Here is a 72,089-nt window from a genome sequence, read left to right as displayed (position 1 = left end):
GCCAATCCCGAACTAGTTCGGCTTTATTAGCGTATCGTAGAGTGCCGATCCCGAACAAGTTCGGCTTTTAAAAAAAAAAAAAAAAAAAAAAATTGAATTTTTTTTTTTTTTTTTTGGACCCCATCAAATCTGGTGAACATGATTTCAATCGCGATTTTGCATGTTCCACCCCCATACAACCCCATCTAACATACAGGGCAGCCATTTTTGTTTACATTACATGTAAAACATAATGGCGATTATCTCAAGAATGCCTGAACGGATTTCCAATCGGATATTTTTGTGTGAAAGCTGTGAACAAACTGCACAAATCCACTCCAATGCAATCCAGGATTGCATTGGATTTTTTAGAGCTCATTCTTCTCTGTTTTTTTCCCATGCATGAGGTGTGCAAGGTTTAATCATGGCTAAGTTGACGAAAATAAGGCTTCTAAAATGCTTGGTAGCCAATAGCTAACTTCAAGCTAACTTCATCCTCTTCCTGTACATGCACAAAGGAAAGTGTTCAGGCAAGTAGGGCTTGGGCTTGGGCTCCAGGGCTTGGGCATGCATTACCAGCATATCTCTATTATTCTCTGGTCACTGGGCGCCCTCTAGTGGTGATAGGCTGGCACTCAATGAGTTAAACAGTTATGGTTGACAGCTGTTACTGCAGGGATTGCAATAATGAAGGTATTGCAACTTTTTCACTTTGGGCGCAGAACAACATTTCCATTTATTGCACTGCACTCACACTGACCACACACACACACACACACACACACACACACACACACACACACACACACACACACACACACACACACACACACACACACACACACACACACATCTTTGTTATTGTCACCCCAAAACCCTCACCTTATCCTCTTATAGAGCCCATGGTCAATTACACCCAAAGAGATTCACTACAATACAGTAATTTCAGACATGCAGGATATATTCATCTTCATGATCATCATCTTCAATGTCCAACCTAATAGTGTTGACACAGTCTCCACCATAGCATAGAGTGAAAGGCAGGTTATTTGAGCAGCTGCACCGTCCCTTACAACCTGCTTTGCTGACACATTTGATGAGCTCAAGTACTGCCTTTGGAGCAGGGAGAGCAAGAAACCTGACTGGAATATACCCTCCACTCTCTGGATTCTATCTATTTTCTTCGATTGGTGGAAACACAGGGCAATTTGTCAGGTATGATTTATCCTGCATTGTGACAAAGTTGGCACGGAGGTAATGTAGTAGCAGTGCAGCACAAGTTGGAGGTAGCATCTCGCCCTCCAAGTTCTTTGACAGAAATAGTTCCCATCTGAGTAATCCCAGGGTTGTTGGACCTTTTGAACTGTAAACATAGCATGCAAAATGTTCCGACTGCAATGTTGATGGAAGCTCACCATTTATAAGCTCAGGAGGAATGGCCAATGACCTTGCCAAGGTCCTTGAAGCAGTTAATGGCTTGGTCATCATCATCATCAAGTAGGCATTGACCCATGTCTTTTTGGTGATTCCAACAAATGTTCTTCCCCAGTCAGCACCAGAAAAACTATGTACGCAAAGGAACCTTTGCATGTTACATTTGTACATGCAACTCGAATATAGGTCTATCAATGTCCTTTTTTTGTACCGGAGGCAAGGACTTGATAAGGAATCTGGGTATCAGCCTCTTCATGTGTTTGCACTTCCTCAAAATCATGTCCCTTGATGAAGGTAGCATATTATGATGCCTACTTTGTCATACCTGACAAATTGCCCGGAAGCTTTCATCAATTGAAAAAAAAAAATGATGGAATTCGGAGAGTGGAGGGTATGTTCCAGTCAGGTTTCTTGCCCTCCCTGCTCCAAAGGCAGTACTTGAGCTCATCAAATGTGCCTGCAAAGCAGGTTACAAGGGACGGTGCAGCTGCTCAAACAATAACCTGCCTTGCACTCCTCCCTGCAAATGCTATAGTGGAAACTGTCAACACTATTAGGGAGGAGGACATGACAGTAGTGAATTTCTTTGGGTACAATTGACCGTGAGCTCTTTAAGAGGATAGGGTGCAGGTTTTGGGGTGACGATAACAAAGAGGTGTGTGTGTGTGTGTGTGTGTGTGTGTGTGTGTGTGTGTGTGTGTGTGTGTGTGTGTGGTTGTGTTGTGTTGTGTTGTCAGGGTGAGTGCAGTGCAATAAATGGACATGTTAGTCTGCACGCCCAAAGTGAGAAGTTGCAATACCTTAATTCTTGCAATCCCTGCAGTAACACCTGTGAACCTGTCTGTCTAATACAAACATGATATAAATAATACTGAGTATACTAATAAAAACAGTAGTTTCAAATGTAAAAAAAACTTCCCCATCAAGATTCGGCAGGCCCCCTGTAGTAACTCTGAGGACCCCCTAGGGGTCCCGGACCCCCTGTGGAAGACCCCAGGGTATTTGCTACTACTCATTTTTGCTTTCAGAGCCCAGTTACAACAACTTTAATGCTTCAGTTATGATCTAATTTAACATTGCTCTGGAGCAGGAGCAAAGCGATTACTGAGATAGGCTCAGGGGTCTGTTTGGGGGGTCCCAGGTGAGGAAAGTCCCCAACCAAAAGTCAGAAAGGTTATTCTGGCTGCTTTAAAAGTGTAATAAATGAACTCAGGATGTTTTAAAACCTACAAAACAACTCTAATATTATGAAAATCGGACATTAACTGGCTGGTGTACTGTTCAGAGGCAGCCATCTTGAAAACATGGCAGCCATTTTGATTTTTCAGTGTCTAACGTGTTTTATCATAGGAACAACCCCTAAGGAGTACTTGTGAAAAGTTTTAGGTTTCTTTCCACTTGTGAAGTATTTTAGTGCAAAAATGCATTTATCTGCCCCGCTAAGTAGCGAAATTGTATTTTTAATATTTGCTACAGACGAGTCACAGTGTGGACACCGTGGTGAACATGAGGGATTGACACAGAGCTTCTGTGGACAATTTGGAGATAAGTAAGAAGTTTTGTGGTGAATATGGCTAACAGAACGGCAACTTTTGGAATTTGGATGGCTCAGATGGATGCTACTGTACATGCTCACAACGCCTCGCAAACGTGAGGCGTTGTGAGCATGTACCGGTATATCTGCTATTTACACAATGGAACAGATGGAGTCAAATTAATGTAATGCCAAATCCTCAGAGTGTGTGTGTGTGTGTGTGGGGGGGGGGGGGGGGTCCCCCAGTTGAAACATGGTTGTTTGGGGGGACGCGGGCTGAAAAGGTTGAGAACCACTGACACAGCGGAGAGGAAACTGTGAATGTGTAGATGTGAGAGTGGAAGAAAAGAAAAGAAAAGACCCCACACCTCACCACAACACATCAAACAACAGTAGCATCATGCACGCACACGCAGGAACAACACTGACATCACGCTCTGGCTTCACTGTGATGTCACACTAACATAATCACTTTTATGCCCATACAGGGAGTTCCCTGATGTCATCAATATTAAGCCCATATCTAACAGGACTTCATATGGGAATGCCCATATATGGAGGCCACCTCGGACACATACCACACTAACAGAATCCATATATGGCCAAGACGGCCCATATGTGGCTGTGTGGCTGGTTCTACAGACAGGGATCTCCATGTATGGGCATAAAGGGGTATGATGTCAGATGTCATAGACATCATAGGGCTTTCATGTAACCATGTTTGGGCTCTCACAGCATATTCCATATACATTATGGATCTCCAACTATGGGTACCAGGGGTCTCCATATATGGGTAACTGGTCCGATATACATCACTGGCCAGATGGCCAAGAATTAGTGTGACCTCGGCCTTCAGGGCGAGGTCGCATGTTGCCCTGAGGCGTCTTACTAGTTGTTATTGTTTGTAATGTTAGTTGAAATATGAGCATATAAGGTTATATTCTGGTACATATCTGACTAGTTATGATATTTATCTGGCCTCGATGTGTTGGTTGAAATCAGGTGATATTCTGGTCCAGATCTGATTGTCATGGTTTGACTTGATCTGGCCCCAATCAAGACGTCACTGATTGGTCCATGGGTCCTGACCATGCTTGCTGGGCAGCGTCAGACTAATGGGATGTCGCTCTATGGAACATCGGTATAACGCTACACACACACGCACGCACGCACACGCGTGCGCGCGCACACACACACACACACACACACACACACACACACACACACACACACACACACACAGGAGCAGTTACGGGTTCAGTGCCTTGCTCATGGACACTTTGACACAACCAGGAGGCCGGGGATCAAACCAGGGACTTTGACGTCCGCTTGCGTGCATGCACGCATGCATGCACGCACACACAACCTGTGTATAGAGTTGTGTTAGTTATGAGGAGGCTGACCCATAACCAGGGGCATACGGTAGTTCAGCCGATTTAAAACGAATCCAATACGGAACTAAAACGTCCTATGTTTGGCCGCAAGTTGCGCTGTTTTCCCCCCGCGAGGTACCAAAAAGAATTTGTCTACATTGGACACCATTCGTTTTCCCCTTTGATTTTCTAACCATAATAAACGTTGTCATAAATACTTTATGGTTCCTGTCGCTAGTGAAAAACTCCCTTTCAATCACCATGATAATCACATTCTCCCATGTATCCCTGCGGTTCCACGTGACCGTTGGCAGCCAATAGCATTCCTTATGATTCCTGGGGTACCTTTCAAACAATGATGGCGACACCCATTCAAGGGACAAAAAAACGTCATTTTCGCAGCATAGAAAGCAATGGCTTTGCTTGGTCCATATTCTTTTTACAGTCTATGCCCATAACCCTACATTCATGACATGAACAGAAATGATTACAATAAAATTGTTGCTTTCATTCTATACACTCTCAAGAGCTAAAGATCTATAAGGGTCCCTTTACCAACTCTTACATCATTTAGCTGGGGACCACCTGGAACCCCCTCAAGGACCACTGGTTGAGAAATGGTTGAGTGAGTTAGTAGTATAGCAACATGTTAAATACAGGCCTTTTTACTTGTGACAGAGTTCACCAAGTTAAAAATCAGAGCACCAGCACCCGCCACAGAATACAACAAATGCACCCACCCCTCTCTCTCTCTCTCTCTCTCTTTCTCTCTCTTTCTCTCTCTCTCTCTCTCTCTCTCTCTCTCTCTCTCCCTCCCTCCCTCCCTCTCCCTCTCCAGTGACAGTGAGGAAACAGCATAGAGTGGGAGGAGGAGTCACTGTTGTCGGCCAAAACAATTCCTATCAACCACATGACTTCTTTTCATCAATGATGTAAAGCACTCTGTGACTCACCTCACCGCTAATCACCAGTTAAGAGTGGGGTGGCTCAGAGTAGATGACAGAGTACAGCAACTGGCAATGGGCCTGGTGTACAAGATACACTACACCACTATGATACCCAAGTACCTTTACCTGTCAAAATACTTTATAAACGTTACTTGTTCTTCTGCTATACCACCAAAATGTGGAAAGCCTTACCGAAGGCCATAAAGGAGTGTGGATCACTAGCATCCTTTAAAATTGCCCTGAAAAACCACTTACAGGCAGCAGCCGTTCGCAACTGGCAAAAAAACAAACCTAGTCCAGCCCTACCCTCCCCTGCCCCTTCTTTGTATATATGTTCTGTTTGTTTAGACTTACTGTTTTCTTTTTTTTTTGTTCTTCCATTTTATTTTATTTACATATCTACTGCATAGCACTGTGTTCTATTCGTCTGTCATTCAGTGTTATATGAGATACTTTAATGGTTTCCTGTGGAAATAAGCTTAGTCTTTTCATGGATCTCCTTTTAGTAGACCTTGTACAGGTGAACTGTACCTTCATGAAACTGTACCTTTTCCTATGCAAACTTCTAATAAAGTCTTCAATCCATTAATATAGCCACGCTATAAAAATAAATAAATAAACTGAAGCAAACATGCACCAAGCCTATATAATCACTGTATAACCCCCACTTAATTTTATTACTGCAAACTGATAAATACATGATTATGATATTCAATAAGATAAATACAAAAAAATACAAAATACAATAATGCATACATCATAATAAACAAATTGTGCCTTCATAACCTGAGACAATGGCAGAAAATTAACCTCAAAGCCATGACATCACCTGCCATCACCTTAATTATGGCTTAACTTTTACTCAGTGGTAGAAAAACAATCACGTCACTTTACTGCAGCATCAATCAATAGGCCTACTGCAATGTAGCCTACTGTTACAAGTAGAAGTCTTGTATTCAAAATGCACTTGAGTAAAATAACAAAAGTATTGGTACCAAAATAATCAAATGTATTGTTTTGGTATGAAAGCCAGCATTCTTAATACTGTATCATACAAACGGTTCAAACCGCGTGTATTAGAGCTCTTCACGGGGGCCCCGACCCCGAAATTACCCGAGGACCCGAGAGACCCGTACCGGGTTCGGTCAGTGTTTTCACTCGGAGCCGGGTCGGAGTGGCCGCATTTTCCTCGGAACACCTCGGAACACGTTGCTGTAAATCATGTATTACCCAAGAGGACCCGAGAGGACCCGTACTGTGTGTGACTGACATGTGTACTTTCTGCTTTTTTATGCAAACTGTAAAGAAATCAATCAATGTGTGTGTGTGCACTGGCGTGCGCTGCTGCGCTCTGATCAGGTTAAGGAACAAACTGGAGTTCTGTTTAACGTGTGCGCTGTGCTGTGTTTAGGCTGACCTAGGATCTGGTCCGTTATTAGCCGCAAGCCAGCGTCATGAAGAATGGCTGCGTAACTGTGAGGTCATAATGCTGGTCTAGGATCAGATTTACAGCGGGGAAAAAAAGAGCTTGGTGCGTGCGTAATGCATGCGTGATGCATAGCTACTCCTGCTGCCAGGCTGATGAGAAGACACCCGCTTACAAGTTAAACCATGACAAACAAACCTAAAATGACTTACCTCTGTAGATAGAAAATAGCCTAAAAGTATTCCTTTATCTGGACCCGGGCCTTTTGTTTCGATTTTAATATTTCGCAAGACATCGTGGGATCGGCATTAAATGAGTTAATATTATAAATTAGATTCCTTGGCAGCCTTCTTCTGCCTGTCAATCAGTTAACAGTGCACACCGCACGGCTGCAGTGAGTGAGGGATCTCGTTACATAAAAGGGGTTTTTAATAATGAGTAAATCGTCTGGTCTCTCGGAAATAAAAGGATTTTGGGACAACATGTCACAGGTTATGGTCTGTAAAAAAAGAAAGAAAGTCGGAACGGGGCGGAATCGGACGAGACCATTACGGGGCCACTCGGGTTTGGTTTTTGGTTTCGATTTCGGTTTATTTTTTTGGACCTGTGAAGAGCTTTTCATGTCTCAATAAGTTTGCATTATACTTCGACGTACGACAGTATCGCACTTCAAACATCGCCGATCTGCAAGCACAGTTGTGGGCTTGTAAATTGCCCATGCAGCGATACCGTCGTTCGTCGAAGCATAACTCAGTATAGACATAACAGGCATAGAAGGAGGAAGGGAAGCAGCAGTCAGTGCAGTACGTTCTATGTCTATATCTATGCTCTCATTGCTCGTTGCACTACCAGGCAGTGCACGCAGAAGCTCCATAGACTTGCATTGAAGAGTGAACTGCACATGTGTGAAATTTAACACTGTGGGTTAATGGGGCTCTGTGTGCTTGATTTCTGCGCCCACAGCATTACATTTAGACAGCGTTGAGTGTTTTTTATCTTTTATCTATCTTATTTAATGGAAGCTATAAATTTCAGTCACTAGTCATTAACTAGTTTCCTTGTTGGTTTGATCATTTTAAATATACATAGAAGGCCATGTTTATTCAAGGAAGATATGGGTTTGGGAAAGGGGGTGTGGTGCGCTTACGCCTTCTATTGACGAGCCACGGCTGTCTTTAATTTTGTTTTGATATACACTATCTTTGTCATACAGCTCATGAAAGCCAAACCAAAACCCAGCGCAATAACAAAATTGCCAACAACATTAAAAACAAAAACACCAATAACAAAAAAAAAACCCACAAAAACATTGTAAAATCTATCAGGGTCTTTATAAGAACAATACCTTACTACAACAAAAACACCAACAACAGAACCAACAACAACGACAACACCAATAACACCAAAACCAACACCAGCAACAGCACCACCAACAACACATGACACCACAAAACCCAAAATAGATCTCTCTGTATGAATAGGATTGAATGGTAAAACACCAAGAACAAAAACAACAACACCAACACCGACAGCAGCAACCACACCACCACTAACAACACTGCATACACCAACAAAAACAACGTAACTTACATGACCACCGGGAAAATTATCATTAAGAAAAGCAAGCCCTTCAAGAACACCAACATCAACAAAACCGACAGCAACACCAATAACAACACCATGAACATCCAAAAACACAACATGATTTATACCACCAATTAAACCCCATTTCTTAAGAATAAAGTTCATAGGGGGAAACAATATGAAGAAAGTACCAACTATAATAACACACACAACAACAGCATCATGAAGAACACCAGTGATGTTTCTGGAAGATGAAATCTCTCCACATGTAGAATCACTTGAATGATCTCCTGGTTTCATTAGGTGACTTCCAATTGATTCACAGCTGGAATAATATTTTAATTAGTTCATGTGCATTTGATGATATTTATGTTGATGTTTGGACTTGGCTCTTCTGTAAATGATACTTACTCTGTGTGTTGTTGACAAGTTGTAAATGTACCATCAGAATATGTATCAGCAGTACAGTCAGTGCACACAGTATCTGTAGATGATGTGCCTATAATATAATAAAACAGAGTCACAAAACACAAAATACAAGGAAAAACGCAACACGGGTCACATTGGAAAACAAGAAAGTGCTGATCAAATAGAATCCATTTTCTGATACTGCGTTGCCTATTTCTCGCCTCAATTCTTGAGAGCAATGTTTAATTGTAAATTAAGCTGTATGTTTGTTTACATGGCTGGCATGTTGGATATAGGCACTAAATCCACACATTGCAGCCTGAATGCAGCAGGTGTTCTGAGACTTTGATTAGGCTCCGTTATAGAGCGGAGCGGTCATTATTTACCTATAATTCACCGCTGATTTAATACGTCATAAATCATATAGTATCCCTATTCTTTGCATGTAATAAATAGGCCAACATCTGAAATTCTTTACCTTTTCTTTATTTATATTTTTTATTCAAAATCCTGAAATCCATTTTTGAGGATCGGCAGAAAGGACTTCCTGTGCCATCATAATACATCACGGTGGCCTATTAAATCCTATCCTCATTTAAATGTGAAACCAATAGAAGCAGACTAACCTCTTAGAAAGATATATTGACCAGGCTTACAGTTGGTGTGTTTCTGTGCTTGAATGCATCCATCCTTTGTTGATGATACACAGTAGAATCCCTCTAGTGGTTCAAATACTTAAAGAAACAAACAAATAAATCTAAGAAATTAGCTCACAACATGGCACACACGTTGTGTTGTGCTCTTGTAGACCTGCTATTTCACTAGTTTGGGTCCTTGGCAAACGTCTATTCTCTCTTTTCTCTCTCGACTTGAAACGTTTGGGAACCGGTGTCGGGGGCAGATGGGCTCGCCTGCCTTATTTTCTCGCCTCCAGCTCTGCACATCCGGTGGTTGCAACTGACGGTACACAATATGATGTTGTGATTGGCTTTTCCTCTTCAAACCTTTATTGAACAAGGAAACTAACATCCCCAAAAGTAACTTTTAATAAATAACAGTACTGCATTAATTCTTATTGCCTTTAATAATAAATAACAGCATTGCATTCATTCTTATTGCCGAAAATTCCAAGTAACTTTTAAGAATAAATAACAGTACTGCATTAATTCTTATTGGCTTTAATAATAAATAACAGTATTGCATTAATTCTTATTGCCGAAAATTCCTCTTCAATATTCAACACTGGAAAATAACATTACAAAAAAAAAGAAAATGTTTATTAATAATGAAAAATAACGTAATAATAAATATTAGCGGCGATACCCCTCGCCGGTGACGGTCAGCGGCTCCGTGGTCAGCGGCAGGGGTCTCGCCGCTGACTACCGGGGTGTCTCTCACCGCTGATATTTATTATTAAAAGAAACTATTTACTATATTATTAATATAGAAACTATTTACTATATTATTATTATTACTATATTAAAATATACTATTTACTATATTATTAATGTAGTAAATAGTTTCTTTTAATAATAAATATTCTTATAGAAACGTGTTATTTTCCTGTGTTCAATAAGAATTAATAATCCATGTAGCTGTAGTATTCTAATAACGACTGCGCACCGCCGCACCGGTGGTTGTGTTGGGTGGCGAAAACAGCCGATCTACAAGCCCACAAAGCGTTGCGCTTGCTATGCGTTGTGAGCTTGTAGGTCTGCTGTTTTCAGCCATATTTGTGACGTCAGTCGCAAGCGCCGGAAGCGAGCACAAAAGGCAGAGCGAGTGGATCTTTAACCCACACCGCTGCGCAACGCCATGTCTCACAAAAATGATACTAATTTACTTCATTACTTCTGCTTTGGTAGCAAAGAAAACAAACATCATAGCCTCCTAGGTAGGGATGGGTACCTTTCACCTTTGAATCTATACGATACTCGATGCCTGGGAATCAATAGGATACCTTTTTTGATACTGTTTGATTTATTTCATTTTTCATTATTATTATCATTGTTTACCTTTTTCTATAGGCTATTTTACACACCACAATAGGTTATTAAGGCCGTCTATGACTGGTTCAGCCATTTTCATGTCAAGTAGTGGTCTTACTGTAGTTGATGTGACAACTATTACTGTTACTATGGCTGCTATTGTGTGGCAGGCCTGCTGAGCAGGAGGTGGGGGGTAGTGTGGGGCCAAAACTGGCTCAATAGTGCAGTCCTCCCACTCAGGACAAGGTGGTACTGCAGCTGAAAATGCTCTGAAAGCAGGCGGAAATGACAGGGGCTCTGTATTCAGGAGTGGTAATTTATCCTCAAACCTTTTGAAAAAGTTTTTGGGACACAAACAATATCATATAAATTATGCATGGTGTCGAACCTTTAAAACGTTTGTTTCAACTGATCAATTACTTTTTCCGGACGGTCGGGAGTCGGGACTACAGACAAATGTATCCATGCATCCCGCGACTACCATTCTTGTTTTTGATATGATAGGCTTTCACTTCAACGTGGAAAGAGTGGAAAGTCCCTGCTGCAGCCTTAGAACTGCAGCTTGCAGCGAGTGGAGACTGGAGAGGGGGAGAGGTGATAAGACCACACCATGTCACAGGCAGAGAGTATACCATAGACCGTAAATAATATTGACAGTGGGAACCGTCATGTGACCCACTGGTTTCTATCAGAGCGAAAATGACGTTTTTTTTCTTTCTCCCCTCATAATTATGAGTGTCCGCCATCACGTGACTGTTGGCAGCCAATAGCATTATTGGGTACCATTGAAACAATGGTACCCAATAATGCTATTGGCTGCCAACAGTCACTTACAACCGCAGGGATACTTGGGTAAATGTCTTGAGCCTGCCGAAAATAAAGCACACCAAGAAGAATCATCACAAGCAAGCCCCTCCTACAGCATACCCTGCTATAACATCAATTATACAATAAATGGGAGCATATTTTCACAAAACACATATCATGGTGATTCTAGCGACAGGAACCATAAAGTATTAATGAAAATGTTTATTTATTAAGGTTATTAAGGTAAGAAAATCAAATGTAAAAGTTTGGGGGAAATGAATGGAACCCTGTGGAGAACAGGTTGCTTTTGGTACCAGAACAGCACAACTAGTGGCCAATCATAGGAACTTTTAGTACCGTGTTTGCTTCATTTTAAATCCGGACAACTGGCTATTTTCAGTTATCAGATATTTAACGAGTGTACTAAAGCAGTCATTAAACCTTCAGTAGCCAAACTGTTACAGATGTGACTGGCCACAGGTGCGTTCAAGAGTATCGAAACGAGGTATAGTTTTTACGTGAAACAATACTCGATAGTACCGATGCCTCATCGATGATGTCAGTACTATGCCATCATAGTGCCAGCAGTGACACGATATATACAGTGAAGCCATTGTTGTGATATTTGGGGTGAGATTTTTAGTCTTCTGTTTTTGAATCAAAATGGATAAATGTAAATATGTAAAAACAAAATTAACAACAATAAAACATAAAAAAAAAGTAAATAGAATCTCACCAAGATCACTGAACTCCTTCCTTGTCTTCTCTCTCTCCTTCAGTTGAACTGTGAGCCTGTTCAGTAACAGGGTCAGTATCTGTTTCTGTGAGCCTGTACAAGATCACCACAAAAGCTGATTCAACTTTCATCAAGTTGCATCTATCCAACTAGATCTCAAGCTCAATTTACCCTGTGGCCACTGGAGGCAGAGTCTGGCTGAGGCTGGGCCGCAGCCTCAGTGCACATGCATGCGTGTGCAGCAAACAAATGAGTGCATGTGCACTAATTTGTTTTATTATTATACTGTAGTTTCATACCAGTCTAACACTATACTAGTCTTTTTTTATTTTTTAACACAAAATAAGATGAACAAGGACCCTGGTGTAAACAAGTTGTGTATAACTTTCCCTTCTTTGGTAGTAAATTTGTAGGGAACATGTACTGTTAACTGTACTGTACTGTTTTCTGTACAAAACTACTAATAAAACTCTCAATCAATCAACAAATAAATAAACAAACACAAAATAAGATGAACAAGGACCCTGGTGTAAACAAGTTGTGTGCAAAACTACTAATACAACTCTCAATCAATCAATCAATCGATCAAAAAATAAATAAAACTCAAAATAAGATCATCTCCCTGGTATTTGGCATACTCCTCAGCATGTCTAGGCTTAGTTGTGTAATGACGTTTCAAATTGTATTCCTTGTTCAATGCAACTTTCTCTGTGCAAATAAGACATGTCGGGGTGCCCCTGTGCTCAAGAAAGAAATATTGCATCTCCCACCTTCACCATCTCCCGTGATTGGTAGATTTGTCAGCTCCGCACACAACAATGTAAAATTGCCATTGATATAAAACTCGCGGGCGCCGCACTAACATTACACTCTCATCATATTAAGGTGGGGGCCACAAAATATCGTGTCGCGGGCCGCAAATGGCCTGCGGGCCGACAAAAATATCGTCTCGCGGGCCGCAAATGGCCTGCGAGCCAAACCGATGCATGGACACACTCTAGATATAATTTTGCCTATAGTTTGATTCATTGCTGGCCTGCCTGGAGATCTTCAGGTAGAATATGGGCATGCAAACCAACATTCACCCAAAAGCCAATTTTTATGTAATTAAATAACATTAGCACCATTACGTCAGTACTATGATCAGCAGTGACACTACTGTATATAGACCTACTGTGATGTCATGAGCCGTGACTTTCATTATTGTGATGTACAGTACATATTTGATGTGAGAGTTTTAGTCATCTGTTGTTGAATCACTCTGGATACATTAACAATTTAAAACAAAGAAAAAACTATGTAAAATAGAAGAAAAAAATCTCACCAAGATCATTGAACTCCTTCCTTTGCTCTAGTTCACTCTCTCTCTCCTTCAGTTGAACTGTGAATGAATGGAGATTTTATTTCTGTGTCCAGACAGTTTCTTGAACCATCCCAGATGGGATTTTCAGACACAACAATGAAATAAAAAACATAAGCATTCCAATGTAAACTCACAATACAACTTGAGTAAAACACATTCATATAGAATCTATATGAATGTATGCTAAAAAAAATTAAAGTCTATTTATAAGCCACTCTATTCCTCCTATCCCATACTTTATGAAGATAATCTGAAAATGTAAAAATAGTTTATAAAAATACATTCTATCAGATTTAGATCAGGGATGTGAACTTTTTTTTAAATAATATTTCCCCAAGATATTGATACAAAAGAACAAAAATAAAATACAATAAATATTTAATTCATTCATTGTGGTGAATATCTGGCAACAGACTTCTTTCTTTTGGATTTCATAGACTTAGAGGATAGGAGTTCTATGTGGGGTTAATCAATTTCCCAGCACCCATAGTCTACACGCATGTGCGCGCGCGCGCGCACACACACACACACACACACACACACACACACACACACACACACACACACACACACACACACACACACACACACACACACACACAGATCAAAGTTAGGCACCTATGGTCCACACCCCTATCTGGTGTGCATATCGCAATATTTTCTTTTGCATATTAATGTACTATATAGTATATAACATTTACTTACAGCAACCTGCGGCTATTAACGCAACAAAGCACACCCCAAGCACTATGATCCCGATGCTGAAGCTGCCTCTTCCAGAACCAGACACTAAAAAAGAGACAAAATACAATGGAAAGACTCAAAGGAATTAAAGGTTGTGTTTCTTAGTTTGTTTATTATCATCCTTTTCCTTTTTCATTCAATCCTCTGTCTAACATGTAATCATACTGTACAGTATATGTGTTGCACGACAAATCCCAATTCATCAAAGTTTGTTAATTCAAAATGATGTTAAAACTGTTGATGAATGTCGACTCATTCATTATGAATGCATTAGCAGAATATGAGAAAAAGCAGAATAAAGAGCAGCATAGTAAGCCTAATGAAAATATATTTACATTACTTCAGAATGATGCCTTTATAATATATGATGTGTTCCTGTGTTAACAGATTATACATATCTGACTTGAAGGAAGAGATAGAGAACAAGAATAGGTGATGCTTCATTGGAGCGCCAGATGTTCCTGAACTGTAAATAGGCTGTCCTCGCCTCTTCCTGCTTTATCTGTATCTGTGGGTCCCTGCTTGTCAAACGCCACGTAGGCAAAGGACATGTTGAGCATGTTGTCTTCCAGTATGATTTGTTCAACACTGGTTGCCTTGATTCTCAAATCCTACTTGTGAGAAAGTAATCTCTGGTAATATCTTGCATCTGATGGTGGCAATGTGACAGTAGTGCCAAGTCATCTAGGTTCAGTATTGTCCATTAAGACCAGCAGCTCTCAAAGTATGGATCGCCACCCAAAGTAGGGTCGCGGGAAGGTGCCATTGGGGCTGCGAATTGGCGACCGCCAAGAAACGATTTAAAAAAAAAAGAAAGAAAAAAGAAGTGAGGTTGTGGTGACCAACGTCATACACACACATCTCTTCCCCCAACACCGAACGAAAACAAGAAGCAATTAGCTATTAATTCCCTTGCAGGTGTGGCAGGACGGGCGTGTGTTCCCACGGCCCCTCCTCCACCTATCAGTGAACTAACCTGTACCAGTATTAAAGCGGTGCATTTCCGGCCCGCGTTAGCTGTCTGTCTCTCCGTCTGCTGTGGGTGCCACGCCACGCTGGCCTCTGTGTTTGAATTAAAGTTTGGCTTTCCGAACCGGGCTGACCCGTTGGGTTACAGCCCATGTTCACTCTGCTTCAGCGCAGGTATGTCTCTCCGTCTTGTTGTTCAAGAGATCTCCTGCACTGCTATGTTTTGGACTTGAACTTGACCTTCTATTGTTTTCCTTTATAGCTACGGCTACAAACGCTCTTGTTGAGCTTCCTGCACTAGTGTGTGAGGATAACTCACCACGCACACTAGGTAAGTTGGTAATCCTCCCTCTCCGCAGCATTGTTTATTCCGGTGTCTTCACCGAGTGTAAACGTGGGCTTAATTTGTATTTCAGTTTCCTCCTACCTGGTCTCCGCCGCGGTGAGCATTATAACCGGCGCCGTGCGCTCGGCGCTCAACAACGTGGTAGGTTTATTCAATGTCTCTCTCTGCTCTTGTCTCAGTGTTCATGTTAATTATAAATACTAGTAGTAACACGGCCGCTTGTCCCTCCAGGGCCAGCGACACAGTCTGCTGTTTTGTCCGGGTGTTTCACCCTCCTGATACAGTGCCCATTCTGAAGTGCCACACACAACTCACGTCTCCCACCCACTGTCGGTGTGGACGGCACTCTCCTCTCGCTCTCGGCCGTTGCGTGCATCTAGCCTACTAGGGCTGCAACCGGCTGTTGCCCAATGGTCTGTTTATTGTTTTATATTTGCTTCAGCTTACAATTGTTTGGCGTCACTGGGCACCTATAGCCTGCCCTTTTGTCCAGTGCCCATCACCCTGACTACTGCAAATAATAACGGTTTTACTACATTATATTGATGTACTTGGTTTAGCTTATAGTACTCCAACAGGTTAAATACTGAGAGTTCTCTGTTGGGATGTGGTGGCGGCCACCTAGGGTATGGTAACCCCCCTTTTTTGTATTTTGGTTTTGCTTTATTCATTTGTTATTTACTTATTTTGAGTGTTTTGAGTTTGCTGTGTCTTAAGTTGGGGACCATTATCCTGGGTTGATTGGCCAGCCCAACTCTCCTTCCCTCCTAGTGTTGGCCTGTCTGTATATCTATATCTCTAATCTATTTGTGCTCAATGTGATGATTGACTTTTAAACCAGCGAATGCATTCCTTATTATTGTTGCTATGATGATGATTTTGATAACACTAGACTAATTAAATAAAGCTTTTGTACTTGTTTAAACCACGTTTCTGCCCTACTTTATACAATGTGAACGAACCTGGCAGGGAGTAACTATATTGTACATGGTGTAGTCGAATTAGATACTTCCATAATTAACTATTTCCTGGGGCGTAATCCCCCAGGTGGCGTTGTCTGGCGGCTAGTAGATACCACCCTGTTACACTTGCATGCTAATATGTAGGAGCATCAATGTAAGAAATACCCGTTCCATTTAACGGCTACAGAGATACTGTGATCTGCATGATTTTTGGACATCATCTGTAACAGGGCCAGAACCCCCCCCCCCCCCCCCCCCCGCCCGCCTGCACCCCCCCCCCCCCGTGTGTGTGTGTGTGTGGGTTTGTGTGTGATTGTGCTAATGGCCTGAACAACAGCACCCCTCCCTTAACATGTGTGGTCACAAAAGGTACTGTAGGCTAAATAGATATAGATACACCATAAAAATGCAAATATACAGCATACGATTTGTGAAAGTGACAAACGGGCTTCACAGTTATGTCAGGTGTGTTCATATGCTGATGGTGATGCGATTTCAGATCAATTGCTCCAGCCACGAGGAGAAACGCTGTTTCATACAGACAGACAGACACTCACTCACTCACTCACTCAGACAGACATTCGCAAAATTATAGTATAGATATGAGATACTTAAATGGTTTCCTGTGGAAATAAGCTTAGTCTTTTCTAGGATCTCCTTTTAGTAGACTGTACCAGTGAAATGTACCGTCATGAAACTGTACCTTTTCCTATTATATGCAAACTTCTAATAAAGTCTTCAATCAATCAATCAATCAATCAATCAATCAATCAATCAATCAAACTATCCTATAGTAGAGTAGTTTAGTTTTCAACACCATGCAGTCAGCTGGAGCTGTGGCTGGAGTTGTCATTTCGGCTGGCATTTCGCCTACCCTGACCCTCATTTCTGGGTACGGCCCTGACACCCAGTTGAAATATGATTTTGAGTTTATCAAATAATCATATTTGAACTGGGGACCCTCCAGAATTGTAGGAGTTGAGGTATTTTAGTTTGACTCTGTTTAAGTTAAATATTGTGAAAATAGCCCATCTACAAGCTCAGCTATTTTCTAAGCATACCTTTTCTGTGAGGCTCCTGGTAGCTTTGTGTTGTATGCAGACTATGGACTGGATCCTAAAGCTTAGTGTTGTATGCAAACTATGGACTGACCATATATTGAGTGGAGGGAACAAGAGGAGTTGTTAGCAGTCCTTTTGTTATTCATGCTATTTCAATGTCTGACTCCTATGCATGCATTTACGAAAGAAATGACTGGGAAGTGTCTCATTTTTATTCGGACAAGTGACTTTTGTGCCCAGACAAGTGAATGGGAAATGTACTTGGATACCGCAAAAACCTGTGAAAAAACAGGAAAAAAATCGATGTTGTCCCATGCCAGCTTGCAATGAGGCTGCCATGTTGGGATATGGTATAAATGAAAAAAAAGCTATGAAGCCATAACTGCATTAAGTGTACAACAGCGCCATCTTGTGTCTGTAGCAATAATGCATCTTACGGTAGCTCAGTGTGGAACATTGATTGATAGCTGCATGTCATCTCAGAGACTGCCCAGGCTTGGTGAATTTGCTCTGGAGGAATACTCTGGGGATGCATAGGCCCTCTTTCTTGTTGACGGTTTCTCTGAGGACATAGTCATTGACCACACAGCCGAAGCCTGCCGCCTCAAACAACTCAGCCAGGAGCTCTTTAGAGAAGAAGTAGGACCTGGTACCGTCCTGTCGGACGTAGAAGTTGTTGCCCAGCTTGCTGACAGCTTTAAAGCGAAGCATGGCTTGATCATTAAGGCCATAGTCTCTGAACAGGACAACACCTCCTGGCTTCAATACCTTGCAGATGTTCTCCAGAGCCTGCGTCATCTTGTCAGGGTGGATGGCTGACAACACAAAGATAAGTGTAACCATGTCCACGCTGCCCTCTGGCACATTGTCCCTCAAATCGTTGTGGGTCAGGTCACACTGGAAGGCACAACACCGCTCAGGGCTGTACAATGGATTCTTCTTGACAAAGTCCACAGCTCGTGGTGAGAAGTCACAGGCGTAAACAAATACATTGAGATCCTCTCCCAGGAGGGGGAAGATACAGTTTCCCACCCCACAGCCTGCTTCCAGCAACACCAGCCGCTGGGACTCAAGCTGTTGGCAGGCCTTGAGCTCTTCAAACTCCCTGGTGGTCCAGTGTCTGTCCTTGAAGAAATGCGTATCGTTTCTCTTGTAGAACAAATCCCAGTTTCTCTGCGTATCTTTCTCCAGCTTCAGCTGTTTGAACTCACACACCAGACTTCTGTCAGTTGTTGAGGGTTTCTCAGACTCTTCTTTGGTCAAAGTTATATTTATGATGATGCCAGTTCTGTTTCTTTCCACCGGGGGCACCGAGGGGTGGATCTGTGGAACGTACACTTCTTCAGGAGCTGCGACGCGTGAGTCCAGTCTTCCATTCATAATGCTGTATCTGAGATCTCTGTCTCTGAGTGTCTGTGTGCCCTTCATGCCCATATGTGGAGAGCTCTGCATGTCATCGATATGACGTCATAGTACTGACGTCGATAGGGAACCACCAATCTGACTGATGTGATTCAACATGACATCACCACAGAGCCAGGAAAGAAAGCTTCAGCCTTATCATATCCCAGAGACTAAGAGAGGCTGACCATCAGGGAGAAGATTTTTGAATGTAAAAGACTGGAACATCAACTTAATGTTCGTTTAGTTTATTTACTTCATTCATAATATTATGATCATGAATAATGTACCGGCTCGTTGCTTTATTGTGATCATGAATAATGTACGGGCTCATTGTTGCTTAATAAGTAGAAGCTGTGTGCATCGTAGAGTGTTAGAGATGCATCCTCGAATACGGAACTCCTTCCAGGTGTCCCCTCATAGACAGATGACCGGTAGGGCTTCCATGAACGTGTTTGACAGAAACATGAAGAGGAAACAGAAGGAATGGGCTTCATGTCAGCAGGACAGCCACAAATACGACTATCTGAGAGATGAGGTCGGCAGTCGCGTGGCAGACAGAGTGCACGACATAGCGAGGACGTTTCCTTGGGCGCTGGAGGTCGGATGTGGGAAAAGCCACGTCGCCGAGCATCTGGGCAAGGGTGTCGTGGAGCGTCTCTTCCTAACGGACGTGTCAGAAAGCGCGTTGAAACGGAGGCGGCCGTGTGAGATCCCCGTCGTCCAGTGCGTTGCGGCTGACGAGGAGCTCCCCCTACCCTTCAGGGACAACACGTTTGACCTGGCGGTGAGCAGCTTGAGCCTGCACTGGACCAACGACCTGCCGGGAGCTCTGAGGCAGATCCATCGGGTGCTGAAGCCCGACGGCGTGTTCGTCGGGGCGATGGCAGGAGGGGACACGCTGCACGAGCTGCGCTGCTCCCTGCAGCTGGCCGAGACGGAGCGCGAGGGGGGCTTCTCCCCTCGCGTGTCCCCCTACGCCGCCGCCGCCGACCTGGGCGCTCTGCTGGGCCGGGCCGGCTTCAACGTGCTCACTGTGGATGTGGATGACGTTGTGGTCCACTATCCCGGAATGGTTGAGGTCATGACGGACCTGCAGGGGATGGGGGAGAGCAACTGCGCTTGGAACCGCCGCCCCATGCTGCACCGAGACACGATCCTGGCCGCCGCCGCAGTTTACCGAGAGCTTTACGGAAACGAGGACGGCTCTGTGCCCGCTACGTTTGAGATCCTCCACATGATTGGCTGGAAGCCTCATGAGTCACAGGCCAAACCGGCGAGGAGAGGGTCAGCGACGGTGTCGTTTGCTGATCTGTCTAAAGTCAGTCATCACCAACAACACAAACACAGATCCAATATGAGCTCGCGAAACTGCCCTGAAAGTCATGTGATCGTGGAGCGCTCGATAAATTAGACAGAATGCGGAGGCTAAGGCGGAGCTAGGCTCACAGCATGTTCGTTTCAATTGAACGCGCCAGTCGGCGTTACAGAGGATGTGAATTCCAGCGCTCCTGCTCTTATGGGGGACTTTAGTCGCTTTTAAGCAGCCCCTCCTTTTTTATCATTTATTTGTGAAATCGAGCGCTCCTGCTCTTGTGGGGGACTCTAGTTGCTTTTAAGCAGCCCCTCCTTTTTTATCATTTATTGGCTAGTTGTGGGCAGAAGAGACAATACACGGTTGACAATGTGGTCTCAATCTTTGGTCTCAATGCGGAAGTCTCGGCGGAATGCGTCTTAATGTAAGGCTATCAATACAGCGATAGTGTAGGCCTATATGTTTTTGGTCATGTTCATTAATAAAGGTAGTATACTTTACATAAGCAGTTTTGTAAAAAGCACTCAAATGTAAAAGTATCAATACTGCAATGTAGAAATACTCTGTTCCAAGTAAAATTCCGGAATTCAAAATGTAACCTGTTAATCACTCTAATAATTACACAATATATGGTAAAATGGTAAATGGTAAATGGTGCATTTATATAGCGCTTTTATCCAAAGCGCTTTACAGAGATTGTGCATTACATTCACCCATTCACGCACACATTCATACACCGGTGGCGGAGGAAACCATGCAAGGCACCAACCAGCTCACCGGGAGCAATGTGGGGTTCAGAGTCTTGCCCAAGGACCCTTCGACATTAAAGGGCCAGTTCACCTCTGGGACAACCAGATCTTATTTTATTGTTGTTTGGGACACGATCAACACAATCCTGAGTTATTTTTTTGTTCAATCTGTGTTTTGAGATATTTTAGTATTTAAAAATGAACGATGATGCATTTTGCATCATATGACTCATCATGTTGCATCATATGATGCAAAATGCATCATCGTTCATTCTGAAATACTAAAATATCTCAAAACACAGATCGAACACAAAAAATAACTCAGGATTGTGTTGATCGTGTCCCAAACAACAATAAAATAAGATCTGGTTGTCCCAGGGGTGAACTGGCCCTTTAACTCAGGGGGAGCCCGGATTCGAACTGGGAACCCTTCCGGGAACCCTTCGTGCTCTAATAACGGTTTCTCTACCCCTGAGCTATGCCGCCCCACATATGGTATAGGCTACATGGGGCTAGAGTGGATTAATGCATGTTTTATATAATTGTAACTAATATGCCTAAGTAAAGTTTTCTAATAATCGTCATAATAATAAAATAATAACAATAATAGGCCTATCTGGATTCAACACAGATCAATTGACAATATGTAAATTCTAGTTTTCATATGAAATACTAGCTCTGACGCTCTGACAGGCGGGTGACTCAATGACCAGACCGGGATTTCTCAACTTGGGTCAAAATAAACAAATTTACTTCGCTACTCACCAAACCAAAGGTAGTTTTGTGTTGTTGAAAGTATTTTCTCCGTGGTGGGAAACCTCTCAACACCCCACCCACTCTGTAAAATACATTATTTTTGTCATGAAATAAAACGCAGCCAACTCGACCGCCGCTTATTTCCGGGTTGTGCCTGCGGTGGCTCGAGGTGGGTACATTTATTTCATGACAAAAATAGTGTAATTTACAGAGAGGGTGGGGTGCTAAGAGGTTTCCCACCGCAGAGAATACACTTTCAACAACGCAAAACTACCTTTGGTTAGGTGAGTAGCGAAGTATTTTTGTTTATTTTGACTGAAGTTGAGCCCTCGTAGGGTTACAGAAATCCTGGTGTAGTCATTTAGCCAGTTGCCTGTCAATATATTATTTATGAGTTTTATTTTGATTGTATTATATTGATTAATTGTATTGTATTGTATTGTATTGTATTGTATTGTATTGTATTTTATTGTTTTGTATTGTATTGTGTACACTTCTGCTTTGGCAATGTAAACGTTCTCGTGCCAATAAAGCCCTTTGAATTGAATCAAATTCAATTGTCTTACACACCTCCTCCACCAGGGAGCGAAACACATCTATCTAGCGCTGCCTAGATCCTTCATTGCGCATGCGCGACACACTTTAACCCGGAAGTGAGTGCGTGACTGACTGTCGTTTTTCAGCTCAGAGCTAAACATGGAGGCGTTGCTGAGGCGGTGTGAGGAGAAACAAAGACAAAGCGCGGAGGAAAAAATGTCTAATATAGGAGAGGAAACCATGGCTGAAACGTGTCAAATAGAGCCGGTAGAGCCCATGCGGCTGTCGATAAACGAACACCTGACGTCGTTGGGAGACGAGGTGTTGTGTTTGTTGGAAAAACAGAGCGTTGTTAGCTGCGTGATTGAGCTCGTCAGGGCGTTTTTTAGCGAGCGTCTCGGTTTGGCTACAGAGTTCATGTTCAACCTCTTCCACAAAGAGATAGAGACACTAGAAACTCTGCTGGAGAGAAGAACCAGACAGCTGGACCTCGTTTTGCAGCCACACGTCAACCTACACGGAACAGGTGGGTTAAAAAACTGGGTTAAACTGCATTATTATTTAGCCACTGTGACGTCATGCTGTAGTTCTTTATGTATAGAGGAATGGAGTCCATGTCACGTTGCGTCTCGGGCTCGTTTTTCACAAGATGGTGGAGCCGTGGAGGTGTTGCAGGTCCTATGAACTACCACGCATGTTTTATCGTAGAGCTTTGTCATTGTCAGTCTCGGAAACATTGGCCGGGTTTCCTAAAGCGATTTTAGCCCTTCGTAGCTCACGCATGGTCGTAGAGACAAAGCCCTGACCGTTATGTTCCCGGTGTTATAGTTTATCTCGAGACCAGATTATCTCGAGACAGAGTCAGTCGTTTTGATTGATTGATTGAAGGCTTTATTAGAAGTTTGCATAGGAAAATGTACAGATTCATGACGGTACAGTTCACTGGTACAAGGTCTACTAAAAGGAGATCCATGAAAAGACTAAGCTTATTTCAACAGGAAACCATTAAAGTATCTCATATAACATTGAATGACAGACAAATAGAACACAGTACTATGCAGTAGATATGTAAAGAAAAAAAGAAAACAGTAGGTCTATACAATCAGTAAGTACAGTATATACAATATATACAAGGAAGGGGCAGGTAACAGTAAGTCTAAACAATCAGTATGTGCAGTATATACAAGGAAGGGGCAGGGAGGGTAGGGTCGTCGTCGTCCTGGTAACACGCTAAGGAGAGGTGCCACCCAGGGGCGTCACACCAAATTCTGGGCCCTGGGTACAAGGATTCACTGCGGGCCCCCCATGAATGTTAACTATTGAAAAATAGCAGATATACAAGCTCGCTGCAAGCTATGTGTTTGGCCATGGACCCTGATCTCAAAATATTTAGTTCCAGGGACCCCCAGAAGCAAAATTTGAGTTAGAAATGTTCGCTTAAAAAATACATATAGGGTGTGCCAAATGTAGTTCTAAGAGCGGCCATTTCTTGGGACAACACAGCCTTACACAGGTGTTCTGATTAGACTAGCATTAGTTCTATGCAATCAAACAATTGAAACACATGTGTTTTGTCACAATAAATGGCCGCTAAGGACTACAATGACGTAGCCGCTGGCACACACTATACCTGTATTCAAAGATTTTCACACATTTTCACAACTTTTCAAAAATAGCAGATCTACAAGCTCGCAGCGCGGCACTCGGTGCCGCGCTGTGAGCTTGTATATCTGCTATTTTTCAATAGATAAAGTTATTAGGGCCCCTCCACCTTGGGCCCCACTAACTCAGTCCCACTTTCCTACCCCTTGTGACGCCCCTGGTGCCACCGCTCAAAAATATGTACTTTAATATACATTCCGGAGAGCTTCCTGATGGATAGATTAGGCTACACTTTGGAGCAAAAAGGGAAGACCTTATAATTTGCATTTGTGCATGTTTGGAGTAGTAAGGGGCCTCACCAACCCTCCATGGGCTATGGTAATACATAATTAAATAAATAAAACATGCACAAATGCAAAATATAAGGTCCTCCCTTCTTGCTCCAAGTGTAATCTATCTATCGGGAAGCTCTCTGGAATGTATAAGTACATATTTTTAGAGCGGTGGCACCTCTCCTTAGCGTGTTACCAGGACGACGACTGACGCTGTAATCTGGTCTCGAGATAAACTATAACACTTGGTTTACATCATGGGTGCGGGCAGAGCGACCTATTTAGCCCCCTACAACTACACCAACTTTCAGATTTCACATACAAAGTGCTTAATAAAGTCACACCTGTCTAAATACGATACGGCATTCTATATTACCTGTATCCTCCGTGTTATATTAAAAAGAAGCCTTTTTTATCCGATCGTTTTCTGTGTTTCCTTGTATTTCCTGATGTTCCCTATATGCACCGACCCCCATCTATGGATTGATCGGACGATCGGATAAAAAGGCTTCTTATTAAATAACACGAAGGATAGCACTTTGTATGTGAAATCTGAATGTTGGTGTAGTTGTAGGGGGCTAAATAAGTCGCTAAATAAATGTATTGTACTACTGCAAACATAGTAGCCTAAACAAGTAAACATAGTAACAGCCGAAAGGAAAATAATAAAGACTGTACTACTGCAAACATACAGCAAGTGAAATTAATAACTGTACTGTACAACACAAAAAAAGAGCACGTGAACTAGTAACCACACACGCACGCACGCACACACACACACACACACACACACACACACACACACACACACACACACACACACAGAGAGAGAACATTAACGACTGCACTGCACTTGAAACAAACGGCAATCCATCAATCCAAATAAATAAGTAATATTAATTCAATCATAAAGTGCAAAGTTTGACAACTTACCAACGCCTAGTGAGACGGTTGTGCTTGTCTCTCCGCACACAGTCTCCTGAAGTCTGGGTTAATCAACGTCAGCTTGGCTCTGCATCCATCCTGTTTCTGTACTTTGTTTTTTATGCAGGCCAGTGAAGAGAAGCCTTTCTCGCAGAGATATGTCATTGCAAAGGCATTTGCTTTTAGCCCATCATTAATGGCCAACTGAAGCGTGTGGGCGAAGCATGGCACTGACTCCCAGCTTAGCATGGTTTGGTTCGCCAGCACCATGTTGGCTGCATTATCATGAACGCAGGCGATAACCCTTTCCTTCCAGGCCCCATTTATTGGTGGATGTGCGCAGGTGGTCTGCCAGGTTCGCTGCTGTGTCGCTCCTCAAGCGCTAGAGTCTGGAGCACTCGACTCTAGTTCAACAATGAAATGACATGTGATTGTCATATAGGACTCTGAGGTAGTTGATGGCCAGCCATCAGTTGTGATGGCTACAAATTCGGCCTTCTTCATAATCTCTTGTATGCCTTTTGTCATATTCTCATGCTCCACCTTCAACCTCGACGTGATCATTTTCTTCCCTGGCATCGTGTACTCCGGCTCAATGAACTTCATTAGTTTGATGAAACCTTCGCCTTTAACAAAGCTAAATGGCAGCATGTCTCTTGCGGTCATTTCTGTGATGATCTTCGTTTTGTTTACTGACTGACCGGGGCCACATCGACGGCTGTGAAATGACGTAATGCGGATTGCGGAATTGTGTTCTCTGGGTCTCTGTCTCTGTCTGTCTGTCAGTCTGTCGGTCACGTCACACTTTTCCCCAACTCGTATATCCGTCACCGTTGCCCCTATCCATGCCAAACTCTGCACACACACACACTCCTTGGCTGCCAAACCACAACCTCCACCCCTCATTTCTCACATGCCCCTCTTCTAGTGCCACCATGAGGCTGATTCTCGCAAAACACTTTTTTGGACACTGCTCCTACATTTTGCCCTAAAATCACACAAAGCGGTATCTAAAGTCATGTCATCAACATAGATCTGTCCCATTTCCCATATTCCCTCCTGATTGGCCATCATTGCCTTCTAAAGTTTTTGTATGCGCCCTGGTGGTCACTTATCTCCCGATTAGGGAGTCTTCCTGGTGTCGGCTCATTGAGGTTTATGTCCGGGTGTTTGTTCTGGATGTGATTTCTCATTGACCCGGTAGAGTTTTTATGACAGTTTACTTGGACACAATCTACACGACACTTGTGTGCCATCTTCATCTAAATCAAAGTACTCCCAAACTTTGCTTTTTTCTTCTCACTGACATGATCGTATGTGTGTCCGCACAGGGAATGGTGAAGGAGTCACATGCATGAACGCGGATGATCCACGGGAATACTTAATTTACTAATTTTACTTGTAATTTTAGCTTGTTAAATGTAAACTTTTATTAAGACATGACAGTACTTTAGGTTTAAAAAGAAAAACAAATGTATAGGATAACCACATTTTATTTACAAAACGGATGGCAGGGTCGGCACGTTTATTCGGATATCTGAATATTCGCGCACATCCTTAATTAAAAACAATATATTAGCCAAAGTTCATATTAAAACCATGCATCTGTGACTTAACAAACACTCGTTGTACCGCACGGTAAACTCTTGGAGTAGTTAATTTCATCTCTCTGTCTCATGCTGGCTAACCTCGCATCACCAGACTTTCCACCTAGGAGGAAAACATGCTGCTGGCTAGAGTAACGTTGTGGGTGCAGAGCTGTAGCTCCAATAAAACACTGACGGCCGGGCTACACCAGAAAACGCACGCGTGCGCTGTCTGCGTGTGCGAAAAGCCCTGGAGGGAGTATATGTGCGGGAGACCAGGGAGTTTGTGTACAAAGCGCATAAGCGCGTGCACAAAATAGAACTGATCCTATTTTTTGCAGCACGCGTATCCGGGGTTCTCGCTATGCGTGTCCATCGTGCATGATCCGCATGCACGCCACGGCCCGGTTCGCAGCGTGCACGCTTTCTTTTTGCACATAGGAGAAAGTGACTCGTTATTGCGCTGAATTATTGTTATATTGTCCTGGAAATTGGCTTAAAACCCTTAAATATTCTTAAAGTCTTGGAAAAAATTTGGAAAAATGTGTGGGAAACCTGGAGAGCGTGACTGACTTTCTAGAATTAATAGTTAGATGTATGTAAAGATCACAGTTGTGACTTGTGAGATGAGACGAAGCGAAGATCAAGCACTGTAGACACTATCCATCTTAAGAGTACGCCTATGAACCCTTTATGTCGGTGCAATTTGCACCATTGACAAGTTTCCTTTTAATAAGACGGACAATGATAAAAAATCCTCTCTCTCTCTCTCTCTCTCTCTCTCTCTCTCTCTCTCTCAGATGTCTCCAGTATGACGGTACAGCACCTGGGGTTCAAACCTCATAAGCGTGGCCGTCCGAGCAAGTACCCTGTGAGTCTGCCCTCCCCTGCGGTCCTACCTAAGAAGCGTAAGCGTGGCCGTCCGAGATCGAGTGGATGTGAACCAGGGAAGAAGGAGAGAGCAGGTATGATGGCAATCTAACTTGGTATCCAGGTGACAATGGAACACTTTACTTTTGAATTTGAGCAACTTTGTATTTATCCACATTAACAACCTTGTTGCCAAACACGAGTTTCCCGAGTTTGTGCCGTAATGTCCCTGTGCCAAAAACACGTTTCCCGAGTTGGCCGTTTTTTGCTCTCCCTACTTCTTACTTCTGGTTTCGGCATGATCGCGATCGCGAAATGCATTTTTGACTCCCAGAACAGCTCTCTCTTTCAAACATGGCAGCCATGTTTGTTTACATTTGAAGAAAACACTTTTTTTTTTAAAGCTGTACACACGTGTGGTGCATGATCCTTGCGTTATGCTTGACATTGTGCACATTGAAAGGTAAGAAAATGTTGGCAATTAAAGATATTAGTTGCTTTTTAATCCTTAACATAACAAGTGTGTTAAGAAAATGACACTTTGGTAGAGGTTTGGGTTATGCAGTTATGCACCTTGCCATTAAGTAACTCCAAAAATTGGTGAGATAACTAATAGTTAGAAATTGTATGTTACAGAATGTTCTCCCCATTGACTTGCATTGGACAACAAAACAGGTTTCAAAGTCACTCTTTTAGATTAAAAAACCAGACAGATTAAAAAAGGAGGAACACTATTTCTTCCAGAAACATGGCAAATGAAAACATATTTTGGCATCAACATACAGTATCTACTTATTTGGTTTGCAGAGGAGCACAACAAAAAAATACCGAATCCTATCTCATTCTACACAGAAATGTAAAAGATGGCTAGGATGATATTATTGACACCCGTTTAGATTTGCATGAAATACTTGAATTTCAAGCAGGCTATTCACCTGTAACTCATCTGTGGTGAGTCAAAGTTGACTTTAATCGTTAGTAATCACTAATCCAACCAGTTCAGAACGGGTACACATTTTGTGTATCATTATTTTATGCTTTAACTAATGAAAAATAGCAGATATACAAGCTCACAGCGCGGCACCGAGTGCTGCGCTGCGAGCTTGTATATCTGCTATTTTTGAAAAATCGTGAACGTTAGAATTTTGACCCGATTCTATAAGAGTCTTTTGAATCCTTCTAAGATTTTTGGAAAAACCCTATGTTTCTATGTCAGCAATCTGGCCAGCCATCGTCAAAGAAAAGGTCCTTTTCACTTAACTAGAGCTCAGTTAGTCTGTTCTTGAGAGACTACTATATCAGTGGTTCTCAAACTTTTTCATGTGAAGGACCCCCAAAAAGATATTTATTTGGCCACGGACCCCCATTTCAAAATATCTAGTTCCAATTTGAGTTACAAACGTTCGCTTTGAAAATACATATATTCAAAGATTTGCACGCATTTTCACGACTTTTTCAAAAATAGCAGATCTACGAGCTTGTATATCTGCTATTTTTCACTGGTTAAAGCATTCAATAATTCTAGGCCTAAATGGGTTAAATTGAGTAAAGCCCTCATTCTGCTGTGACCTCACTGCATGACCCACTCTGAGCAAGGCCAAATAATAAAATAAAAAAGGAGATAGTTGTCAGGAGGTCAGAGAGAAGATTAGCCAAGCAAGCATGGACAATCTCAAGGCTCCAAGTCCATCTCCAGAGACAACTTATTACAGCTTGCACCATCTGTAGCCAACTCAATGCAAGGGGCTCTATGGTAGGAGAGGACCCCAATACTGAAAGAGAGTCACAAGAAAGACAGCTGGAGTTTGTCAAAACACACCTGAAAAAGGCAAAATCCTGTGGACAGTAGGGATGGGAATCGAGAACCGGTTCCCCGTCAATCGATCCCTTGGAATTGTTAGCCAAAGTCCTTAACGTTTCTGCTATCGATGCCTGCATGTGCGCGATGACATCACACAGGGACATGCTGGGCCCGGGAAAAAGAGTTGGAGAGGCCCTCATTGCGCGCTATAGAGAGAGATCTCTCTCTACAGCGCTGCTGCTACTCAAAGATTTGTGACAAAGTGACAAGCCAGTGGGCCAATTACGTGAGTTATATTTCGTCGTTGTCGGGTGGAAACCTTGTATGTCCAAAAACGTTTGTTTTGTATTTATCATTTTAAAAAATGATTTAAACTAGTGAAAACAGCCGATCTACAAGCAGACGTTGTGTGCTTGTTGATCTGCTGTTTTCACTACTTTTGTGCAACAGCCTTGTATGATGAAGCAGGGCTTTGCTTTGCGAAAAAATGTACAAATTTGAAACTTGGAGATGCAAGGTTTCTGTCCGACAGTGACGATTTACTTTGTTGGCCGCCCAGCCCCCAAAATGGAACCGGCCTGGAATTAACTGGCCGTTCGGGAGTTGTCCCGCTTTTCCCAATGGCCAGCACGTCCCTGACATAACACACAGGCTGTAAAAAGGGCTGCATGTCCAACATGCGCTCCACGTTGCTAAATGCTCCCCTTTAAATCACACGTGCAAGAAAGAAAAGAAAGAAGTGTAGAAGACAGTGCTTTTGCTTTAGCTGTGTGTACAGCAGCAGCTCCGCAAGGAAGCAAGCAGCCAACGTTATAGAGTACACTGTAAAAGAAATAAGTTGTGCCTTCAAGTTCTGAGCACTGCATAATCAGGACGTTGGATTGAGCACACTGTAAAAAAGAAACATTTTTTGTGAAAAATAAAAACTACAAAAAGGAGAAAATGACAGGAGGAGCATAAGGAGGGGAGGAGGTAGAAAAGACCATTGGCCACTATTTCTGACCAGCCCCCAGCATGGCTGCAAGGCAAGCACTATACTATAGCACAATAGATGACCACAGGGGCTGTGTATGCTGTGCATCATCTATTCGGAGAATATCATAGAAAAGAGAATGTATGATAAATGAACCCAGTGAAGGAGCATCAAGATCTCTGGAGATGGACTTGGAGCCTTGAGATTGTCCATGCTTGGCTAATCTTCTCTTAGACCTCCTGACAATTATCTCCTTTTAAAAAAATGTTTTGTCCATGCTCAGTGTGGTTCATGCAGTGACACAACACAGCAGAATGAGGGCTTTACTCCATTTAAACTGGTTGGATTAGTGATTATTAACAATTAAAGTCAACTTTGACTCACCACAGATGAGTTACAGGTGCCTGCTTGAAATTCAAGTACTTCGTGCAAATCTAAAAGGGTGTCAATAATATTGTCCATGCCATTTTTTTTATATTGCTGTTTACAATGAGATAGGATTCAGTATTTATTCCAGTTTTTATGTTGTGATCCTCTGCAAACCAAATGAGTACACATGTTGATGCCAAAATATGTTCTCATTTGCCACATTTCAATATAATTTTCTTTTTTAAACAAATGCAATGGTGCCAATACTATCCACAACTGTATCAGACAGTTTGAACAGATTTAATTCCAATTGGCTACTGTGAATTTTACAAGCCTAACCTGGCGATGGAGATATTCCCCCACTGAGTAGAAAGGCCTAACCTGATGAAGATATTCCCCCACTGCGCAGAGCAGCACAGCAGATAAAAACAATTGAGTGAATTTTCTACTCCGTTGTGCAAAAAATGTCAAACTGATTCTAGCTGCTGAAAACTTCAGATTTGAATCATTGCTTTAGGCCTAGAATTATTGAATGCTTTAACCAGTGAAAAATAGCAGATATACAAGCTCTCAGCGCGGCACTCGCTTGTAGATCTGCAATTCTTTTTAAAGTCGTGAAAATGTGTGCAAATCTTTGAATATAATATGTACTTTCAAAGCGAACGATTGTAACTCAAATCTTGCTTTTGGGTGGTCCCTGGAACTAAATATTTTGATATGGGGGTCCGTGGCCAAATACATATCATTTTGGGGGTCCTTCACATGTAAAGGTTTGAGAACCACTGGCATAGTAGTCTCTCAAGAACAGACTAACTGAGCTCCAGTTCAAGTGGAAAGGACCTTTTCTTTGACGATGGCTGGCCAGATTGCTGACATAGAAACATAGGTTTTTTCAAAAAACCTTAGAAGGATTCAAAAGACACTTGTAGAATCGGGTCAAAATTCTAATTTTCACGATTTAAAAAAAATAGCAGATCTACAAGCTCACAGCGCGTGAGTGCCGCGCTGTGAGCTTGTATATCTGCTATTTTTCAATAATTAAAGCATAAAATAATGATACACAATAATGTGTACCCGTTCTGAATGGGTTAAAGTTGCACTCCACACATCCAAAGTGTGGTTTAATTCTCAGAAAAACAAATCTCTGATCAATAAAACCAGTAAGAGTCCCTAATCAGGAGATAAGCGACCGTCAGGTTGCAGCGTGATTTTAAAAATGTGTAGGAGCAGTGTCCAAAAAATGTGTTTGAAACATGGTAATCCTTTTCCCCACCCCCAACATGTTCCTAAATGAACTTTATGGGATCTCAAACTTTGCAACTTGCAAACAAGTTGGGCTCACTTCCTAGTGGTCTGTTTTCAATGAATCAAATATCATATCAGTATATGGTTGTCAGAAGTTCCACAAAGATAGTCAAAATAAAGACCAGCTCTCAATTCATCAGTCAATAACTTCAGGAGAAAAAAAAGCTGATTTACTGTACCACCTCTTCACAACAAAGGCTGACCTTGTACTCCACAGCAAGCCTAATAATTTAGCCATATTCCCTCCCAGATTATAGGTACCGTAATTGCTGGACTATAAGCCGCACCTGAATATAAGCCGCACCAGCTAAATTTAGAAGAAAAAAAAATGTTTACATGTATAAGCCGCACCTGACTATAAGCCGCAGTTGTCCCTCCTGCTTCCCGCTAGAGCGCCCCTGATGGACTTTAGCTGTATAAATCTATATATAAATCCTTGTTAAAGACCATTGTAAAACGAACTAACTGGCCGCTAGCTGTAAAGATCTTTATATAAGCCGCACCTTTGTATAAGCCGCAGGGTTCAAAACATGGGAAAAAAGCAGCGGCTTATAGTCCGGCAATTACGGTATTTTAAACTCCGCCATCGTGGATGCCATCTTCAAAATGACACCTTTCCGGTAGTTCTTTTCCTAAATTTTTAGTATTAAAAAAATATTTTGTATCAATTATTTTGGGTTTTAATCATGTACTGACCTATCTAGTGTTGGAATCATTGCAAACAGACCGCTAGGGGCAAGCCCAATTCGTTTGTGATAGTTTTTGAAAACCTTATAACCGTACCTAACACCATACCGACAATCAAAAACTATTTTCCAAGATTTTTTACATATTCCCACCCAGTTTATAGGTATTTAAGCTCATCATTGACGCCATCTTGCAAATTATGCTTTTCCAGTAGTTATTTAACATACCCAATAGTAACAGAATCCCTTTAATCAATTATATGGGGTTTCAACCATATACTGACCTATCTGCTATTGAATTCACTGAAAACCGACCACTAGGGTGCAGGCCCAACTCGTTTGCGGTGGTTTCTGAAAACCTTATACCCTAACTAACACCATACTAAAAATCTACTCACCAGGTGCCTGAATTTTACCAGTTCCTCCCCAGCTGAAACCTGACACACTAGATCAGTGATTCTCAAACTTGGGGTCGGGACCAAGTGGGATCCCCAAATTATTTTGTGGGGTCCCCAGATGATTAGCTTAATGTAATTTATTCCTCACTCAACGGTAAACAAACTAACATACAGTATAAGTGTATACAGGGTATCTGCACATTTTTAAAGTCACAATTTAAGGACTTTCAAGACCGTTTTAATACCAAACTGGCCAAACTGTCAAATATTAAGCAAGTAAGCAAGAGGCGAACATTGTGAAAATGGCCGATCTACATGCTCACAATGGCTTGCGTTGCGAGGCGTTGTGAGCATGTAGATCTGCTATTTTCACAATATTTATCTCTGGAACCGAGTCACATTAAATGTAATACCTACAATTCCAAGTGCTTGCAGGGTGGGGGTCCTCAGTTTATTTTGGGGGTCACAGCCTAAAAAAGATTGAGAACCCCTGCACTAGATGCCTGAACTACAATAGCTATAGCGGACCCAGTCAATCTACTACATAATACAACTTGCCTGCTCTTCAAATGCTCCCATTATAGACAGATTTATTGTTTACCAACATTGAGACTGCACATGCAGGTGACTGTTTCATGTAATCAATTCCCAAACCTGTTGTTTTAGAATAGCGCTGGCTTCATGTTCATTCAACCTCCTCTTGAGTGTTGGCTGGCGAGACATATATACTTCACCCTGCAACGGTAATTCCGTGCCGAGAACAGCTGGCATACAAGCTCACAATCGCATTGCGGATGCGACTGTTGTGAGCTTGGAGGTCTGCTATTTGCGGCCGTCGCAGGATTGAGCATAAATTCGGCTTGATGGGCTCCAGCTGCACTAGCAAGAGCAGCTCTGGTGCCGTGATTATGAGGAGCGCTCCCTCCATTCTAATGACGCCGACTGGAGGAGTGGTTTTGAGGACAACTGCTTTGAATTGCCACTATTGTTTACACACAACAGAAACTAATATATCGTCACTGTCTTGCCAAAACCTCTTAACTCCATTTTTGAGTTTTTTCATTGTGTGGCATAAGTCAGGGCTATTGAACACCCTTTATGTCTGTGTGTTGATTAAAATAATATTGAACCAATGAAAAGTAGTAAAAAGTAGTAAAACTCCACTTAAGCTTATTTTCCGAAAATGAACATTTTGGAGTTAAGAGGTTTTGGCCCGACAGCAGAGAGATGAGCGAGAAATCACACTAAAAATCCAAAGCATTCTTCCTCCACACCGGGAGAAAAACTGCATCTGAAAGTTTAATGGGATGCTTTTTTACACAAGGCTGGTAACCACTTTGCATCTTATGAGCGGTCGGTTCCTTTTGCCTCTGACCTGCGCGTGCATACTGGTTCTTATCAGTGTGACTGACGTTGTCTGTAAATGTGTATTATTATTATTGTGGAATTAATCCCAACCCAAGAAAAATCTGTGGAGTGAATCGCTATCAGGGCGCCAATTTAGTTTTGCGGACATTATCGCACGTGCACATAAGGAGGTTGAGTAATACTGATGAAGTGATGAGTGTTGTACAACATATATTAAAAGATTACAAAGTGCAGATATGCCAACATGTACGGATTTTACATGCAGGCCTGCATGTTCCCATATAAGTATGTAGGTAAGATCTGTCCCTTTAAAGTGACGATGTGAGATTCACTGTACCCTGGCTTTTACTTTCGTTGTTGTTCGGCTCAAAAAGAGCTAACTAACGTGTTGACTATGTCAGGCATAGGAAGTTGGAGCAAGGGCCGCTGCAATCTATTTTGGTGCCCGACGCACAACTGGCTGTTTGCTGCGTTTTCCGAGTTTTGCACGCCTTAACAGCAACCATGAGCCATAACATAGACCTATATAACGACAGCAACAGATCTCTGTTGCAGCACAGCACCATAACAGTATGCGGTAATGGAATCCGTAGGAGACGGGGTTGAATACATTGGAAGGCACGACCTGTGATTGGCTGGAGCGCTCGGCTGTGGTCACTTGGACCGCGCGGGTGAATGTTAACCTCTATGCCTAAACCTAACCCAAACCTTAACCTCTGTAAAACTATGCCTAAACCTAACCTTAACCTCTGTAAAACTATGCCTAAACCTAACCCTAACCTCAGTATAACTATGCCTATACCTAACCCTAACCTCAGTAAAACTATGCCTAAACCTAACCTCAGTATAACTATGCCTAAACCCAACCCTGACGCTGGCGAGTAGCTATAACCTGCCGACACTGGTGAAGCGAAAAGAAGCGCTCCTTCCCCCACCGTCTCCTACGGATTCAATAATAGCTAACAGTACTGCCAAAGTTGTTATTCCATAGTTGTTTTTCGACTATCAAGAGATCTAAACATGAATCAGTCAGAGCTGGGCAGGGATGAGTTTGTTCACATCAGGTGGAAAAACAGATCAGTCTTTGACCATCGAATCTCCACTGTGGGTCAGTGTCTGTCTGAGTGAGTGCACAGTGAGTCGCCAACTGCACTGCCGCCCGCCTCCAATTCAAATGGATGAAATCATTGAGCAGGCATCACTACCATTCATCAGGCATCACGCGTGCTCGCATGCATGCCGTGATTACTTTTAGGCGGAGCAAATGCATATCGACCTTAAAGGGCCATTTCATTTCTCTGGGACAACCCAATCTTATTTTATTGTTCTTTGGGAGTTATTTTTTTGTGTTCAATCTGTGTTATTTTAGTATTTCAGCACTACTAACACATCACTAGTACATGCTGAAATACTAAAATAAAAAAATAAAAAAATAAAAAACACAGATTGAACAAAAAAGAAAATAACACAGGATTGTGTTGATCGGCTCCCAAACAACAATAAAATAAGATTTGGTTGTCCCAGAGGTGAAATGGCCCTTTAACCAACCAGAGTGCAGGGGCCGTCGCTCCAATGTTGTGACGTCGGGGCATAGAATAGGAAGAGGGGAGTGGTGGGGACAGGTGTGCAGATCGTTGAACCAATAGAGCATCACAGAGGTCTGAAAGTCTATTTGGTGAATTTGATTATTGCAGTCAATAACAGATTGTGTTTGATAACAGATGTGTTTTGATGAATAATGATGGATTCATGTTTGGAAATTGAGCACTTATTTACAGCACAGGTAGAAACATAGGTTTTTCAAAAACTCTTAGAGGGATTCAAAAGACACTCATAGAATCGAGTCAAAATTATAATTTTCACAATTTAAAAAAAATAGCAGATCTACAAGCTCGCAGCGCGCGCTGTGAGCTTGTATATCTGCTATTTTTCAATAGTTAAAGCATAAAATAATGATACACAATACAGTGTACCCGTTCTAAATGGGTTAAGTTCAAACAGTGAATGAATTTCTCTTATTGTATCTTTTCTCTAGATCCAGAGACTACGCTGATTAAGGCTGATGGATCCACTACTACAATACGAGAAATGATCGGTGAAGATGGTAACGCGACAGAGCCTGTAGCCGGCACTTCAACCGAACACCTGGAAACACAAGCTGACGAAGAGGACTGTGGACAAACAACTATCGATGACACGCTCCCATCTCCTGACAGTTCTAATGACGAGTCTAATAATGAAGACAGTGAGGAGTGGGAGCCCTGGAAAGAAGAAGACAGTGACGAAGAAGAAGACAGTGACGAGGGGGAGCCCACGGGAGAATCTGACGCCGAAGACCATGACGCCGATGACGCCGAAGACCATGACAACGAGTGGGAGACCGGGCAAGCTCAATCGGCTCTAAAGTCACCACGCAAGAAGAAAAATGTGGAAGGACAAACTTTGGAACATCCGAAATCATCAAAACCTCGCGCCACAAGGAGTCGCACAGAGAAGACAGGGTTTAGCTGTACAGAATGCAGTAAAGACTTTGATACAAGAAGAAAATTTAACAAACACATGATGAGTCACACAGGGGAAACCGCCTTTATTTGCACGGTTTGTGGCAAAGGATTCTTTGACATACAAGGTCTAAAGAGACACATGAAGTATCATACAGGCGACAAGCCCTTCAATTGTGAGGTTTGTGGAAAAGGTTTTGTTCAGAAAAGTGGGCTCACTACACACATGCGTATTCACACAGGAGAAAAGCCATACGTCTGTACAGAGTGTGGCAAGGCCTACAGTCAAAGTAGTGGTTTAATAAAACACATGCGGACACACACAGGCGAAAAACCCTTTAGCTGTACGGTTTGTGGCAAAGCGTTCTTTAGAAAAGATCTCCTAAAAAATCACGTGAGACGTCACTCAGGGGCAAAGCAGTTTCTTTGTACTCTTTGTGGCAAGGGATTTAGTTGGGTAGAGGGGCTAAAAAGACACACGCGGCTTCAACATACCGGTACAAATGAAAAACCTGTTAGGAGTGAGGAGAAAAAGCCCACGGGAGAAAAGACTAATAATTGTACACTCTGTGGCAAAGGCTTTATCCATAGTTTATCCTTGGAAAAACATATGAAGAGTCATAATACAGGGGAAAAGTCCTTTGTTTGTACAGTCTGTGGCAAAGGATTTAGCACACCGGGAAATTTAAACAATCATATGACGTCTCATACCGGCGAAAAGCCCTGTCTTTGTGCGATCTGTGGCAAAGTGTTTGGACACATGCCCGGGCTGAGGGCGCACATGAGGATTCATACGGGGGAAAAGCCCTTCGTTTGTAAGATTTGTGGCAAAGGCTTTAATCGCAAACACGATCTTGTGAAAAGGCACATGGCCAGTCACACGGGGGAAAAGACTCATTTTTGTAGAACGTGTGGCAAAGGCTGGAGCACACTGGATTATTTAAAGCGACACATGCGCAGCCATACAGGGGAAAAGCCCTACATGTGTACAGTCTGTGGCAAAGCTTTTACTCAAAATGGTGACATGAAAAGACACATGGGGAGACATACAGGAGGGGAGAATGTAAGTCACACCCTCATGCGGCCTCCCCCACCACACAGGGTGTCACATGGCACCAAAGCATTATTGTCATTGTAGTAAGTCAGCAGTCCAGTCAAACACACAGACTTTAATACATTTTTTTGGCCATGGGGGTGCATATTTCAACATTTTGCTACCGTTATCCACTCCAAATACTTTTTTAACTTTGAGTGACTCATTTTTGTAGAATATGTGGTAAAGGCTGGAGTACAAAGGATTATTTTATTATTAGTCCTACAGGGGAAATGCCCTATATTTGTACAGTCTGTGGCAAAGATTTTACTCAAAATGGTGATGTGGGGAGACATACAGGGGGGAGAACTGGTAATTCCTACTCTGATGAATCATTTCCTTGAACAGAGAAATATATTTGATTGCCCCAAAGTAGTCATCTGATTTACTTTGCTTCGGTTTATTTGTGAATTTCCAGGACAGTCCACATTATTGTATTGATTCCATGTGAATATGCCAGATTTAGCTAGAGGGTAAAAGTTCCATCCGTATTAACATTTTGTTTCAGTAGTGGTGTGGAAAATAATCGATGCAGACATCTATCACGATGTGGCCTTGTGCGATTCTTCATCGATGAAATGTACGAAATCTACGCTACTGCCGTTCCTTCTCCCTCTGAGGGACAGAGTGAGGCTGAGGGCCCTATTTTGCATGTTTTAGTACCATATTGATATATATATATATTCTTTTTTTTTGTAATCTATTTTGAAGTGCCCTCCTCAGCTGTGTTCTTATATAACTGTCTTAACTCATTGGTTGTTTACAGCCGAGGAAACCGAAGATTTTTCTATGTACTGCTGGCTTCTCCTACCTGTTAAACGCGGGCGCTAATCCAGTTCCCATCGTGCGCGATCGGACACTGCTATGCATCGTGTGTTCGCGTATTCCATCAGCTTCTCAAATCCGTTGAAATTTAGAAAATTGATCAATCCGTTCTCCATCTGTAAGCCGTGGTGTTTACACAGAAAGCTAACAGGCCGGAATAGAGGACGGACCATCCACTTCCGTTTTGCGGCCTCAATGTTAATCGGTCTGCTCCATAATGTGTCTGTGTAGAAACCGATCCCGGAGCATTATTTCCGGCCTATTTTAGTTCGGCTTCGATATTTTTTTTCTTATTTTTTTATTTTATTAAAGCTTATCTTCGGGTTCCTCTGGCATGGCGGAGAAGCCCTACAAAGGGGTATTTCTTTTGGCAGCAGTTGTGTTAAGACAAGTCCCTAAGTATTATGTTACAGTCCTGTATATCTTTATATTATCTTTCATTATTTTTAGTGTGACTCCTATTGGCAACCAGACTAAATAATTGATTTCAGTAATCAATTGTATTGATACTAAGTACTTGTGCATTGTATATAGCAATTTTCCAAATAAAAAAGGGAAAGGGGTTGAATTACTTTTCATTGCATATCGCTACACTTGGTTTATCAATAAATAAGTGTAATCTCAGTGTTTGTCAAGGTGTGGTTTTGTCCATTTGTGTTCAAATAAAAGAAAAGTGCAAGATGTGGAATGTTTTTGAAATATAACAACATATGTTGCAAGGGGGTCCCTGGCACAAATCATAATTTCAGATGGGGATCCATGGAAGAATACACATTAATTTGGGTGTCCTTGACATGAAAATAGTTGAGAACAACTGTTTTAAAAAATAATCAAACCTGGAAGTGGAACTTAAGCCCAATATCAACTACAGTTTAGAAACGATGTTTCTAAATTAATCAATTTAGAATTAATCAATAGAGTAATATTAATATCACTTCAGTTTAACCACTGTTTTAGACAGTGTGTTCTTTTTCAATATACACCAAGTCTCTTCACCTAAAAATAGCTGATCTACAAGCTCACAACTGAGCTTGTAGAAATGTTCCCTCCAGAATATAGATACTGAGGTCCAAGTGGTTAAACATAAAGTATAAAGGAAAAAAAATAAGGGCTATTCTGTCACGTTTTCCTCAAGACATGTTGTATTTTAGGGGAACTTCTTTTCATATTTCATACAATATTTACACAAATGTAAGATGCTGTAAAGTTAATGTAATTCAGGGGTGCTGTGGATTAAAACATTATTTGCAGGGGTGACCTGAGCCAAAATTGTTTGAGAACCTTTGGTTGTGCATTTATCCATCTCACATGTTACAAATCTATATATTGGTCTGCAACACGAAATTAACCTATAGGCCTATACTTTATAAAGTTGACCTAATATAGTTTATTCTAATTCTGTATGCCGTCTATTATTTGACAACCTCCTTTTTGAACACTAATTCTCTACACAGATCTACAAGATCTCCATGCGTTGTAAATGTGACAAGTTGTGAGCTTGTACATTTGCTATTTTTTCCCGAATGTTTGTCCCAGAATAGGGACTCTACAGTGAAGTGGTTAAATGTCTCCGCCAGGCTGAGACTATGTTTTCTCCCCTGTCCATCCGTCCTTGTGCGTGCGTGTCCGGCCGCGTGTCCTTCCATCGGTCTGTGGACAGCTAATCTCTGGCACCGTTGGCATGATGGCAGCCAAACCGCCCATGCACACCTCCATGTGCCAGAGCAGAGCAGAACCTCTGCCCCCATTTCTTCACATGGGCCTGTTATAGCGCCACCCATGTTTTTCACACTACTCCTACATATTTTGTCCAAAAATCACTTCAGATTTTTCATATTCCATCCTGATTGGCTAAGATTGGCTTCCAAAGTGCTACCTTTGTTTTGACACAGAATGCGATTTCCATGGTTTTTTGCACAAACATTCCCACTATACCGAGGAAGAATTGCCACTTATTTTTATTTTCTAATCAGCCGCATGGTGGCACTATAAGTCTATCACAGGCCGATTTGTGTTTTTACCTATAACTAGTCCGAGCGTTTCAGGCAAACATTGTGCACTTTATGAAAGAAGCATGAAATTTGGCACACAGTTAGAACATGCCATATGGAACATTTTTGGCTATAGGGGCATCGCAGATTTGTCTTGGGAAACTTGTGGGAGCCAATCAAAGTTGCTCTCATAGACTTTACTATAGAGTCAAATAAATACTAAAAATAAATATGCTTTAGGTAGCATGTGAGGGGTCAAACTAGGTGTTAGTCGGGATTCTGAATCCAATGCAAGCATTTGTTTTGCACGAAAAACATTCCTTTCCGAGAAACGGCCGCCACTAAACTTTGAAAAGTGATGACTCATCACTAAACCATAGATTTATGGTGTCCGTTTTTAGCCCAAGGAATATTTTTCCTGCAAAACAAATGTTTGCATTGGATTCAGAATCCCCAAAAACACCTAGTTTGACCCCTTACATGCTACTTGAAGCATATGTATTTTTTGTATTATTTTACTCTAGTAAAGTCTATGAGAGCCCAACTTTAATTGGCTCCCACAAGTTTCCCAAGACAAATCTGCGATGCCCCTATAGCCAAAAAGTTTCCAAATGGCATGTTCTAATTGTGTGCCAAATTTCATGCTTCTTTCATAAAGTGCACGATTACATCAAAATACTGCCCGAAACGCCTGGACTAAACTCCACCGATCAGTGTAAAATGTTGTATGCACACTCCCTAGAGGCCATGGAAATACCTCATCTGACTTTTAGAGCGCCACCAGTAGGCCAACTTATGTAAAATACATTTTGGGATATTACTCCTTCAGATTTTATCCCAAAATCTCACGAATCAGTACACAGTATCTCCATAGTCATGTGATCAAGACGGATCTGACAGACATTTCATATTCCATCTTAATTGGACAAAATGCCTCAAATAATGAACGCAGGGTGCAAGTTCCATGAAAATCTGCACGCAAATACCTGACCTGTCGAAGAACTGTGCTTGGAAGAGCACTGCTCCTAGTTTTCAATTATTTCTTTTCCAGAGAGCCTGAATCTGCTGACAACACATGATGCTGCCAAACATCTGCCAAACGGTGAGTTAAATCGTCTCCACTGCGCTTTTACAAAAGTGTGTGCAAGACATATTCCAGAACATTCTGGTCAGAGGGAAAGGAGAAAGGAAAAAAAATAAAAAAGGGATTTCTTATGTATTAGAGCAGCTATGAAGGATTTAGGTTTTGGCATCATTCTCACAATAATAGGCTAGTCCTATTAACATTTACTAGTTTTTTTATTTAAATTTAAAATTTTAATTTAGTAATGTTATGCCATTTATGCTTGAGAGTGATTATGCCATGTTATAACATGTTCATAATATATGCTGCAAGATGCATCGTGGAATGGAATCTTACAGATTAATTGTAATCGAATTGTGAGACCAATGGTGCTCAACTCTATAATTTTCAGGCAGCGTGAGGCCTTCATAATCCATGTCCCCTGGTGTGACTATTGTCATAATATTATTGCCAATATTATATTTATAAAACCAGCTGTAGACCCAACCACCACCCAAACGTGCACTCCACAGGTGAAATTCTACAGGGCCATTATGGGCTGAAGAGAACAGCTAAAAAACAGCCTGTGTGAGAGCTAGCGCCAGTAAAGCTACGACACCACCTGTCACAAACACTGAACAGTTTTTGTGTCAGGATTGGGGAACATGGAATATGACAGTTTCGATATAAGAGGATGTCATGGTTTACCCTACCCTAACCCTAACCCTCTTCAGGTCAAGAAAACCAATTCCCATCCAACAAAGTTCTCACCTTTTCAATAAGGGCACAGTTTACAGTCTCAGTGGAATGATGGGCTCACAATTGCTTTGGGTGGAGCGGGGTGCTTTGTCGAGATGTTTAAGCAATGTAGGTGTTGGACCTACCCCCTGCCCTACTGCTACTGGTCCAGGCGCATAGGCCTACCACTGATGCCTGATGGCGTCGCTGGTTCGATTGCCGATCCGGACGACCTTTGTCCCTCCCCCATTTCCTGTCTACGATCCTATCAAATAAAGGCATAAAAGCCAAAAAACGAATAAAAAAAAGGCGTTTTTGTTTGGCTAGCTAGGTTCCATAGATAAATAGGCCTATTGTGAAAATAGCAGACCTACAAACTCACAGCGCCAGCTAGTTTGTTGATTACCTTTGATGCTGTGTGGTCTTTTTCTTAGCTTTTTAACGAGTAGGCCTACTTAAATTGCCACTCAACTGAGCACTGCTTCCTGTACATTACAACTATATTGTAACTGCATGTTGGGTTACAGTTAATCGTTGTTGGGTTAAGTTGGGTTAAGTAATAATCATTAGGCCTACTTCATTTTCTGTAAGGAAGAGAGAGAAGATGAAAAAAAAAACTTACGGTAAATGAACACAGGTAAATTAATAATGCTGGAGGGGTCCCTGTGCATCAGTTTTATGTGTGTAAAAAAAATATATATATAGGTCTATATATATATATATATATATATATATATATATATATATATATATATATATATATATAAAAGACCCCAAAATGGTATTTGAATCAAAACTGCTTTCTATTTACAGTTAACATACCTCCTCCACCAGGGGGCGAAAGGCATCTATCTCCCAGGCCTGCCTAGATCCTTCATCTAGGAACAAAGTAACCTCGCCTCACCAGGCTTTCCCCTGAGAGAAAAAGGAACAAAGAGATAAGGAAAAGACGCTGAGTTATTTTGGCACCACAGCTATGCGCCATGACACTTTCGGTGACAAAACACGCACCAGAAGTTCTATGAATAACATTAAAGTCTATGAGAGCCAGCTGGACAGCTCATGAACAAAAAGATAATTCTGAACGATAGAGACCTTTATAAAATACTCGGCTCAGGAATATAAAGAAAAAATGTCACACATTGTTTTCTGCTGTGTTGCTTTTCGGTGAGTACTGTGTACACTGTATAACATTATAGAGGTATCTAAAGAGCACAAAGTACGTTTCTGAACTAGCTACTAACTATACTAGCTAGTATCGCGAGACTCTCAACCATTCCCTGTCTGGAATCCAAATCTCGCGATAGCTCTGAGACAGAAACTATACCTGCCGCTGCATAGCTGCCTCAATAACATTATGTACTGTGCACATCGAAAAGCAAGTGATTGTAAAAAATACCTGTGATAGGTCTGATAAGGTGAATTTTATATGCATATTTTAAACATTGTATTTCACTCTATGCTCCCTGAACTTTTGAAACCCGACAGAGTGATGGTTGAAGGCAAGCCCCCATATTCTTCTGATCTTCAAACTGGTTCTCCCAGTTTGGCTCACAGACCCCATGTAGTGTCAAGTGTGTGTGCTCTATTGTTTCAGATTGCTAATCAACGACTGTCTGAGCTTAATGTATTGAAATCCTTTTGACAGTGTTGTTCTCTAATATATGTGTGAGGTTTGTCTCAGTCTGCCAAAGGTGTTAGGGCCTTGGTCCATCCTCCCTGGGGTTGTGGGAGGAACTTGGCTCAGTATATGAGATGATGTTTTTACTGTATGCTTCAGAGCTCTCACGAATAAAACCAAGAATGTTGTACGTCTTTCTCCTCAACTGCGTGATTATTTTCAGACTAATAGGTGGAAAAACCTACCTATCAAGGTCTTTTACATTCCTGGGGCGATTATATAACAAAGGTCTCTATCATTCAGAATTATTTTTTTGTCCATGATCGGTCCCAGCCGGCGCTCATAGACTCTAATGTTATTCATCGAACTTCCAGTGCGAGTTTTGCCACCGAAAGTGTCATGGCGCATAGCCGTGGTCACTGAGCGTCTTTTCCTTCTCTTTTCCTCTTTGTTCCTAGTTCTTCGTTTGCGCAACGCATGTGCGAAGCACTTTAACCCGGAATTAACTTCATTCGTGTTATTTTCATGGCGGTGAGAAACCTGTGAGAAACAAGGAACAAGCAAGCGTTGTGAAAAATGTCTCATGTACGGTTGACGATAAAGGAACACCTGACGTCGGTGGGAGAGGAGATATTGTGTGTTTTGGAAAAACAAAGTGGTGTTCGTTGTGTGAAGCAAGTTGTCAGAGTGTTTGTCAGCGAGCGTCTCGGTTTGGCTGCAGAGTTCATGTTCAACCTCTTCCAGAGAGAGATAGAGACACTAGAAACTCTGCTGGAGAGACGAAACAAACTGCTGGACCACGTTTTACAGCCACAAGTCAAACTACGCAGAACAGGTGGGTTGAACTGCATCATTTTAAACACTGTGACATAGCTGCTGTACTTGCGAATATCACGTTAGGTATTTTTTTTTTCATAAGATGGTGTTCCCTGTAGTTTTGTGTTTCTCAAAGTAGGGTCCTTGAGGACCCCTGGAACTGAATGAATTGAATTAACCCGAATGAAAACAAGTTCTACCACTAAAATCTTATTGGCCATTGCAAAAAATAGATACTGTAATAGAACATACATAAACAGTTAATGGACGATACTGGTGTTATTGCATGTCTATTGAGATTAATGTAAACTAGTGGCTTCTTGGAATGTCAAGAACACTATTAAGCCCTAACATTAAGATCTTAACAGGACGTCATATGGGAATGTCCATATATGGGCATCTCTCTTCCTCTCTCTGGTTCTATACAGACAGGGATCTCCATATATGGGCATAAAATGAATTGTTTGTATGATGTCAGATGTCTTCACGAATAACTGAGTAAGCATGTTTGGGGTCTCACAGCATATCTCCATATACAGTACATGGATCTCCATATGGGTACCAGGGGTCTTCATATGGGTAACTTGTCCGATATAGGCTACATCACTGGCCAGATGGCCAAGACATGGCACAACGCCCTTAGGCGTCTTACTAGTATGAGAAACGGCACCGTCCGGACGTCTGTCCTTGTATGCTTTACTACGGTCTATGGGTTTGCCACTCTGACATCACACTCTGACATCACTGTGATGTCAGGTTAACCACACTAACAGAATCCCTTTTTTTCCCCATATATGGAGATCCCAGATGTCATCAATATTATTATTAAGCCACACTTCTCGCTTTTCACAGGTGTCTTACTGGGTAGTAGTAGTAGTAGCTAGTAATCTATTTGACTAGGCTGTGTTTAAATAAATTATTGAAAAATAGTAGGCTACACATATTGATATTGATATAGGTAATTCCAGTATGCATATTAGTACACAAGTATAGGCTCATTTATCTTTTGATGTGCAACCCTTTTAGAGAAGAGCAATTTAAGCCATACTAAAGTAGGAGAATCTAATCTAATGAGAAAGGTGTTTTGAGTTCTGCTGTGCTGATGCCACCACTTCTTTCCTCCTTCTGTGTGTGTGTATATAGAGGTTCCCTCTGATCTCCTGAACTTGAGGAGAGGAGCCCCCGATTGGTCAAGGAGGAACCACAAACTCCACAGCAGTCACAGTCTGATCCAGGAGGAACCACGACCTCCACAGATTAAAGAGGAACCGGAAGAGGAGGCGTTGACATTACTGCATACGGAGGAGAGCTGCACTCTTTCAGGTAAAACATTGTAATAAACTAGTCCTGTGCACAGGGGTGTGCACAGTATCTGAGGGATTGAATGTAGGAGTCTCAGATGTTGGAGTGCAGATCTTTATGCATAGATGGTGTTCCGTGTCCATGTCAGTCTTTGATGTCAGTACTTTGACGTCAGAGTATGGCGTCAGAGTACTGCAGACAGACGGCGGACAGACATTTGCTAAGTTAATAGTTACAGTAGATGATAATCACATTAAACCCATTTAGGCCTAGAATTATTGAATGCTTTAACCAGTGAAAAATAGCAGATATACAAGTTCACAGCGCGGCACCGAGTGCCGCGCTGCAAGCTTGTAGATCTGCTATTTTTGAAAAAGTCGTGAAAATGTGTGCAAATCTTTGAATATATGTATTTTCAAAGCGAACGTTTGTAACTCAAATTTTGCTTCTGGATGGTCCCTGGAACTAAATATTTTGAGATGGGGGTCCGTGGCCAAATACATATCATTTTGGGGGTCCTTCACATGAAAAGGTTTGAGAACTACTGACATAGTAGTCTCTCAAGAACAGACTAAAGGCCTCTCCATACTTTGACCGAAATGTTCGGCGAGTTGGACTTTCCGACGTGCAAATTTCCGAACTCTCATTCGGTCTAATGCTTTTCAGAAGTTGCGAGTGACGTCATTTTGTAGTCGAACCTTACCTTTTGACCGAAAACGGCGGTTTCGGTCATTGTATGGACAGGCCTTTACTGAGCTCCAGTTAAGTGAAAAGGACCTTTTCTTTGACAATGGCTGGCCAGATTGCTGACATAGAAACATAGGGTTTTTCTAAAAATCTTAGAAGGATTCAAAAGACACTAGAATCGGGTCAAAATTCAAATTTTCAAGATTTTTCAAAAATAGCAGATCTACAAGCTTGCAGCGTGGCACTCGGTGCCGCGCTGTGAGCTTGTATATTTGCTATTTTTCAATAGTTAAAGCATAAAATAGTAATACAGTATAATGTGTACCCGTTCTAAATTGGTAACTCTCTCTCTCTCTCTCTCTCTCTCTCTCTCTCTCTCTCTCTCTCTCTCTCTCTCTCTCTCTCTCTCTCAGATGTCTCCAGTATGACGGTGCAGCACATGGTGGTTGAACCTCAGAAGCGTGGCCGTGGCCGTCCCAGGAAGAACCCTGTCAGTCTGCCCTCCCCTGCGGTACAGTGTGTGGAGATCCAACCTAAGAAGCGTAAACGTGGCCCGGAGGAAGAGGAGGAGAGAGGAGGAAGGGGTGAAGAAAGAGAAGAAGAAGAGGATGAAGACCGGACAACATGGCATCCAGGTGACAATGAAACACTTTACTTTTGAATTTGAGCAACCGTATTAACCCATTAAAACCGGGAAAGCACATGTGTTGTTTTAGATTTTAGCTATACAAAATATAGCAGACAAGCTTGTACATCGGCCTTGCGGAGAAGACCGCAGACCATTTAGGTGAAGTATTCCCCTGGTCTAGGCCAGTGATATTTTATTTGTATTTTATTTTTCTCAAGGCACACCAGCGTGCAAGTCAAAATCTCAAGGCACGCCTGTATTCATATCCATGCGATTGCGATATAGCCTCTATTTCACATGTTGTGATTCAAAGTGGCTTCATGGTATTGTGGTCAGACGGAGCTGAATCCAGCTACAAGTGTATTCCTGCCCTATACCTTATAAGGGCATGGACCGCCCTGTTCAACTTGGCCTTGTATTTTGGATCATTGTCATGTTGTAATGTCCAAGTTTGTCTCGTGTGCAGTATTTTCTGATTAACATTCGCTTGCCATTATTATTGGCTATATTGCACAAACATAGTGCTTATCGTTGTGACCATCAAGTTCAACTTGGCTGGCTTTGACTCATGAGACTAAAATTCACTTTACCTGCTGGGTTAATGGAGCCGGACCATCACCAGACTGGGGAAACGCATACAGCCAGCACACCTCTCTACTGGGGCAAAGCAGCCGCAGACACCGCTAAACCGCCCTTAAAGGGCCATTTATAGTTACGTATGCTTGATTTTGTGTACGTTTTGGGTGAGAGAGTGCGCACGGTAAATCCGTCGACATGCACATTTCCTCGACGTGATGTACGTGCCGACCCGCTCTCCGCTCCAATTCTGCTGCCGTTGGGGCCGCGCGCCACATTGCGCCTCGCAGCACATAACAGAATAGTTAACAAAAGCGAAGCATTAAGCCAAAATATGTAGAACCACAGAATTGCTTGACCCAACGTGATGTTTGGTAATAAGTGGTAACAGTCTGGACTGATTCTGCTGTCTGTCGGCAACGTTGCATCGCGGATTTGTGGTACAGATTTAACCACATTATGGATCCGGACCCGGAGTAATTATAAGAAAACACACCCGCTCATATAATTCCCAAGTATATGATGAGCCGCTGAGCTAATTAATCAGCTCTTCTTGTGTGCCTTGTATTGCTGTTGGAGTAGAGGAAGTGTGTGACTGTGTGAGAGAGTGTGTTTGTGTGTGTGCGCGTGGCGTGTTTGCGCGCGCATGTGTGTGTGAGGACTGAGGAGTCAACAGTCAAGGCATCCTCTTCACGTGGTTGCGACGTTCCTTTTTTCCCGTTTCTTGATAAAATATATTTCTCATTGGGGCACATAGTTTGAGAACCGCTGTCATAGAGCAGAGGAAAAGTGATTTTCCTCACTACTGCGCCTACGCCTATGACAACGGTGGCCGCGGACAGATCTTGTACGTTCAGTCCGTCCAGTTGGGAGCTGTACGTAAGGGTCCGTGTACGGACCTAAATCATCCGGACGATAAAACAGATGAAACGGTCCAAATCTCTCTCACCCTCCGTTTCTTGTGTATTCCTGCGGTCCTTATGTACTACTACACTATGCATGGTACTTAACCCAGACCCATCCCTCCAACTTGCAGCAGGCCAACCACTCCACGGCAGCAATGCAGGCAGCCCATCACCCTTTTGGCACAGCACAGTGAGCCCACCACACAGTGGAAGAAACACCGCCTGTTCATCACCCTATGGGTAGGCTTGTCACAATTTCTACATAATCACTTGATCACAATTATTCAAGATAATTAAAAGAAATACATGAGATAATAATTATACAATTATTTGAGTATTAGGCAGAATCATACTCTTTTGAATTAATCCATTCAGAACGGGTACACATTAATGTGTATTATTGTTTTATGCTTTAACTATTGAAAAATGGCAGATATACAAGCTCACAGCGTGGCACTCAAGTGCTGCGCTGTAAGCTTGTAGATCTGCTATTTTTGAAAAATCGTGAAAATTCGAATTTTTACCCTATTATATACCTGTAAGTGTCTTTTGAAAAAACCCTATGTTTCTATGTCAGCAATCTGGCTAGCCATGGTCAAAGAAAAGGTCCTTTTCACTGAACTGGAGCTCAGTTAGTCTGTTCTTGAGAGACTACGTCAGTGGTTCTCAAACCTTTTCATGTGAAGGACCCCCAAAATTATATGTATTTGGCCACGGATCCCCATCTCAAAATATTTAGTTCCAGGGACCACCCAGAAGCAAAATTTGAGTTACAAACGTTCGCTTTGAAAATACATATTTCCAAAGATTTGCACACATTTTCACGACTTTTTTCAAAAATAGCAGATCTACAAGCTCACAGCTGTGAGCTTGTATATCTGCTATCTTTCAATAGTTGAAGCAGTCAACAATCGTAGGCCTAAATGGGTTAAATATGACCTGTTGTTGGTACCAGTCATTGTCAAAGTAATTGCATTGTAGGTTATCCATGGGCAAGAAAGGCAAACGGTAATTCATGTTCAATGTCAAACATTTCATCACAGCAACAGCCTCGCCTATGGCGACAACACCACCGGTGCGTCACCCTATGGAGTCCATCCACCCGACGACAGAAAGGCAGCCACCTCGCCATGCTCCTGGAGGGAATCGGGCAGCTCATCATCAGAGGAGCCACGCACCGCATGGAAACCATGCGACAGATGCAAGGGGGAGGTTGAGAAAATGATACGTGAGAAGAGAAGACTCGATGAAGTCATCTCGAGAATAGGCAAGTAATTCATATCTGCTGCGTGGTTCTATTACCTTGTGATAGGGCCTTGAACACATAATGATGAATCATAGATAATTTTCAGTATTTTCAGCCCAACCCAGCTGATTCACTCCTACAAGGAGTGCGTGAGCAATTAGAGGTTAAAGGTGGTTGCACACTGCCGCGTTTTTCGTTGCGAAATGCGTTTTTCAGGGCAAGGAGAGAGAGAGAGATAGAGAGAGCAAGGGACCGAGTGGTGCGCGAAACGGGCGGCAGTGTGCAAATGTGACTGACATAACGTGAGGTTGATTTTTTTATTTGCGTGCTCCGAAATTCACTCCGATATTCGGCCCGAAAAACGCAGCAGTGTGCAACCAGCTTAAGAGTCTTTCTCAGGGACACACATCGACATTGCTACCCTGGCCTGGAATCGAACCAGGGACAACCAGGGGCTCTGATTCGAGGCGGGCTCCCTAACCATTCAAGCTATGCTGCCCCCTAAAATGTACCGTTTGTGCCATTTCCCCCTCTCAGACCCAGGCCAGCTCAGAGAGATTCAGAATCTCATTCACTTCATTGGAGAGAGACATCTCGCCAATGCTCGCAGGATGCTCGCAGGGTGCCAGGACACCACCCGCGAGCAGGACACCACCCGCGAGCAGGACACCACCCGCGAGCAGGACACCACCCGCGAGCATGACGCCACCAGTCCGTCTGCAACATCAGGTAGGGGTTTGCGAGATAATTATCGTTGGCACAATACGATATGCCTTTTCAGAAATAGTATGCCAGAGTAATGTGGCGCCAATGTTTTTTTCTTTTCTTTTTTTTTTTTTCTTTTCTGTGTTCCCCCATTGAAAGTCAATAGGGTTTTTGGGCGTTGTTTTTTGCGAATTACGTCGCCATGGTAAGGCATATCACCAAGAAAATTTATAGCACACCATTCCCGGCTGAGCCACACGTTTAACATTTTATAAATATGTCCATGCGCAATCTCTTCATTTAAGTTCCACAATTAAAATGTTTTATGTCCATGTGGAATTTGGGGGACACTCACTCCATCCCGGTTTCCTTTTCATGTAGGCATCCTTTTTAACACTTATGTTGCTATCAATTAAATCTCTTTGAAGGTCCCAAGTTGCCATGGTCTCCATAGACTTCCATGTAATTCATAGTGCACGGATCATGCACGCCCATGCCTAGATCATATGCACCACGTGTGTGCACACTGTTCACAGCTTTCAAACAAAGAAATCTGCTTGGAAATCCGTTCTGGCATGAGATAGCAGCCATTATGTTTTCTTCAAATGTAAACAAACATCGCTGCCATGTTTGAAAGATGGTGTTGGTATGGGGTTTAAACATGCAATTTCGCGATCGCGATCATGCCTAATACATTTTTTGAGGTCCAAAGATGCTTTTTCTTTCATCAAAAACGGCCCAAACTCGGGAAACTCTGGGTTGGCACAGATAGGGTATGTTTATGTTTATTTTGGTACCTAAACAAACTCGGGAAACTCTGGGTTGGCACAGGTAGGGTTCCTATACAAACTCGGGAAACTCAGGGTTGGCAATAGGGCTGTCACAATTATTACATAATCGTCTAATCGTGATTATTTGACATTATCGCAATTATTTTGTCATAATCGTCATAATCATGAATGTTGAAAAATGTCAGAAATAGCAGATCTACAAGCTCACGCGTCGCATCGCTATTTCCACTATCAATGTTATTTTTTAAGTAGTAAGTTGTCAAATATGTCAGTAATTTCTTTGTGTATTTAGGTTTTGTGTCATATCTGCCATGTGCAACTTCAAAGTCTAATAGCCAAACAGAAATGTAATTGTCAATGACAAAAACACAATTAAATCGTTAATCGCCAATTATTTGAGTGACAATTAATCGTCATGTAAAATGTCAATCGTAACAGCCCTAGTTAGCAACCAAAGTGTTAGACAGACACTAAACTCTCTCTATCTCTCTCTCTCTCTCTCTCTCTCTCTCTCTCTCAGATGTCTCCAGTATGACGGTGCAGCACATGGTGGTTGAACCTCAGAAGCGTGGCCGTGGCCGTCCCAGAAAGAACCCCGTCAGTCTGCCCTCCCCTGCGGTGCAGTGTGTGGAGATCCAACCTAAGAAGAGAAAACGTGGCCGACCCAGTGAATGTGTCGCCTCTGTGACCTACACTCTGCCAGAGGACCCGGAGGAAGAGGAGGAGAGAGGAGGAAGGGGCGAAGAAAGAGAAGAAGAGATGGGAGAAGAGGATGAAGGAGAGATGGGAGAAGAGGATGAAGGAGAGATGGGAGAAGAGGATGAAGGAGAGATGGGAGAAGAGGATGAAGACCAGACAGGAAGACAGGATGATAGCGATCCAACGTGGCATCCAGGTGATAATGAAACACTTTACTTTTGAATTTGAGCAACTGTATATTAACCCATTAAAACCTGAGTAAGCATGTGGTATTTTTGACATTCCAAGTGTGTAGGAACCCTGCTTCTGGGAACTCAGATTAGGTAAAAAAGGGGAGGAGATAATGTTATGATGTCTTCGCATTTTGATGATTTTATGATGTCTTCGCATTTCAATTGGGCTTATCGTATGGATCGCGATACCGTCTCAAAAGGCTCTGGATACAGCGACTGCACATTCTATGTGTCGCAGCTCTATATCTTAATTCATACTTCTATAGCAGGGGTGGGCAACTTTGATGATGGCGAGGGTCACTATATTTCCACCTTCACTCCAGAGGGCCACAATGCATATTGCTACGTCCTACTTTGTCATTCTAGTATCTCATACGAAAGAAGCAAAAATAGCAGATCTACAAGCTCAAAACGCATCGTGCTGCGATGCGTTTTGAGCTTGTAGAACGGCTATTTTTGCTTCTTTTGAATGGGAATCCTGAATTATTTTTTGTTATTTTTTAATTGGAATTGTAACAGCTGTAATCAATAATATATCAGTATTACCGTATTAACCTGCGGGCCGCATTGGGCCACCAGTTGCCCATGTACGTATGTTCTATAGTAACGGGCAGCTTAAGCTATTATGCCTATTATCGTGATTGTGATAATTTGCTGAACAGTATCGTGATACAATATCTTTCCATATCGCCCACCCCTACCATCAGGCCAGCTGGAGCCGTTTCCTGACAGTGGCCGATGCCAGGACACCACCCACGCACAGGACACCACCCGCAAGCAGGACACCACCCGCGCACAGGACACCACCCGCAAGCAGGACACCACCCGCAAGCAGGACACCACCCGCGCACAGGACACCACCCGCAAGCAGGACACCACCCGCAAGCAGGACACCACCCGCGCACAGGACACCACCCGCAAGCAGGACACCACCCGCGCACAGGACACCACCCGCAAGCAGGACACCACCCACGTGCAGGACACCACCCACGAGCAGGACACCACCCACGCGCAGGACACCACCCACGCGCAGGACACCACCCGCGAGCAGGACACCACCCGCGAGCAGGACACCACCCGTGAGCAGGACACCACCCGCGAGCAGGACACCACCCGCGAGCAGGACACCACCCGCGAGCAGGACACCACCCGCGAGCAGGACACCACCAGTCCATCTGCATCTGCGTCAGGTAGGGGTGGGCGATATGGTGACGGTGTTGTTTTTGACAACAAATTGTGATTTAGTTTTAGTCATAGTCTTTTAAATAAAATGTAATTTAGTTTTAGTCATAATTTAGTCACCTGAAAAGTATTAGTTTTAGTCTAATTTTAGTCGACTAAATATCATAAGATTTTAGGCGACTAAATCTACAGTTGATTTAGTCGACTAAAATGTATTTTGGCGGGCATTGATGGCATCATAATGACTGATTTTACACTTGGTTATGTGCTGAAAATAGCAGATCTACAAGCTCACAACGCGTCGCAGCGTTGTGAGCTTGTAGATCGGCTATTTTCAGCACGCAACACCAGAGAACAACCAAACATAAAATTACTCTCTTCTCCCTCCCTAACGTTTTAGTCTAGTTCTTATTTTGTTGACGAAATTGTCAATATATTTAGTCTTAGTTTTAGTCACCACAGCGTAGTTTTTGTTTAGTTCTTATTTGGTTTTCGTCAGTGAAAAAAACAGTCGACAAACATTTTTCGTCATAGTTTTAGTCGACAAAATCAACACTGTATGGTGATAATTATCGTTGAGATGATACAATGTCTCCACGATATGCCTTTTCAGAGGTATCGTATATATCGTGATACAATTGAGGGAGCCTTGTAAAAAATCCTGTTTAATTAATATAGAGAATTCAATTTAAACCTGCATTTTGGTCTAAATCAGTAGTTCTCAAACTTAAAAATGTTTAGGTCCCCCCTTTACTCTGACAGTATACAAATTAAACCAATCCATTTGGTTTCATTTGTATACAGTCAGAGTTACATACTTGTAAAGTTCAATTTAGACCCCCCAAAAGGAACCCAGAGAGTCTAGTTTTTGTCAAGTAACTTGGAAAAAATAACCATAGAAACCAACATGAAAAAGAATCGTCATGTAAAATCGTGTGTCGGGATACAGCTTGGGAAAATATTGTGATATTGTATTTTTCCATATCGCCCACCCCTAGCGTCAGGCCAACAAGATCCGTTTTCTGACAGCGAGCAGGACCCCACCAGCCCGTCTTCGCCATCATGCCAACAGCAGCTGTTTCCTGAAAGTGGTTTGTTTGACCCGTCGGCGCTATCAGACCAACAGGAGCTGTTTCCTGAAAGTGGCGTGTTTGTCTCGTCGTTCCGCCTCGCTGCCATGCACCAGGCAGCGAAACACGACTCCATGCATCTGTTTCACCTGCTGTTTGACTGCCTCTTCACTGTGGAGGAGTGTGTGAACGCCGTCGCCTTTGGTAGCCATGGCAGGGTGCCAGAAGGAAAGAAGATCCTCGAAAGGAAGAAGGTCGACGGAATTCTAAGTACGTTTCCTCAAAATTAGGTTACTCCATTACTTAAAAAGTGGTGCAACTGTTTTGTTTAAAAATCGATAATGTGATAGCAATCAACAAACAGAAACACGTTTACAGGCCGGGATTGTGGGAATAGCAATTTCATCAGGATAGAGAGATTATACATCAAGGTTCCCCAATTAGTTTTCCCCAAGCTCCGAATCATGTTTAGGGTACCAAGCCGAGGGCCACAGCATTGCAGGGGGCGACGGTGGCGTTCCCGCTACTCCAGCGACAGTTCAGATATCGTCGTTGTCGGGTGAAAATCTTGTATGTCCAAAACCGTTCGTTTTGCATTTATCATTTTTGTGACGCCCAAGGAGGCGTCCTTCAGAATTCCGGAAGCTTGCCAGTCCTCTTTTACCAACGCCCCTTTATATGTCTATGACAAGTTACTATGAAAACCTCCACCGGCTGTCAGTCAGTCCCTCTGTCTGTCACGTCACGTCACACTTTTGGTCCTACTCTTATTTCCGGTACCGTTGCCCATATCCATGCCAAACTTAGCACGCACACTCCTTGGCTGGCAAACCACAACGTTCGCCCCTGATTTCTCACATGCCCCTCTTCTATAGGGATGGGGTAGCTCGATAACCCGAATCCCGATAACTGATTTATTGAGTACCCTGTATCAATAAGCTTTGGGCTTATCAAGCTTGTTATCGAGCATAGTGGCCCATTACGTCATGTTTAAACAATGAAGAAATTAGGCGATCAAGAAATGATTACAGTACTATCCATAATATAATATTGCACACTAATGAATGATTGGTTTAATGATATTTATTGATATTTGTTGCTATTGTCAATGTGTCATATTCACAGATGGTGGTCAGCAACAAACTCATAGTCGCAACAACTGGCCAATAAAACGGATACCAGTTATGTTCTGAATTTGTTGTCCATATCTTTCCAAGAAATATTAGAAAATGCTCAATTTGGGGCGCCCGCTGGCCTGGTGGTCAAGGCACATACCACATACTAGGCTGTGATGCCTGCTGGCGTCGCCGGTTCGATTCCCGATCCGGACGACCTTTGCCACATGTCATTCCCCATCTCTCTCCCCATTTCCTGTCAGTCTACTATCCTATCAAATAAAGGCATAAAAAGCCCAAAAACAAATCTTAAAAAAAGAAGAAAAAAAAAAGAAAAGAAGAAAATGCTCAATTTAGTAGGGAGTAAGCTCGATAAAAGCCCGGCTCAATAAGCAGGATTGATAAGGTGCTCATTATCAATAAAGAATAAAAAGCTCCATCCCTACTCTTCTAGCGCCACCATGAGGTTGCTAAGGCCAATCTGTGCATACATGCGTCCTGGGAGTCTTACCGGTATTAACATTGTGTCATTGTTCTAAAAAGTTGTTCTGTGTGGTATGAGTTATCCATCAAAATCACTCATACCAGTTTTTAAATGCTTTTGTCTTACAGCCTATGTGCTGAGATGCGCAACCTTGCCTGGTTGGACATCAGTGGACGAGGGCAAGCTCAAGAAAGCCATGATCAACAAATGTCAGAGGGCCAGAGGAAAAGCAGACCCAGGCCAGCGCAGACACTCTCAGAATCACACTGACCTCATTGGAGAGAGACATCACGAGCAGGACACCACCAGCCCGTCTGCGTCACCGGGCCAACAGGAGCTGTTTCTTGACAGCGGCGTGTTCGTCTCGTATGAGCCGTCAGGCCAACAAGAGCTGTTTCCTGAGAGCGGTGTGTTTGTCTCGTATGAGCCGTCGCGCCAACATGAGCTGTGTCCCGACACCGGTGTGTTTCTCTCGCCTGCGCAAGCAGGCCGACGGGAGCTGTTTCCCGACAGCGGCGTGTTTGTCTCGTCGTTCCGCCTCGCTGCCATGCACCAGGCAGCGAAACAAGACTCCATGCGTCTGTTTCACCTGCTGTTTGAATGTCTCTTCCCTGTGGAGGAGTGTGTGAACGCCGTCCCCTTTGGTCGCCGTGGCAAGGTCCCAGAAGGAAAGAAGATCCTTAAACGGAAGAAGGTCGACGGAATTCTAAGTACGTTTCCTAAAAAATTAGGGCCTCTCCATACTTTGACCGAAAGCGAACTTTTTCGGTCAAAAGGTCCGGTTCGACTACAAAATTACGTCACTCGCACTTCTGAAAAGCATTACGCCGGATGAGAGTTCGGAAATTTGCGCGTTCGGAAATCGCAACTCGCCGAACATTTCGGAGATACCATGGACAGGCCTCATTACTTAAACGTGGTCCAACTGTCCCCCCCGCCCTTTTAACTTAATGTATCGGGATTTTCGGATATTAATCAGGAACAATGGTTTGTAATGCAGGCTGCCACCTTATGTGGTCATGTGATGGCACACAACGCGTTGTGTGCTTGTAGATCGGCTGTTTTCACTAGTTTTGTGCGACAGTCTTGTATGATGAAACAGGGCTTTGCTTTACCAAAAGACGCACACATTTGAAACTTGGAGATACGAGGTTTCTGCCCGACAGTGACGATATTCTAGTGACTATGTCGCGAGGAAAACGTTGAGATAATAGCCATTTTAAATAAATATTATTTCAAGTATCCAAATAAATTCCAAATATTATCACATTATCTCGTGGTACCCCAGGGTGCTCCGTCACCCACTTTGAAAACCCCTCCTGTATATGATGCTATTTCAATAATATCAAAAAATCACAAATAAGGAATGGAGTGAAAGAGTTTTAAAACGGTTTTCATCGAAATCACGCATACCAGTTATGAATAGGGCTGCGAATCTTTGGGTATCCCACGATTCGATTCAGAATCGATTCTTGGGGTCACGATTCACGATTTTTTACGATTCTTTCAAATCCAAACGATTCGAATTCAGAGACGATTATTTTTCGATATAAAAACAATTCTCGATTCAAACCGATTCTCTATTCAATTCATATATCAGGAGCTACTCCAGTCTGCTGGCATGAAAGCAGAGTACATTTACATAGCTTTTATAATTGTAAAGGTTTTATCAACTTATTGCAATAATGTAAACAAACACAAAGGTAAATCCAAGACAACATGTCTGATTTATTCATTAGACCCTCCAGAAAAACGCGGGCAAAAATCCTTGATTATGCGGGCTAAAATCCTTGATTTTGCGGGCAAAAATCCTTGATTATGCGGTGAATTATGCAGGGTTTTTGTGTGAATTTATGCGATGACAATGCGAAACTATGCGGAATATGCGGGAACTTGTGAAAGTTGCGATTTAATGCGAAATTATGCGAAATATGCGGGAACTTAAAAAACATATTTATAGCCTATATACAGTATATATACATATTATAATAAAAATTTATAACTATTAATTAAACCACTTTAATATACAGTACACTGGCTATTTGGAAATAGACAATCTACAAGCTCACAACATCACTAAGAAGTCATCAAAGTAGTCAAAACACGAATTTAAGGGTCCTTGAGTGAATTGAGAAATGCAAAACAGACTTTTGACTGCCTTTCATTATTTTCAAGGCAAAAAAGCAAACCTCTGTCAAATATCTGCAATTTAATTACCTTAATGGGCTACATCAAGGCAAAAATAATTACCCTATGGCCTATGTGATTGCTAAGGATACAGCTGACTGCTAAAGCAAAACTCTGGTTTATTTATGTGGTTTTGCTCTATCTAAAGGGATTTAAGGGATTAAAATGTTATGCATTCAATTGCTGTTCCTATCCATCCATGGAATACTGCATGCTACTTTTTTTCGGAGAGTTGCTCGTACAATGGAGACCTCAAAACAAGTAGGATAAACTTTAATTTGTCGTTTCTTGAAGTTTGAGGACCGAGGAAGAGTGTGTTATTCTAGCGTCACGTTGGCGAGGGCCAACACTCATACCGTATAGCCTACATTATGCCTGCATCTCTCTCTGTCTGCCTGCAGTTCTCACAGTGCAGCGTGCACGCAATCGCACGGCACACACACACACACACACACACACACACACACACACACACACACACACACACACACACACACACACACACACACACACAGAGAGAGAGAGAGGAGCCACGGGTTTCACAGCGCATCATTGTTTTGCTTCTGTTTTGTGTCTGAACGTGATTGAACGGTGAAGTGATGACTTTATACTTTTATGCGAAAAAGTGCGGGGATTGTGAAATCAAGCGATGCCCGCATATTTTGCATATATTCCGCGGAAATATGCGAAATATGCGAAATATGCGGGGATTGTGAAATCATGCGAGCCCCCGCATAATCAGCGGCATTTATTGATTATTGCGGGAAATTCTGCGATCGCATAATCGCGTTTTTCTGGAGGGTGTAATTCATGCTTGCAAACATTCTTTTAACTTGTGCAAACACAACATAATATCTGATAAATTATCGTAATACAAAAGATCATAATAAAAATCATGAAATAAAAATCATAATATCTAATAAATAATATCTAATTAAAAAAAAAGTTTTTTGGGAAAATGAGAATCGATTCTGAATCTTACCATATTAGAAACACGATTCGAAATCGAATCGATTTTTTCCTGCACCCCTAGTTATGAATGCTTTTGTCTTACAGTCTATGTGCTGAGATGTGCGGCCTTGCCTGGTTGGACATCAGTCAGCGAAAACAAGCTCAAGAAAGCCATGCTCAACAAATGTAGGGCCAGCGGAGAAGCAGCCCCAGGCCGGCGCAGACACTTTCAGAATCACACTGACTTCAATGGAGAGAGAGATTACGAGCAGGACACCACCACCAGCCTGTCTGCGCCAACAGACCAACACCAACAGGTAGGGCTGTCACGACTATGACATTTTACATGACGATTAATCGTCTCTCAAATAATTGCGATTAACGATTTAATTGGGTTTTTGTCGTTGACAATTGCATTTCTGTTTGGCTTTTAGGCTTTGAAGTTACACATGGTAGATATGACACATAACCTAAATATACAAAGAAATTACTTATATATTTGACAACTTTATACTTAAAAAATAACATTGATAGTGGAAATAGCAGATCTACAAGCTCACAACGCGTCGCGATGCGACGCGTTGTGAGCTTGTAGATCGGCTATTTCCACTATTTTCGGCTATTTCCACTATTTTTTACATGGAAACGATTATGACGATTATGAAAAATAATCACCATTATGTCAAATAATCACGATTAGACGATTATGTAATAATTGTGACAACCCTACCAACAGGAGCTGTTTCCCGACAGCGGCGTGTTTGTCTCGCCGTTCCGCCTCGCTGCCATGCATCAGTCAGCAAAAAAAGACTCCATGCGTCTGTTTCACCTGCTGTTTGAATGTCTCTTCCCCATGGAGGAGTGTGTGAACGCCATCCCCTTTGGTCGCCATGGCAAGGTCCCAGAAGGAAAGAAGATCCTTGAGCGGAAGAAGGTCGACGGAATTCTAAGTACGTTTCCTCAAAATTAGGTTACTTCATTACTTAAAAAGTGGTGCAACAGTTCTATTTTAGTCAGGGACCCACAGGGCCCAAAAGCTCAAGGAATAGGGTTGAACTTGTGATGTCATGCCGTACTTTTTATTTCTGTTTTATCTGTTAGTTTGGTCATTAAGGTCCACAGAATGAGAGGTCTGCTCTGCCGGAAACATTGCATAACAAAACGTATGGCCATTTGCATATTCACTGTCCCCTCACTTCACTATACAAGAAAATAAATATATTTTAAAAAGAAAGAAATCTGCTTTATGTAGCAAGTGAGGTGTCAAAATAGGGATTCTTTGTGATTCTGAATCCATTGCAAGCATTTGTTTTGCATGAAAAACATTCCTTGGGCTAAAAACGTCCCCAAAAAACTGTGAAAAGACTCATAAAAAGAAAGTGATGACTCATCACTTTTCACAGTGTTGTGGGGCCCAAGGAATGTTTTTCATGAAAAACAAATGCTTGCAATGGATTCAGAATCATAAAGAACCCCTAGTTTGACACCTCAAATGCTACCTCAAAAGCAGATTATTATTATGTTTAAATAGTTTTCTTTTCCTGTATAGTGAAGTCAAAGGGACAGTGAATATACAAATGGCCATAACTTTTTTTTTTTTTGCGATGTTTCCGGCAGAGCAGACCTCTCATTCTGTGGATCTTAATGATCAAACTAATAGATAAAACAGAAATAAAAAGTACGGCACGACATCACAGGTCCTCTCAAATTTTGGGTGACTGGGTCCCCGGCTATTTTTATATTGTGATAGAAATCAACGAACAGAAACACACGTACAGGCCAGGATAGTGGGAATAGCAATTTCATAGAGAGCTTATACATGATTGGTTAGAACATTGTAGTAACGTTGTAATGTTGCATTCTAAAAGTTGTTGTGTAAGGTCTGTGGTATGAGATATTCATCAAAATCACTCATATCAGTTGTGAATGCTTTTGTCTTGCAGCCTATGTACTGAGATGTGCGGCCTTGCCTGGTTGGACGGGAGTGGAAGAAAGCAAGCTCAAGAGAGCCTTGATCAACAAATGTAGGGCCAGCGGAGGCTCTAAGCAGTAGGCTATGGCCTACAGCAGGGGTCTTCAAGGTTTTTCAGGTCAAGGACCCCTTATAAAACTGTGTTGCAGATTAAACATTTTCATGACTTGAAATACCCTGGACCTCATCTACAATCTCCCAAAACTGTTCCTGTCACACAAATATTTGGCAGGACCCCCTCTTGAAGTACAAGATATCTTCGATATCTTATCTTAGGATGGTATTGTTCACATGGCCCCCTTTGGTTCATATGGGGTTGCTTTTGATATGTTTTTGTCAAAAGGAAAAAGTTAAATGTTGCTTTACTAAAGAGCTGGAGAGATAATTGGAGACCCCTGTTACTGAACAAACACCAACACTAGTGATTATTGCGTAATATAGCGCTATATTTTGTTGTGGGCAGTTGAAAGGTCTTTGACTTACACATATTTTTGTGTGTATATTCCAATAGTAATCATTGCCATATAATGTTTATTACAGTAAGAGGTATCTCATGAGGTGGAGAGATACGGAGAGACCTTTTTACAGTTGGAATAAAGAGAAAAGAGTACTTTATTTGTGTACACCAGGCAGTTGAATGTGTCCCTCATTATGCTGCTAGACTGAACACATCACCCCCTTATTTTGCAAGAGTGTGGAATATTCCAATATAATGTGAAATAAATATTTTGAACTGATAAATGTTGAGTATTGCTTTTTTTCTTTTATATGATCCTAATTACTAATTACTAAAGCTCTCAACGCCTCCCACCTAGACACAGAATCTGACATGGATTTTGACTTGATGGTCAAGATTCAATTCATCCCCCAAGCAAGGAGCCCGGCTCTATTAGCTCAATGGTAAAAAATGTCAGCACTTGCACAAGAAACTGGGGTTCAAATAAGAGGAACGTTACACCGTGCTGTTTTGAGTGGGTTTACAAAATATTATCTAGTGGACATGCGAGTTGGAACCAGAAACCTGACACTAAAAAGTGATTTACTAACAACAACATTATTTTGTTGCCACCTTTATTGAATACAATGGGTCATATTTTATGACTTTACGGTGGTGACTTGAATTGGAGAAATTATTCAGCAGCTTCTTTTCCCTGTTAAAAATAGAAATATGCTATTAGATATGGAACATTAATCTTTAGTTAAATCTTAAAGATAATCATCTTAATAAACCTTCATATTGAACATGTATTTACCTTTGAGGCATTACATTTTGTATAACACGGTTCTATTGTGAAAACTGCTGATCTACATGCTCACAATGTGTACACAAAACTACATGTGTACACACATGTAGTTTTGAGATATGCGCTGTGTGTGATATGCGCTGTGTGACACGCACATACTTATTGTGAGTGTAGGTCGCATTTACTGTGAAAACATACAGATCCTGTGCGTCGCACCAGATCCTATGTGTCAAATATTCATGTCACGCTCCAAAAATCAAGTGAAAATGTATGAAAATGAAGGCCCAGCCCTAACCGGGCCTTACTAATTAGCATACATTTTACGCACTACCCGGCCCAAAAACGTCAATATTAAGTCTATATATGGGCATTCCCAGATGATGTCCTGTTAGGGCAACCACACTAATACAATCCCTTATATGCCCATATATGGAGATCCATGTTGGCATCAATGTTAGGCCAATATCTGGGAATGCCCATATATGGACATATCCCATATCTTGGAAGTCCATACATGGGCATTCCCAGATAATGCCCTATAGGGCAACCACACTATACAATCCCTTGTATGCCCATATATGGAGATCCATGATGTCATCTGTATGGACATAGCCCATATCTGGGAATACCAACTTATACAACCAACCAGGTCCGTGCACTTTATTGGTCAAAGTTGATACCATGCCAAAGCGCCAGCGCTCGCCCAGCAGCCCGCCGTCACCCAGGCGAATGTGTGCACGCGCCCATGTGCGCAACCTCGCCCATGTGCGCGACCTCGCCCATGTGCGCGACCTCGCCCATGTGCGCAACCTCGCCCTTTAGGGTAGCAGGATCAATGCTCGTATTCTCCAAGGAGCTTTTCATGAGTCAGAGGAACAAGTTTGAATCAAATGCAGTTTAATCTCCTTGGCATCAGACAGAACCATTAAACTTATACGTTTAGCACATACAGGCACGTGCACTCAAAGAGGGCTTGAGTCCATGCCCTTTTATCGGTCCTCTCCAGACCATGAATGCAGTTTTTTCTAATGGTGAAAGAAATGCAAACGCCCTCTTTCCATGATATAACTGAAGGCAGCGTTCAAGAGAATTGCCTTGTCCAAACTCTCCTGAACTTGAATGCAGCATCTTATGTTGAAAGAATTTCCATCTCTGTGTAGAAATCCATGCCGTTACGCCGCATCTCCAGTATTGACTTGATTATGTGTGGTATCAAGCACCGAAAATAGCCGACCTTCAAGCTAGTTTTGATATTTCCACCAAAAGGACCTTTTAGAAATGTCAGCCCCTGCCACTCTAACATTCTCTGCACGTGTGCGCACACATATGTGTGTTCATAGTGGTACACACAGTGGTGCATCCAGGAGAAATGATGGCTGCTAGTTGAAAAGCTGCCATGCCAAAGGGCCATGGTTTGTGTTGGTTGAAGCCTGAGGTTGAGGTCATTCTTTGTTGAGCTTACAAAGTTGTTAAAGCAGGGGTCGTCAACAGGGGGTCCGGGACCCCTAGGGGGTCCTCAGTTACTACAGGGGGGCTGCCAAATCTTTGTGTGATAGGATTTTCTTTTTTTAGATTAACAACCCTCACAACCCTGCTCTGAGGAGAACTTTGGCCTAAAATAGCAGATCTTTAAGCTCTCAACGCCTCGCGCTGCGAAGCGTTGAGAGCTTGTAGATATTGCTTCCATGCTTCATCTGTCTCTCAGCTAAGGGGTCCTTGGCCTGAAAACATTGAAGACCCCTGTGTTAGAGAAATTACTATAGTGAAATAGTGAGGTGAGTTGAACTCTCTCTTTCTCTCTCTCTCTCTCTCTCTCTCTCTCTCTCTCTCTCTCTCTCTCTCTCTGTGTGTGTGTGTGTGTGTGTGTGTGTGTGTGTGTGTGTGTGTGTGTGTGTGTGTGTGTGTGTGTGTGTGTGTGTGTGTGTGTGTGTGTGTGTGTGCGTGCGTGCGTGCGCGTGCGTGCGTCCTGAACAGAGAGCATGAGTGAGACAAGGAAGGAGAGGAGGAGTCCTTTTAAAGGAACTGTAAATGATACTGTACTTTACAACATTCACACAATGCTTGGCATGGTGTGAACGACGTGAACCTGCTTTTTGGTGTCTATTTGTCACTGCTGACTCCGTACAAACAATCTGTATAACTCTAGGGCTCAACTGGTGGCGTCGCGCTGCTCTGCGTCTTGACGGCGTCATTGACGCCGTCACATTGACGTCCGACTGGCTCCACTGAACGTGAATTTGTTGATGTTTCAATCAAAGATCAGATGAGGATATGGCATTATCAACTGTAAAGTTATGCCTAATTTATCATTTATGCTGTGTAAAGTGCCGAAAAAAGTAGCAGATCTACATGTACAAGCTCACAACACCTGATTTGTGAGCTTGTAGATCGGCTATTTTCGGTGCACCCGTGCCGCCACGACAATGTATAAAAATCTGGCTTCAGTGTTCAGAGAACTTCAGACTCAGTCACTCACTTCTGACCTGTTTTAGGAGGAAGAAATGAGAAAGGAGTTGTTTCCCAGCCTGTTGTGTTTATACATAATTTCATCAAAGTAGAAGACCACGTAATTACATACAAAAAATTCTAGGATTTTTGGGACATCTAGTGTCCCTTGTGAATGATGTGAATGGATAGCCAACAGCAGAAAAACACGTAGGCTATTATAGCCTACATTTAACTATAGCCTACAATGCATTTAATCATATTTTATACATGACTAGACGTTGTGGATGGCGGATTTTGTTTTTAACCTGGGCGATTTTTGAGTTTGGACGCCGCCACGGGAGCGTCCGACGCTGCCGTTGCCGTCGGCAGTGGAGCTCCCTTCATTGATTAAAACTGGAGCGTTCCCAGCGTTGACGTTGACGCGACGCTTGACGCGCCCGGTGGAGCCGGGGGGTAACTGGGAGTGTGGCATGGCACTGGCCTGGGTTTCTTCACTTGGTGTCGGAATGTCTTGGCAAAATAAATGATTTGGAATATAGGTTAATATTCAGCGGTGGGAAGTACATTAAGTTCATATTGCTCCTGATAGCCTACCTACTACGTATGTAGGCATGACTGACATGTCTAGCTGGAATAAAGGTTTGGCCCTGCTGGCCCCCGGACCCTAAAGCCCCTTTTCCACTGGCCCAACTCCACACCACTCCACTCCACACCACACCGCCCACTTGTGTGAGGTTTTCCACTACAAGGTCCTGGGTAGAGTGGTGTGAAAGTGGTACTAAACTGGGTACTAAAAAGTATCCACTCTAGAGTAGGCCTGAGCTAGGCCACACAGGGCCAAATTGATTGATTGATTGAAGAATGTATTAGAAGTTTGCAATAGAAAAAAGTACAGTTTCATGACAGTACAAATCACTGGTTCAAGGTCAACTAAAAGGAGATCCTAGAAAGCCGAGGCTTATTTCCACAGGAACCACACTTTAAGTAAACACAAGTAAACACAAACACATCATAATGACTGATCACTCACTGGCTTTTCATTTAGACCACCAGGATATAGTTGTAATACATGATAATAAATTCTATTGTGTTATAACAACTATTATAATCTACTATAGTATATTATAATTATTATAGTAATACATTAATACTTTATAATGTATTATAATCACAGTTGTAATCCATTATAGTGCATTATAATTAGGATAGTTGTAATACAAATTTATTATGTATTATAATCACAGATAAAAAGGGTCAATTTGTTTCTTACCGATATGGGGTACTTTTGTGTAATAGAAAATGTAGATATTTTGTGTGGTGTGGTGTAGTGTGGTGTAGTGTGGTGCTAAAACTGCAGTCGAAAAGGGGCTTAAATGTCATCCCATAATAAAGTGTCTAAAATCATTTTATTGCACTCATCACATTTCATTTCAGCATTACAGGTCAGCATTAAATGATTCATTAATAGACTGTGTAATTTATTGCCCACTCAGCCTCTCTCACACAACTGATACAGTACAACAAGGTTCCCCAATTAGTTTTCCCCAAGGGCCGAATCATGTCTAGGGTGCCAAGCCGAGGGCCACAACATTGCAGGGGGCGACGGTGGAGTTCCCACTACTCCAGCGACAGTTCAGATATTGCAGTTGTCGGGTGAAAACCTTGTATGTCCAAAACCGTTCGTTTTTGCATTTATCATTTTAAAAATGATTTAAACTAGTGAAAACAGCCGATCTACAAGCACACAACCGCGAGGCGTTGTGTGCTTGTAGATCTGCTGTTTTCACTACTTTTGTGAGACGGCCTTGAATGATGAAGCAGGGCTTTACTTTGCGAAAGAACGTACACATTTGGAGATACAAGGTTTCCACCTGACAATGACGATATACTAGTGTTGTTGCTGCTCTTATACCACCATTATTACTGGGGTTGGTGGGTGCCTGACAGTAGCCCACCGCGGGCCGCAAATGGCCCGCGGGCCGCCTATTGGGGAACCCTACAGTACAAGATTGTCACAGCTACTGTGCTGATACTAAAATGGCCTAAAAGCAGATCTAGAGGCTTTAATGCATAGACTAGAACAGTGAAGTCATGATGTGACTCGCTCATCCCCCGGTTCCACGGAAGTAATTCTGTATGAAGAATAACATTGGGTCATCTTAAATCGTCTCATATAAGCATTGTGGTCCAAAAATAAACAAACAGTCTTTGCGATATTGTCGGTGAGGTGGCTCTGTATGGTTTATGATAGTCAGTCACTCATAAGTGATAAAGCCTGTTTCTAGCGTAAATGTAACTAATTCGGCGACAGTATAGTAACATTAGTGTTTTCCCACCATCAGTTGATTCTTCATATCCATATGAGTCAAACCGCTGAGATCATTTGTTTATAATTGGAACACAGTTCTATATGACGCGATAAGAAAAAGGTCTATGGGAATTCAGAATGGGGGAAGAAAACCGCGAACCAGGTAGGATGTGTAAATTACGTCACACTTCACTACTCTATAGTTCGAGCATATAACCTCTGACCTCTATTGTGTTAATAATTGTGTTAATAAAGTATTCAATCAATCAAAAAAGGGAACAGAACTATATGTTGGGCCCCTGAAAAGTGACAAAATGAATGAGCCCTCCCCAAATCTGCTTTACACTGTTGGTCAGGGGTCTTCACCAGGGGGTCCTCAGAGTCACTACAGTCGGGCCTCATAATCTTTGTGTGATAGTCTTTTGTTTCTCCTTTTTTATATTAAGTTTCTTAAAAGTGCTTTAAAAGTCCTCACTCCATCACAGCAGTGACAAAGATCTCACTAGCACTGCCCCCTCTGGTTTTTTTTAAGGAGTATTCTCATAGCATCATTATATGCAACTTGCAGCCTATGCATACTAGATTTATTATAAGATATCATCTCTGATGTGTAATTATGTGGCTGTGCCTTTAACCACCGGAACCTCAGAACATTAGCTAAAAAACAGCAGATCTACAATGTGACGTGTTGTGAGTTTGTAGATCCCAGATCAGTTATTTGTGAGGAGAAGACACAGGGGGAAAAACAACTCTGGTCCAGTTCACAAAGGGTTAAACTGTGCTCTCATTAAGGCTGTACAGCTGCTGCTCATCCCTGATTGGAGCTCCAGCCCCGCCCAACACTTATAAAAGCTGCTTGATTCCTCTCAGTTCTGTTTGGCCTGGAGAGTGGAGATGACTGGTTGCCCTGTTTGAGTTTTTATTTAGTGTTTTTTTAGTTAAAGAGGAGAGAGTGGAGAGAAGTCCTGTAAAGAATTGGCCAAAGCTGCCCTCTTTTATTTTCAGTTTGGCTGACATCTCCAGGCAGTCCTGCTTATTTTTGGAGCGGTGAAAGCGCTCCCAATGAACAGGTATATCCGTGGGTATGTGGCTGGGTGGCTGGCTGGGTGGCTGGCTGGCTGGGTGGCTGGCTGGCCGTGTCCGTAGTCTGGCAATACCTTGAGTGGCCACACACAACACACTAGTTAAAGGAGGGGCGCTGTTTTGTGCAGGCCAGGCACACTCACCACTCACTCACAGGCACAGTTTATACTCACTCACTCACTCACTCACATAGGGTACAGCTGCTCAAATTCACCGCTCCACTTCGAACCGAGGTTTGATTTTCTTTACTGATTGACTCCTGAGTTTGATCCTAGCCTACTATAAAATGAGGAAACCTGTCATTGTCTGTCCTCATCCATCCACCATCCACCCACTCCTCAGTGGGTTGACCAATATGTCTGAATTAAACACGAGCATGGACCAAGTCACACATGTAGAGTGATTAAGACCACTTTTTCACCTTTACCATAATTCCCAAACCAAATCTAATATCATTCTGTGTGTACTCTCACTCAAGACTGCTGTGGGGAGCGATTCAGAGCAGTGCCATGGTTAATTGTACAATAAATCCTTACATTTTATTCAAGTTAAGTTTATTTATAGCACATTTAAAAAAACCACCAGGGTCAACCAAAGTGCTGCACAACATACAAAAAACAATAACAATATGCAGTGTTACAGATAAGAATGCAGTGTGGGAAAAAAACAGAGCAAAAAACATCAATGTTACACAAGTCAACATTGATGTATATACAAAATAGGATTTTAAAAGGCCAGGGAAAACAGATGTTTTTAGTCTGGTTTTAAAAATGGCCAAGGAAGAAGCTGTTTTTAGTCATGGGCAGGTTATTCCTCCATTTTAGGGTTACAAACCTGTGTGGCCTGGCTATTAGGGGACTGGGAAGGAGGGAGCCCTTTTTGTTATGTTATACCTAGCCTGGGTCGTAACAGCCATTGAAAATGTGCCAAGAAGACACCACAGTACTTGATGTCAAGCCACTGAAAACGTGCCAGTCTCTGGAAGTAGTTCATGGACACAGTGTTCCCGAAAGGGGGTCCAACCTATGTTCCCCAGGTTCTATGTTCCCCACCTCACAGCTTTAGTTTTAGTGAGGTTAGGGTTAGGGTCGATTCACACCGTAATAAGGAGCCTAACTAATTTCGGTTCTGCACTGTCCAAACCCAAATATGGGTCGTCGTCCCCGGTTCGGGGGTGCGTCAACCGACTAAACTCGGCTCCACGGTGCTGCCAAAATGTTGTGACCTCCCGACTTAATTTCGGTACTAAGCGGTGTCTTCTCATTCATTCAGCCCGGCTTCAAGTTCATTTTCTAACCGAAACAGCGGTAATTTGGGAGGGAGACACGCCGACTTCCAAATGCTTGTGTGGCCGTGATTAGAGTGTCGCATAGCGGATACATGTCAGCTGGTTCTCACTCACTCTGGCTGGAGAGTGGAGGCGCGCGTGACACACACACACACACACTAGTGTTGTAGTACTTGAGTCAATGACTCGTCTCGAGTCCAAATTTTCACTGACTCGGTCTCGTCTCGGTCTCGCCCTTAATTTGACTTGGACTCGTCTCGGTCTCGGTCTAATTTGACTTGGACTCGCCCCCCACCGAGTCCACTCGAGTCAAGTCACTACAATGCAATGGAATAAATGTTATATCCATATGAGGAGTGCATTCACTTAACATTAAGAGAGCTGCCTTGTTAAGTAACGGAGCATTCTGACGCGCATCTGATAGGCACACAGTAGCATGCACACACACACACACACACACACACACACACACACACACACACATATTTTTTTCGCCAAACAGACAACAGCACAACAGTCCACTTTCCTCTTACCTGCAGGATATCCTTGTGTCCCCAAATAAATAAGTCCTAACAGCTTCCAAACACAAGCCTTTGTGATCACGTGTAGTTTAATCCACCTGCACAGCTGGATTAAGAATTTACGTCTTTTTTTATTTCCAGGTGTAGTCTATTACTCGTTAAGCAAGCCTCGTCCGAAAGTTTTAAAGTGCACTGATCAACAGAGAGAAGTGTAACATTGTAAGTCCCTGTAGAGAGGTTAAAACGAATCAAAACAACTTGAAGCAGTGACATGGGGTATTGTTTTGCCTTGTATACTTGAAAGGCATCAGACTAATGACATAGGGTAGCCTACATTTCTCACCTTAAACAATGAAATGCAGACAGGCACGTACTCAGGGTTGTCAACATTGGACTGTCAGAATCCAGGAGATTTATTTTTGGGGGGCGCGCGGAACTCCCCAACCGGGGTCTGGGGGGTCCTCTCCCCAAAACGTATTAATAGATATTTTTTCCTGTGTTCTGTTGAATTTTGTGCATGTTTGATACATTTATCAGGCTTACTTTACTAGCATGGGTACAATTTCAGCCTTAAAATGCCAAATGTTGTTTATCAGATTTGATGACTGAAGCAAAAGGACATCTTTAATAATGATTTCTCATCTTTAAGTCATTACTTAAGTGAATATCTGTATGATCTTTCTTGCATGCATTGCCCCCACCCCTAAAGCGGGGGGTCTGGGGGTCCTCCCCCAGAAAAATTTTAACATAGTAGATGTAATTTCCTGTGTTCTGGTGAATTTTGGGAGTTTGATACAAAATCCAGGAGAAATCCAGGAGATTTGCCAATCCAGGAGACTCCCAGGAGAGGGGTTCAAAATCCAGGAGACTCCTGGGAAATCCAGGAGAGTTGACAGGCCTAGTAGTACATGACAGCAGTAGTACGTGACGTACTACTGCTATGTGTTTGAATGGGAAAACCATATTTATTTATTTTAGCTTTTAGTCAAAATAAAATATTAAGATAAGAGTTTGTTTGAAAAACGTTTTGCAAAAATCATGCATGCTCTATTTCAATGCAACTATAACAGCCATGTTTAAAAATGTTATAGATTGCAGTAGTAGACATAATTCTTTTTTAAATAATATTATTTTTGTTATCACTTGGCCTTTTGGTGCATGGGCATCAATATTATATTCATAT

General features: G+C 42.4%; 3 protein-coding genes and 1 long non-coding RNA gene across 4 annotated transcripts; 3 read left to right on the top strand and 1 right to left on the bottom strand.

The window, feature by feature from the left end:
- Positions 1-18,135: 18,135 nt before the first annotated feature.
- On the bottom strand, positions 18,136-19,113 carry LOC308284777 (tRNA N(3)-cytidine methyltransferase METTL6-like; the record flags this gene model as incomplete). The annotated part of the gene is made up of 1 exon (XM_080725504.1): positions 18,136-19,113. The coding sequence occupies one exon, from the start codon at positions 19,111-19,113 to the stop codon at positions 18,136-18,138; it is 978 nt and encodes a 325-aa protein (XP_080581630.1).
- Positions 19,114-19,507: 394 nt separating this feature from the next.
- Positions 19,508-20,476, top strand: LOC308284776 (arginine-hydroxylase NDUFAF5, mitochondrial-like; the record flags this gene model as incomplete). The annotated part of the gene is made up of 1 exon (XM_080725503.1): positions 19,508-20,476. One exon carries the CDS (start codon positions 19,508-19,510, stop codon positions 20,474-20,476), a length of 969 nt encoding a protein of 322 aa, XP_080581629.1.
- Positions 20,477-22,659: 2,183 nt separating this feature from the next.
- LOC308284775 (uncharacterized protein) lies at positions 22,660-43,286 on the top strand (the record flags this gene model as incomplete). Its single annotated transcript, XM_080725502.1, has 4 exons — positions 22,660-22,945; positions 27,664-27,828; positions 36,669-37,781; positions 43,279-43,286. 4 exons carry the CDS (start codon positions 22,660-22,662, stop codon positions 43,284-43,286), a joined length of 1,572 nt encoding a protein of 523 aa, XP_080581628.1.
- A 4,458-nt stretch (positions 43,287-47,744) lies between these two features.
- On the top strand, positions 47,745-50,586 carry LOC308284768. Its single transcript, XR_013962043.1, has 3 exons — positions 47,745-47,905; positions 49,511-49,619; positions 50,423-50,586. It is a non-coding gene; the product is annotated as an uncharacterized lncRNA (long non-coding RNA).
- The last annotated feature ends 21,503 nt before the right edge of the window (positions 50,587-72,089 follow it).

The sequence above is a fragment of the Nannobrachium achirus genome, assembly GCF_963921795.1.
Source record: "Nannobrachium achirus genome assembly, chromosome: 5".
Classification (NCBI taxonomy): Eukaryota; Metazoa; Chordata; class Actinopteri; order Myctophiformes; family Myctophidae; genus Nannobrachium; species Nannobrachium achirus.
Note: the sequence above shows the minus strand (reverse complement) of the source record. Positions and strands in the feature narration are given on the sequence as shown.